The following is a 72089-nucleotide window of genomic DNA, read 5'->3' as shown; positions in this document are numbered from 1 at the left end:
ATAAATAGCTTTTTTTTTTACTTTTCACGTGAGACTTTGTTCACACACCTAATAATTTTTTCCTTAACTAAGTTTCACATGAGTCATCACCATTCATGGGCTAATTTGAAGATTAACCATGTGTCACCCATATCATTTGATTACTTTATGTCACCGAAGGAGAGGCTATGTATACGTTTTTGAAGCTACGAATAAAGGTAGTAAACCAGCTCATAGATGAGCAAAGGGACTAAGCCGGACCCTATGCCATCACTTCGCCATTTCCATACTCGTCCTGCCAAAATGCTTCCACCCACTTTTGGTTGGATTTGATATTCAAATTTGCTTCTTTTCATCTCGTTATCAAGTCTTTCATTCTTGTCTTGGTTGTGTTTACAGGTTTACGAGGTGAATTTGTGCTCTTGGCTTGATCACTTTGTGCAATGGTTTGCATATAAAGCTCGTTGAGACGAACTGATGCTTTTCAAATTACTGGTAGCAATGGGTTAGTAACATTCAAATAATATATATATATATATATATATATATATATATATATATATATATATATATATATATATATATATCCTGTAAAAAATAATATGAAAAGAATTGCGGGCATGCTGCGAAGCTTATGAGATTATGGCCATTAATATATTCCGTTTTGGGTATTCCACCGATCTAAACTCTTCTGTAATACAAGCTGTCAGTTAACTCTCACATTCGATTTCACTTGTTCTTGTTCAGAGTTTCAAATGATCTTTTTCTTGCCCTCTTTAGTGGCGAGGGACAATATTGTTGAATAGTTAAACATTTGCTGGCGTACTGAATCAGCCAGCTCTGTATATTTTTTCTCCGTTAAACAATGTAAAACATTAGACATGAATAGCTAGAAGCCAAAAAGACTAACCTACGCATTTTGTTTTTCTAAGGGTGCGTTTAGATAGTCCTTTGGTTAGTTTCTTGAAAAACATTTTTGGAAGAAAGTTTAACAAAATAAATTGTGTTTGAATTGTTCGTTTGATAATTATTTGTATTGAAAGCAAATGAGAAACAACCAAAATCTACATCGATTTTGCATAGACCCTTTCGACTTTTCAAAACTATGTAGGGTTTAGAAACCACAAGAAGATTTTGATTTTGAACTAGTTTCTTAAATAGCATTTCCAATCCTGTCAAAAATATGACAACCCAAACCTTGTATCCTTATATATTAACAGCACTGTAAATTAAGATTGCCTTGTTAACAGAGTATCAGCTTGTTATCCCCACAAATGCATTGCGTCTTCCAATGGGAAGGGGGAATAACTTGGAGGGAACTTGTTTTCTAATCAAAGTAGATAAAATATTCTCTTTTTTCTTGGGTCCCTATTTCACGGTATAGAAAAGCCTACTAGAATTCTTCATATATGCAATACAAGCATATGCAAAAGAAAATTAGACGAGTCATTATTCTAGCAATCTTTGAATATGATACTCCATATAATTGCTTTCAAAATTCCAAAGGGAAATCAAGAAAAGAAAAGAATCTGGAATTGTGCAAAAGATGACAATTAACAAGAGAGAAGAAAGATATTATTTCTCCATAGTTAAGAATGCTTATGATCTTGGGATCAAAAATGGATGAACCATGGAAGATCAGACATCATAAAGTACAATTAAATTAAGAGGAAAAAAGAAATTATGTTCAGAAGTTTCACACTGGCGCCTAAATGTAGACATGGGCGCAAACATAGTTTAACAGGGCAATTAGGGGGGGCGCTAAAACGAGAACTGAACACATATTACCAAAAATGCTTCCCAGGCAGCCAACAATCTTCAGTACACAAACTACAACAGTACAAGCCCAAGTTCTGATGATCTTAAAACATGCTTTAGTCGATAGTTGTAGAGATAGTAGTGGAGTTTCCCATCACCAGGGCCAAACTTAAGTTCCTTCAAGAAAGTTTCGTTATGCATAACATCTAGGGCGTTGAAAACGTCAAAATCCTTTTGCTTTGCCACAATGAGGGCATCATTCATCAACTGAATCCATGGAGTCTTAGTGGAAACGTTGTAATAAGAATAAGCAGCCTTCAGAGTGGAATAATTCTGATTACCAAGAATCGATGAAGGAAGTGTGTAAAAACTACAGAAGTCCGTGATTTCATGAGTCTCGGGGCTTTCAACCAGATAGCTGTCAACAACATCCTCCTTTGGCAGAAGCCAGTGTTCCACGTCATTTTCATCAAAATCAGGTGCAACTGCAAACTGCTTCAAGTAATTCCTAAGCAACCGAGTAACGGCGGGAACATCATGGGGCTCCATCTTTCTGAACCCAGGTGTGACAGTCTGATCAGGTAACTTATACAGCTTTATTGTGCGGCTCATCGTCATTCTCGGGCCAAGCCTAGAAAACCCAACATCGATAAGCTTCTTTGGATTCAAAGATCTATGCCAATATTGACATGTTGATATAGGTGTCGGAAGGACAACCCCAGCTGTATAAGCAGCTTGCCAAATATTCTCCAAGTGAACTCTCCTCGTGACCTCCTTTATCATGACAGGAGCAAGTCTTTTTGATCTAAGCTTCTTATGAACACACAGAAAGTTTATCTCTGCCATGACCACAACAGTATCTCTAGCGCGTATCTTTGCCGGTACCCCTGTAATAAAAGCAACCAATTTCTTCGAGGTCTTCACTCTGACTCCAATGTGCCAGCTCTTGTAGTAACCTGGAGGATGAAGTGCCCATCGAAGAAATTCCTTTGAGTAATTGAACCTAAACATGTTCTCATCATCTTCGACATAATTGTTTGTTAGCAGAACATAGACCTCATTACACATATCTTCTGAGTCCAAATCACAGGTGGTCCACTCATATGGACTAGGGAGATTGTAAGGCTCCTGCTTAACTTCAGATAAGGGTGTCGGAGGTTCAATAGGACCTTCGGCCAAGCTTGTATCTCCAAGATCCTTAAACTGGCCCACTGGTTGAGTCTCCCAAAACTTATGCTTCTTCGCCAGTGAGAGAGATTCTTGCACCTGTCGTGCTAAGGAATCAATTGATACCTCATTACCACTCTCCAGAGATAAATTATTATCAGAAGTGATGCTATGGTTCTCAGTTGCCTTACTGTCGTCAGCCATTTTCCAGACTTCAATATATTATTCTCTGCCATAATAACGTCATAAATTAAAATCCAGTACTAAGTATAAAACACATGAGCAACATGGAGAACATATTAGCAAATACATACGAGATTTATGGCAAACATGCGGGTAGAATCCATAAGCTCTAATAAAGGTACTACCAACAGAAGGTGTATAATGGACTTAAGTCAGTAAAATGCAGAGTACTGCTGCACCCACTACTTCCTTGTGAAATGGGTTCGGACCTATATGCATGTACGTAATAATCACAACTACATATGCACAGAGACCGAGTTGAACGCAATACCACAGCAAGATACCATTATTCCAACAGCTAGACCTTTCTTTGATCTAAAGATATAAATTCTTGATTCCTAATTGCTGTGACGCATAAAGTAAAATACTAAAAAAAAAAATCATAATCAAAATACTGGAAAGAAAAGAGTAAACAAGGAATCTTGTATTGGCTACTCGAGATGAATAGAAAACGTCCAGACAAACACTACTTGAGTTACATGTGTTCCGGTGTTAGTTTTCACATCAATGAATGTATGATTTAACTATAATTTCAAATCATATTTAAGTTTCTGTTTACAATACTGGGCCTCTTGACAGCAGCTAAAAGGATTAAATATTGGGCTTCATAGTTTTATACTTAGTCTGGGCCTCTCTGTATACCCGGCCACCACTGATATAGAACATTCTGGACATAACAACAAAATAAGAAATTCATTTCTCTTTCACATATATTTTGCTCTTCTCGTTATTAGTGTTTCAACTCTAAATCAAATCTTCTGATTACACTAAGAATCAATGAATTAACATGGTATCAGAGCCTATTATCGATCGTTTATGGCTCTACATGTCCATTTGACGGTGTTCGTTTCTCAAGTTTTTGTCGAAGTTTTCATTGCCGGAAAGTTTCTGGAGTTTTCTTTGATTTTGATCGATTTGGTCATAAATTGATGAATGTTTGTTTCCAGAAATTGTGAGCAATTTCTCTGGTAAATTTGTGGGCCGATTCTGCGGAGTACATTCATCCCCAATTTCCGACTCTACCGGTGGTATCAAAGATTGTGGTGGTTTTTTTTTGTGATAAATTGAATGCCTTTCTTCTTTAGGTTGCAAAGAAGGACGGTAATATCCTTTCATTACTTAATTTTGGGTTGAAGTGTTGGTAGATACCAATTTTATGTTTTTCTGTACAAAATTGACCTAACTAGGGTTTAGAAATGAGTAGTCCTGAAGTGAGTTCGTCAACTACAGCTGATGGTTTTGATGATTTCACTATACCTCCCTCTCATCCTTTCTACATACATCCCTCGGACAGTCCAAGTGCTCACCTGGTATCCCCTCCCTCAGTGGTCTTGAATGAGTCTTATCCTACCTGCAAAAGCAACATCCTTATGATGCCTTCCCTTCCTTCCCCGAGTATGGCATACTTCATGCTACAACATGATGAGAAACAGAAAGAGACTTTTGCTCTTGTCCCTGGTTTCTCCCATGATTCAGCCTCCTTCAATGCTTCAGCTTGTCCTATGAACACTTCTAGGGGTTTTAATCAGAGGGTCCTATTTGATGCAAAGAGAGGATCTAGTTCATCTTCCAATCTTTCATGCAGATATTGTAAGAAGCATGGGCACACCATTGATAAGTGCTATAAGCTGCATGGCTTTCCCTCAGATTTTAAGTTTACCAAGAATAGGAGGTCTGCAGCTTGTGTTCAGTCTGATGTCCATCTTCTAGAGTCTGCTTTTACCAAACTAAATTCCTCTGATGACAGTGGACATGGATTCAGTAAAGAACAATACCAACATCTCATGACTCTGCTTCAACAAATCCACACATCTCCTACTCTTCATTCTGAGAATGTTGTCACTGAAAATGTAGGATTTGCCAACTTTGCAAGTGTGCACAATCACCCTGAGGTGCATTCAGCTCCTTTTCATGCATGTGCAGTTTCACACTTAGGTTTAAACCCTTGGATCATAGATTCTGGTGCCACCAACCACATGACACCACATAAACACTTACTTCACAATCTTAAGCCTTTAGTAACACCTTTCCTAATTTTTTTTTTTGATGAAATAAGATTCTTCATTGCATGCATCTAGAAGATGCAAAGTTACAAGAAGGAATTGAATTAGTTCCATTACAACAAAGGACTTAATCTGCTTAGGGAGCTAACTCAAAAAAAAAAAAAAAAACTGAGTTAAGCTAGACTCAGAGATCCAATGAAATCTAGAAGAGGAATTACATTATTTACAGGTGTTAGAGAATCCAGCTAAATAGTTGCACAAGGCATTTGGCTTTGAGAGTGTGTATATTAGTTGAAATGCCATTAGTTGTATATTAGTTGAAATGCACAAGGCATTTGGCTTTGAGAGGTACAAGGCCAGACTTGTCATACGAGGGGACACACAAAGGGAAGGTGTTGATTACACTGAAACTTTTTCCCTTGTTAAACTCACTACCATCAGATGTTTCCCTATCTGAGAATAAAATAAGCTCAATTGTAACTGTTGACGAGGATAGCAAAGCTATTTTCCAAGCTGAATTCCACATTATCAACGTAAGCCTGATCAAGCATCAAACTTTTCATTATTGTTCTAAAATCAGTTTTTACATAATCTAATAGTGAAATATTGGAAACCTAAAAAAAAAATTCAAAATTTCACCATTGAATTACGATATTCACCCTAACAAACAGTAAGTCAAACTTAAGCATTGTCTACTGGTAGCATAAAGGTGCAAAACATAGCAAAAATTCAGTTCCGTAAGATCTAAATCATAATAAATAAATTTCTCCCTAAAAACGCAAAAAGAAAGATAAAGAATCAATGCGAATATACAGAAAGAAATTGGAAATCGAACCTTGTAAATGTTTAGTGATACAGTAGGGTGACCGAGATCTATCGTTTCAGAAAGTGATTAACATAAGGATTGAGAGGGCAAAAAATATCGAATAGATTTACTTTAGAGAGAGAGAGAGCTCAGCATAGGAACCAACGAAGGATTATGAACGGATCTCGAAACTGTCAATGGGCCTTTGATTTTTTCATTTGGGCCCATGTCCCATACTCCACTTCTGTGCTGGATGAATTTGGATCGTAGAAATGACATCAGGTAGCTATTTTAGAAAACTGTTATTTAGAAATTAGTCAAATTTCAGTACAAAGTCTTGAAATTAAAATTGTTAATTTAAATTTTCAGAATAAAATAAATACGGGCTAATTTTTAAATAGCAAACCTAAAAATGACTACTTGTGTATTTCCCTACTTGGATTCCGCTATACTTCGTTCATTTCATAAAGTTCGGACAAATACCAAACCATTTCATTTTAGTGATTCTTTAATTTGCTGTAGCTTAATTTTCAGAAAGTAACTCGTCATTTTTTTGGTGAAATTATCTCATTTTTTTCTGTTACAGTTAAACCTCTTTATATCAACCATCATTTATAATGACCAAGGTTTCTTCGGAAGTAATTTTCATGTTATATATATTCTTTATAACATCATTTCACTATAACATTCAAAAAATATCGGAATAAACGAGATTGTTATAAAGAGGTTTGACTGTACAGTGTATTATTAATTAGAAAGTCTTTACTTGCTGAAATTATTGTTTTTTACCATACTTTTAAGTTCCTTATGTAAATGCTAAAGTACGGTATATGCATATTTCATGACCTGTCGTTTATTTTCTTTTTTAGTGGGAATGGGTTTCTAATATTTTCCTTTATCTCGTTAGTTCAAGTGTTCTCTTGGAAAACTCACGTGGATCTCGCTAGTAAATTGGTTTATTAGCTTCATAATGTAAATATGGGTATATAATATTAGCAATGTCAAGAAATTTTACTCTAATCAAATTAAATTTATCGGGTATAAAAGTAATACTCCTACATGTTATTGTGACTGAACTTATACACTAGTGTAAAACTTTACTATTACACTATTACGAATTGAATTGCATGAAATGTTGTGTTGACACCTGTCTTCAGACCCGTTTTATCTGCTTTTAGAAAGACTTTTGCCTCGTTTCTTCAGCTCCTCACTCAGACCCCATCTTGAAAGCTCTCAAACAGAAAATTTTCTGTTTAATTCTCAGTTTTGCTAAAGTTATTATCATCGTCATTCCGAGGTTTGAACTCATTAAATCTTGTCTTTTTCTTCATTTTCGCATGTTACTTACATAATTTGTTTGTTAATTAACGTTGCGTTCTGGATTATATCTGTTTGTTGTCGAATGTTTTGTCTTCTGATCGCTGAGAAAATCATGGAGAAATTAACTGCAAACTCTCTAATTCTTTCTTTTACATTGTTTTGGGATGCATCTCTCGTCGATCTTATTTGGAGAAGATCAACCTTTTCATTAGGTGCAGAAAGCACTTAGTTGCGGGAATTCAGAGTGTTATGTTCTGTTCGCGATAGATACTAGCAGTATTTATTAGCGGAAGTACTTTCTTCTCTTTTGTTCCCTTTCTGATCATGTTTATTGTTGTGTTTGTGTTGGAAAACAGAGGAGATTTTGATAAGTTGAAAAAGTATATACTAGTAAATATATATAGTTATTGAATTAATGAATGAGATCTGTGGTTTAAGATTAGCAAAAGTAATTTTTAGACCAATGCCTGTATAGTTTATCCACTTTGCATAGTTTGTTGAGATCCATCAAAAAAGGAGTGATGTAAATCTGAGTTCATATTGGTTCGTTGTGTAAAAATTTTCTTTTTGTTTCTTGAAGTTTACTGAATCATATTTGTCATGGGAAATCAATATTTCGAGATTCAATTTCTTTTACTATTTTCATTTAATTTACTTAGGGTTGACAAGAATCAATCATTTTGAGATTCTATTTCACTTATTGGTTCAACATTTTGATCTATGGGCGATACTAGTATTTACTGATGCATAAAGTACGTACATTACAGTCATGGCACGTTTGGCACCAGATGGAGCTCAATTTGATGCCCGTCAATATGATTCTAAGATGAATGATTTGTAAGTTATTATGGTATTCATTGCATAGTACTAATTTGAGCTTCTTCGTTGAGTCATTACATTTTTATATTTGATTAATTTCTCAGTGATGGATGGTTGAAACTTGAACTTGTCTCTATTATTACTTATATGGTGCAGACTTGCCGCTGATGGAAAAGATTTCTTTACATCATATGACGAAGTTTATGACAGTTTTGATGCTATGAGTTTGCAAGAGAACCTTCTCAGGGGCATTTATGCTTATGGTACTGTGTGTAAACTGTTTAACTTTTTCTCCAGTTATGGAAAAATCTTTCGATTTTGCTTTTTAATCTGATAAGTAGTCAGTTATCATATTGGTTTTCAGTAGCTTCTTCTTCAGAGGTACTATATACTTTAATTGGCTAAAACTTATTAATTTTGTTTCTTCAAAGTGGTGCTGAAACTCAAGAATTATTCTTCTCCTCTTTGCCTTTTCCCATTCCGTACTTCTTTATGTTGGAAATATGATTTTGAATATACTAGATTATGTACATGCTATAGCTCGTATAATAAGATTTTTGTATTATCTAGGTGCATGCTTTTGCGTTTTCAAGATTTTAGTAGTACCGAGAGAATTATCTTTTAGCACATATAAAAACCCTTTTTTAATGTTGTTATAACAACAACAACCCAGTATAATTTTACTAGTGGGGTCTGGAGAGGGTAGTTTGTACGCAGACCTAACTAGGACCCATACCCTGAGGTAGAGACGCTGTTTCCGATAGACTCTCGGCTCCCTCCCTCCGAGAACTCCCCAACTTGCTCTTGGGGTAACTCGAACTCACAACCTCTAAGGTTGGAAGTGGAGGGTGCTCACCGCTAGAGCAATTCTTTCTATCCTCTTTGTTCCTTATGATATTACAAAGAGCCGACCTTATATTCCAACAACTTAATGGTTTTTTTGCTGCATGCAATATTTTATGCATTTTTTTTTAAGGTTTTGAGAAACCTTCTGCAATTCAACAAAGAGGTATAGTTCCATTTTGCAAGGGACTTGACGTAATTCAGCAGGCTCAATCTGGCACAGGAAAGACAGCTACTTTTTGTTCTGGAATCTTGCAGCAGCTTGATTATGGTTTAGTTCAATGCCAAGCCTTAGTGTTGGCACCTACTCGTGAACTTGCTCAACAGATTGAGAAGGTGATGCGAGCACTTGGTGACTACCTTGGGGTTAAGGTCCATGCTTGTGTAGGTGGGACTAGTGTCAGGGAGGATCAACGTATTCTCGCGGCTGGTGTTCATGTTGTTGTTGGCACCCCGGGACGTGTGTTTGACATGTTGCGAAGACAGTCTCTCCGTCCTGATTACCTCAGAATGTTTGTGCTAGACGAGGCTGATGAAATGCTGTCACGTGGTTTTAAGGATCAGGTACTTCAACCTCTGCAGTAATGCATTTTACACCTTATAAATATAACTGTGTTTGAACAAGTTCAGGTCCGAGGTCTACTAGGTTTGCCAATTTGAGAATATCTGGAATTACTTCTTTGGAGCAACCAATATAGAAATCCAAATTTAGATCATGTTAGATGTTCTTGTACTCTGTCGACCAGTCATTTTAATCATTGTTGGGAATTAGAAATTGAAGTTTTTTTTTCCATTTGTGTTATTGGCGTGGCATTTAGTACCCCTCCCATTCATTTAGTTCCTAAGGCCATTATATAAAAACCTATCCTGTTCAATTTATTCCTTAATTTGCTGATTATAAAGAGTAATTATACAGAGTTGATCATAGTTTCCCTCTTATTTTATTTTATGCGGACATTGAAAAGCTGCTAATTTTGATTCTTTTTTCATGTGTCTATACTTGTAGATATATGATATTTTTCAGATGCTACCTACCAAAGTTCAAGTCGGAGTTTTTTCTGCGACCATGCCACCAGAAGCCCTTGACATCACAAGAAAGTTCATGAATAAGCCCGTGAGAATCTTGGTTAAACGCGATGAATTGACACTTGAGGGTATCAAACAGTTCTATGTCAATGTTGATAAGGAAGAATGGAAGCTCGAGACACTCTGCGATCTATACGAGACGCTAGCAATCACACAGAGTGTCATCTTTGTGAACACCAGGCGCAAGGTTGATTGGTTAACAGACAAAATGCGAAGCCGTGATCACACAGTCTCAGCTACACATGGAGATATGGACCAGAACACTAGGGACATAATCATGCGCGAGTTTCGCTCTGGTTCTTCCCGTGTCCTTATCACAACCGATCTGCTGGCTCGTGGTATAGATGTACAACAAGTATCACTTGTGATCAATTATGATCTCCCAACTCAGCCGGAGAATTATCTCCATCGCATTGGAAGAAGTGGAAGATTTGGAAGGAAAGGAGTTGCAATCAACTTTGTGACAACAGATGATGAAAGAATGTTGTTCGATATTCAGAAGTTCTACAACGTTATAATCGAAGAACTCCCCTCAAATGTTGCTGATCTCCTCTGAAAAACTTATGTTTGTGGCTGGAGCTTTAAGCAGAAAGAGTAACCATGTTATAGTGTCCACACCATTCCAGCTTATAGCATAGAATTAGTCTTTTAACTACCATTATTATCTAGTGTCTAAGACAGGCCCGTGGCATTAATGCTGCTCCAAATTTTGCAGTAGGTAAGGTCTTTGTTTTTCATTTCCCAGTTCTTAAACTTCTTTGGCATTTTGTAGTTTATTTGAGTTTTAAAGTTTGTGTTCTTTTTTTTTTCTTTTTTGGCATGGAAACATGAATTATAAACTGGGAAGTCTTGAAATCTTTTTTTGATAGAATTTAAGGGTCCACCAAACTATATAGAGAACCAGGTTCTCTATTAGTTCCCACAGAACATACGCATACTGCAATAAGTAAATGGTACAATGGAGTTTTACGTGGAAAATTCCCGGCTCAATGGGATTAAAAACCACGACATATCCTTGTAGGATTTCAACTTCACTACTGAGCAACTTTAGATTACAACCTATTGTAACCTAGGAATTAACCTCTTAATCCCTCACCAACTTGTAACACTCTATTACAAGCCACTTTATAATAACTCTATTATAAAGACTTTAAACCTAGAAATTAACTTTTTAATTCCTAACTAACTTGTAACACTCTATTACAAGTCACTTTGTAATAACTCTATTACAAAGACTTTACAACTCGACTAACTCTAGCCAAGACACAAACACAAGAGTTTATAATTTACAAAGATTTCCTACACGATGCTTCTAACTAGGCTAAGTAGGAATTACAAGTAAAGTGCTTTAACAAAGGTACAACACAACTAAGGACATGTAATAACTTCAATACATGGAACTGGTCCTTGGTTATGTTGTTCTTCGTTCTTGATGCCCTTAAGGGTCACTTGCAGGATTGACACAGACTTGAGAGAATGCTTAATGAGTTCTTGAATGTGCAAGTGATTTGTTTTTCCTTTGCTTGATGTTAATATCTCATTTGTGACATCACTTGGATGATGCAAGCAAGTTAGGTAAAAGGCATTTCCTATAAATTGACTGTTACACAGTTTCTGTACTGTAGCGTGTGCAGGCAGCAATTTTACAACTGTGAAGTTGACTTTGTACAGTCACCTCGGGAGCTGGTAGCGACATGTTCCCTCTGTTGTTCCTTTGACTCTCAAGAGTTGAATAGTGTTCCCAACTTGAGACTTGTTGATCTTGGGTTCTTAAGGATGTGTAACAGGTTCCTTATCTGGTTCTTAACAGTAAGTTTATTAGATCATCAAAACATAACAGGGATACACATATAACCTATCAATTTCTCCCTTTTTGATGATGACAAACTTATAATTCAAGTTCCCCCTGAGAACCAGAATGACATTCGCATTTCCTGTATTCACCCTGAATCTGTTCCCCATCTCTGTTCCCCCTCAATTATTTTTCCCCCTTTTGGCATCATAAAAAGATCAGTAACAAGCATTAAGCAAAAAGAAGTTCAGCTTGGTTAACTGATGCCACATATGTGCACACAAACATGACTAAAAACAGAACATAAGAGCAATGCATACACAGCGGCTTTCATTAATATTTGGATTTTTAAGCAGGGAGCAGTTCCATTATTTCCAAACACATCCACAAAATAAAAACAACACAAACAAAAGTACCAGTCATAAAACATCATCAGAACTAGAAGACAGACACTAGGAACTTGACACTTGGGAAAGAGACACTGTTTAGGGAGCACTGGAAAAGAAAGGCCCAGATGAGGAAGCAAGGGTTCGAAGAAGGATGTCGATTCAAGCATTGGCTGACACCTGCTCGTTAATCAGTCTCTCCTTCAGGTCCTTTTATGATTTGGCAAAAACTGGTTCTCCCTGAGGTCGGCATTTTCTCTTGTCAGATGGGCAATCTCTATGCTTTGAGAGCTGCTGGAACCAGGTGCCTCCTAAACCTGACTGAGTTGACCTTCGAGAATGGTATTCCTTGCCTCCAGCTTCCTTATGTACGTTCCTACAGTACCTTTTGGTTTTTCAATTTTTCCTTGCCAGCGTCCTGGGTATCACCAACCTTGGTCTTCTTGGAGGAACCAGGTTCCTCACTGGCATCAGCCTTCCTTTTCACTGATTTTCTTACACTCTTGCCTTTCTCTGTAGATTTCCTGGAGATCTTCTCAGCAGACTCCTCAGCCACTTTTTCACAGGACTCCTCAACCATTTTCTCATCCTCTTTCTCACCAGATTTTTCACCCTCAACCTTCCTCAACTCCTTTTCACTCACAGATGACTCCCTCTTGGACTTTGTAACAGTAAGTTTCTTTGAGGACTTACGAACCAAGGGACCAAGTTCCTCTTCGACCTCATCATCCACATTCACGACTAGTGCAGAAGCCACTACTTTCTCATTGACAACGTTTCCATCTTTCAGCAATCTCCTTTTTTTTTTACTTTTCCTTAAGACGGACTCAATTTCTTCCTTCTTTTGCAACCTCGTGATGGGTCTCTTAGACGTTGATCCCTGGGGAGGTTCCTTTCTACTCCTAGCACTAATAAAGCTCGCCAGATCCACATTATCATAATCTTCTTCTTCACTATCCTCTTTCTCCTCCTCAGACAAAGATCGCATCTCAGGAACCACAATTGTTAATGGCTCAGCATAGAAATGAGGAGAGGGAGCAGGATCAGTACTGACCTGGGGTTCTTGTGGAGAACCAAGGGTTTTATCCTAAGTGGAAGCAGAGGGATCCTCTTGGGCGGAGGGATCAGGTCCCTCAATTAGTTTCCTAGTAGTACTATCAAGTGCCAAAGTTTCGACATGCACCAGTTCCCTACCCTCGGCCTCTGCACCATTTTCTTCCCCCTGAGACTCAAACACAACCTCATAACCTCCAACCAGAGTTCCCTCAGCAGCTATTGACAACATATTTTCTTTAGCTTCATGTTCTTGTAACTCTAGGAGCATTACTTGTAAAAACAAGGCCCGGGGTTGTCATTGTTGATTCATCACTTGTATGAACCACACCCTGTCCTTTCTCAGATCTTTCTCCACTGGTTGGCTAGAAACTTCTTGATTTTCTACTTCCTCCATTGTAACTTCTTCGACCATTATTTTTAACGAGGCAGAAGGAGAGGCCGCAACCACAAATTTCTTGGGAGTCGAAGTTTTGCGACTCTGATGAGAACCTGTACTCGACTGGGTTGGAGAGAAAGCAGAGGGTGGTTGTGACTCTGGGTTAGGGTTTGGACTAGTCGGAGTGGGTAGTGTGGGCTTTATCATTGGTGCTTTAATATGAAGACACAGTGGGGACGACGCTTGGAGTATTCTGGGTTTCTTGATAGTCAGACATGTTGGAAGAGGAGAGTGTTTGGTTAGAAGAATGAAAAGAGGAATTTTGGATTTTTGATGTGAACAGTTATGAGAGTGACTGTCAGAGGAGTTATTTAACAGTAATGAGGGACCGGTTAGTAATGGGTATCAATTTTGGGTAGTCGGGTCGCGTCAGGTGAGACGTTTGGGTTCAAAAATCGGGAAAGAGAGAAACTGACAATTTAATGGCGTGGAACCATTTCAGTTGTTAAAAATTATGCATGAGAATACAGAGGAACTACTAACTTGTGTCAAGGGAACCAGGTTCCCTGACAGATTTTGCAAATGTAAGCCTCATCTTTTGACCACTGTGTAATGCATTAGCTATTTGTTTGCTCTGTAATCATTATACGTGTCTACCTGTAACGGTATAGAGATGAGTTAGACTTTGCCAGAAAATACTTTTTAGCTATTTTACCTGTATATTTCTTCCGTAGCCAATCATCGAGGGACCAGGTACTCAGCTTGATTTCATCAACCCTAGTGCCAAGCGATTCTTTTCAAAATGCTCTCTGCTAAGTGCTTTGGTGAAGATATCTGTAATTTCATCTTCTGTGCTGCAGAACTTTATGCATATGTGCCCTCTCTCAACATTGCCTCTGAGAAAGTGATGTCGCACATCAATATGCTTTGTTCTCTTCAGTTGAGCTGGATGTTTTGCCATGTTGAGAGCACTGTTGTCAGGTTCAGCAGTTGAAAGGGCCACTGAGTTTTGTTTTCTTGTGCCCCATGAGATTAGACACGAACCCAGAAAATGTGCCATGCCAGAAGTGCTTTTACTATCCACCAGATACCCAGCATAGTCAACATCAGCATATCCTATTAAGTCGAGGTTATCTCCTGAGGGAAAGTAGAGAACCAGGTCCTGCATCCCTTTGAGATATCTTAGGATTCTCTTGGCAGCTTTCAGATGATATTCCTTTGGATTGGATTGAAACCCGGCACAAAGACCCACACTAAAAACAATATCTGGTCTGCTACAGAAGTGACCCTATGATACCTCTATACATGGTCTGATTTATAGGGGAGTAGCTGTGGCGATGGGAGTGTCAATGATTTTTGATGTCTCCATGTCAAATCTCTTCAGCAACTTCTTGATGTACTTTTGTTGACTTATCATTGTCCCCTTGGGAGTTTGCTTCACTTGTAAATCTAAGAAGAAATTCAGTTCCCCCACCATACTCATTTCTAACTCACTTCCCATGAGTTTTACAAATTCTTCACATAGAGAGTCAACCGTTGCTCCAAAGATGATGTCATCAACATAGATCTGCACAATGAGCATGTTCCTTTCTCGTTTCTTCAGAAAAAGAGCGCTGTCGATTTTCCTCTCTTATAAAGCCATTTTCTAGAAAGAATTTTGACAACCTTTCATACCCAGCATGGGGAGCCTGCTTTAACCCATACAAAGCCTTTTTGAGTTTAAAAAATGTGCTTCCAAACTCATCAAGTGTGTTTCTGAATACCCACCTGGTTCCTATAACAGTTCTGTCAGTACGTCATGGAACTAGGTTCCACACACTGTTCCTCTCAAACTGATGGAGCTCTTCTTGCATAGATGTAATCCAGTCTGCATCTTTCAATGCTTCCTTGATATTCTTGGGCTCTATTTGAGAGAGAAAGGCTGAGAAGGCAAGTGAGTTTCTTGTCTTTGACCTAGTTTGAATTTCTGAATCAAGAGGAGTGATTATGTTTTGAAGAGGGTGTGAGCTCTTGTGCTTCCAGTTGGACACCTGAATCTTATTAAGAGCGGATCCAGGTTCTTCTGGATTTGATCCATGTGTCATGTTCCTCACCTCAGCAGTTGGAGTTCCATGTACAACATCCACAACTCTGTTTTCTACTTCGGTTATTGTGATTGAGGGACCAGGTACTTCTATGTCTACTGGAGTCTCATATTTAGTTCTGAGGAACAAGGTCCATGTGAATCTAGAGTAGTCATCCACAATGACGAAAATGTACTTCTTTCCTCCTCTACTTGGTACTCTCATAGGTCCACATAGATGTATATGGAGGAGATCAAGTGGCCTTGAAGTGCTTTTGTTACACCCCATGTTTTCGTACGTGTAAGTACACCATAAGTAAATTGATATAAGCTCGAAAATGAGATATTACCTTCTGTATTTTCGTACGTTAAAGTTTCGTCGTAAACTAATCACGTAAGTTCGTAATGAGATTATTTTGAGATTATAAGCATTATGCTATTTCAAACAAGTGATGAGTAAATTCGTAAAGGTGAGAGGATAAGCAAATCAAAGAAAATAAATTTTCGTCAAAGTTTGACATGTTGGGATAAAATACGGCCCGAGCTAAAATACCCGGTATTTATGGACTAGTGTCATACAAGGTACCACATGACCATGATAGTAAGGTGTATAAGGTATGTTAAAAGTAGGTAGTATTTTAAGTAATTTGAAATAATCCTTAATTATGTGAATTATTGGATAATGGGGGAATTAACAAGTTAATTAATAATTAGTGGTTGATTAATTAAAGTCTTTTGGATAAAGACTAAGGCAAAATGTGGCAGCCACATGGAAATATATTAGGTGATTCTTGAATCACCTTGCAAGGTGGAAACACTTCAAGAGATGGGCACCTTATCTCTTTGGATTAAAGAATGTCATCAAATCACTTCTTTAATGGACAAAAATAAAGATACTTCATCTTCAAGTTACGGATAAACTTCAGCAAGAAAACTTATGCAATATTATGATCAAAATTACAAAAATGGAGATGTTTTGCATCTATCAAGCAACGGATTTTCAGAAAAAGAAGTTATACTACGTAATATTATAGCAACGGAATTTTGTGATTTTAAGGGAATACGGTGCTATCTTCCTCAAGAATATCATACGGATTTTTTTCTACTTCGATCCGCCGTTACAATTTATCACAATCAACGGTGTTAAAGGAATTGTCAAGAGAATCGGTTCATGTATGTTAAGACTATCCCTTCTTTCTTTTTGGCATGATCTATACGACACGAATGAAACGATCAAATGCACAACTTCCATAAATGACTCTATTCATATAAATACTAGGGATGTCTATATTCTTGATTCCCATGTAAATTATTATTATATCTTCTGTTCATGGGTCTCAGAAAAATACGTAATTAATAAAATTTATCCGACAGGCATATTATTTTTATGACAAAAAAAATCTTATTAACGTGTTTCATATGCATTTATATATGCACATTGACCCATGACCAGATGGCGTTATATATATATATATATATATATATATATATATATATATATATATATATATATATATATATATATATATATGGGATATGGAAAGGTTACGGCGTTATATACGCACCACCACCTGATCAGTTGGTCTACGTTGATGATTTGCCCACAGTGGCCGAGATGATATGATGGGATGCCCTTAGAGGCTTGATGATGTTATGAACGCATATACATATGCATGGTATGACATTTATACGCATATGCATGGCATTGTAAATATCAATGATTCACAGAGTTATTCAGATTTACATGTTAAGTCTTTTACTCCATGTTTCTATCATGTCTATTATTTACTGAATTTTATTCCTTACATACTCGGTACATTATTTATACTGACGTCCCTTTTGCCTGGGGACACTGTGTTTCATGCCCGCAGGTCCCGATAGACAAGTTATGAGCCCTTCAGGTAAGCTATCACCTCAGCGAAAGGTGTTGGTGCGCTCCATTTGCTCCGGAGTTGCTTGTTTGGTCAGTATGATTTAGACGTGTATTGTTTGATATGGCGGGGCTATGTCCCGACCTTTATGACAAATATAAATTCTTAGAGGCTTGTAGACAGATGTCATGTACGTTAAAGATTGTATGGCCTTATTGGCCTATGTTCAATGTACGAGTGGTTATTTTGGTCTTATAGGCCCGTATGTCTTATATATAAGTTGGTATTTCATGATGTATTCTACTTATCTCACGGCAGCCTCTCTGGCTCAGTTATCTATGATAGTATTATACGAAAAGATACGTTATGTTGGTACTCGGTTGAGTAAGGTACCGGGTGCCCGTTGCGGCCCATTGGTTTGGGTCGTGACAAAAGTGGTATCAGAGCAGTTCTGTCCTAAGGAGTCTACAAGCCGTGTCTAGTAGAGTCTTGTTTATGGGTGTGTTGTGCACCACACTTATAAGCAGGAGGCTACAGGGCATTTAGGACTGTCACTCTTTCTTCTTACTCTAGATCGTGTGGTAGAGCTTAGTTGTAAGAACTCAATTTTCTAAACTCTATCTTATTCATAATACGACGATACCTACATCCAGAAAGACGGTTGGTAAGAGATATAACTGTGGAAGAATTGAGTCAGAGGAGCTTGATTTTTGCATCATGCTTATGATGGATAAATATGAAATATCCAGCAGATCGTGTGTGTACTAAGATGTGTAAGCTTCTGGAAAAGGAGCCCTAAGGCATGAATATCTATCCACCCATATGGTAAAAAGCAACGAGAGATTCAGAAGGTAGATACAAGCTTCAACAAGTAAAAGAAGCAAGATGAAAAAGGGTATGAGGTACCCAACTAGTGAAGATTATCATTATTTACCATTCAGGAAGGGAGATATAAGCATTTTGAGTTACCTTCAACGGTAGTAGATGTATGTACAATCGGCCACACCCATCTCATTTATGCCCTATGGGGGCTAACAGAATTAGTATAAGAGAAGGCAAGATGTTAGGATCTAGCTTGGTTAGGGTAACCCAAAATGGTGGATAGATTGTTAGCGTTAGCTTACATTTCCGAAGGATATTGCAAATATGCTAATAGATCTCTTTGTGAGACACCCAGATGGTGCACTCTAAAATGGTACAGCTAGATATGAGTACGACAAAGATAGGCATTGGAAGCCTGAAAGGGATAAATATTATCTTAATGTGACTCCCATCCCTAGTAGAGAAAGAATGTTAGGTGATTCGAAGAGCCAATGGATAGAGTAAGGGGAGCTAAAAGCAAAAGAATGTCTTGTTGAAATTTTCAGAATAAAGTAATAGGCATAGATGTTAGCGGAAAATAAGAAGAGGGTCAATGAAGCATTATGAGTAAGATATGATACATGGATGACAACGGTAGAAAAAAAAATGATGATAGTATTACAGATTCTATAATCAAGTGAAGGAAAAGTCGAGAGGTGACAAGCCTTGAGACAACAAAATAATATAGGCCATAAAGCCATGTCCTCATTTTGAAAAATAAGTTCGTGACTCTAACGTGATTACCAAAAGGAAAAGTTAGACCCCAGAGTAATAGAAATAAGTATGGACTGGTGAACAAGTTAAACTAAATATGAATTAGGGATTGATTGATTTGATAATGGTCGACATCATGAGAATTTCAGATTTCATTCCGGTGATAATAGAATGGACAACAGAAGAAGATTCATGAGAAATTCAGAGAATGGTCATTCAGAAAGACGCTTTCCTAAAGCAAGAAATGGTTAAGCTTAAGGCACTGTATGTTCCAGTTACAGTAAGTGTCACCCTCGTGAGTTAGGAATTTTGTTATCCTTGGTACAGAAGGATTACCGCAAGGCGAGTAAGGGTCATCGATGATGTGGAAAGACGCCAAAGATGAAGAGGTAGAACATCTATAGGTAGATCGTTGTAGCTCCAACTCTTAGTACTCCCCTAAATAGGGGAATATGGAGTGATGTGGCATTAAGTTAGAATTAAGTGGTTCTAGTAACTATGGAATGGTAAAGGAAGAATGCGATAAAAAATGTAAAAGGAATGAGATTGTACTTATCCTGCAGATATGCTACGATTCTAGAACATTATGCAAACACGATGTCAAGGAAAGGAAGTAAGGGTTCCTACCCGAGATGTTATTGAGAAATAAGGAGCTAGTGCAAGACGTAAGTTAAGACAAAGGGAATAATCCAAGAAGGATTGCGCGGAATATAGATATGAAAATGGACCAACGAGCAGTTAGTAGTTGATTCAGGAAGAGTCTAGTTATGGCTAGATAAGAGGTTACAAACAAATCAACAGATCGTGCAAGATAAATATAGTGAACCCCAACATGGGAATTTAGTCTCGCAGATATGACATCGTGATCCTTGAGATATATTCAGATAAGAGTTGGAGTAGTTAAAGGTAAATAAAAGAGAATGCCACTGGGGAGATAGTCAAAACTTCAGTTCATGAGCAACCCTAAAAGCACAAGGGCGTGGAAATAAGTAATTACGGATAATTATAGGCAAGGAAGAACATCAAAAATTCTGTCAAGTATACGATGCAATAAGCTCGCAGCTTTACAAGAGTCAGAGGGTCCTCCCTAAGTACTAAAACAAAAGACTAGATGAGGGAATAAGGAATAAGGCTTCAGCCTAAGCACAATGACCTAAAGAGGAAATGGTCTTGTAACAACAGTCTTACCACAATATTGTATGCACTTCATAAGAAAGTGGCACCTACCGTGGCTAATGAACGGGATGTAAAATCATAAGTGATATTCAAGATCACATGAGTGGTATGGAATTCAATATATGTTGGCACTAAGGTAAGCTAAGTATGCACGCAACAAGGGGGCAAGAAGACCAGGAAAAGTAATTGCTTACATTTAAAGAAATCAAAGAAGGAACAGAAAGAATCATTCGATCAATGATCCAGAGTTAGTTACGTTATGAACCCACTTAAGAGTTCGGAGTTTTATACATGCAGCATATATATTGATAATCATACAGACATAGAAGACTCTGGTATAAGTTAAAAAGAAAGAATTGAGCCTCGCGCATAGACAAAGGATTGAGTCGTTAGAAGATTGTATCATAGATATTTCATAATACCCATGAAAGGCTAAAGTAATAACTAATACCAGGAGCCACAAATCGGAAGATAGCTTAAGCCTACATAAAGGCTGATCAGAAGGAAGAGAAAACTAAAGAGTTACATTAACCAAGTAAATCAGGAGTCTAATTATTGGACCAAGAAAATTATAGAAATCGTGATTGAGAACATTGCAGGATCACTCTTAATATCAGAGGTACAAGAGAGAAAGTACAATAACCATATTCTATAACGTCCCTACGATAAAGCCAATTGGAAAAGTACCAGCCTCATAAGAAGTCAGTACGAAGCTCCCACCAGATAGTGTATGCACCAGATGTGCAAGTATTATAATAGAGCTTCGAGTTATGGACGTGAATTATACTTATGTGGAAGGGAGTCATGAAAAAAATAGAAGGTACGATGCAAGATTTTAAGGTAGTAAGGTAAAAGTGAATAACGTACGAAATACTAAAATCCAGAAGGTTGTGAATAGTCCATACTTCGGATAAAAGGCTAGAAGCGTGGGGATTCAATATCCAGGAATGATAGCGGCATTGTGAGTAGCATATCTTCCAACCTATGGTTTCAATGTATCAAGAGATCTAGTTAAAAGAGTAAAAGAAGAGTTTGGTACTATGTGATGTCTAGCTTGATGTTCCATAATAACATAAGGAAATCTATGATGCAAGCAAGTTAAAGAAAGGTTGCGAATAGTATAAATGAATATGTATAGGTCGCAAGCTAAAGTATGGTAAAGCGACAAGGTTTTAGGAAGACAGGAGTAAGGATAAGAAAGGGCGAGTGAGAAGGTGATGAGAATGGATAAGTGCTCAAGATTAAGCCCATGAAAATAAGAGAGCCGATGGTTACTCTAAGTTATAGAAAGTTTAGTATTGCTTGAATGAACTCAAAAGAGTCTAAGACTAGTAGCATTTAGAGGAGATGGAATACTACCCTGATAGTAGAATGAAGGTGTAATTGTGATAGATGAAGGATGACGTTTGGGCCTTCGATTGAGTAATGATTTCATGAATTGTACGGGATTAAAATACACACGTAAGGTAAAATCACATTGGGATGCCATGAAATACGATTATGAAAGTATAGTATCGTATCGTATCGCCCCCACGTGGATCGAGACAATCACTTCAAATGTTCCATGATGAGACGTGAGCCCTAGAGGCAGTGTTACATAAGAGATCAAGTTATCAGTGATAGATGATACCTCAACATTAAGGTGAATCGATAATGGATGAACAACAGTCACAAAGTATACGGTGAGATTAGGCCGTCATTTTTAAGACAAACGGTAATAAAGAAGCATTAAAGGACATAGATTTATATATAGGATAAGCAACGAGAGTAACCTAGAGTTTTGTAGCAGACCTCAGTAATGATAAATCAAAGTAAGAGTTATGACAGTAAAGTCATACAGATGGATAAACGGATCTATGAAATAAGGTATATAAGTATTCGTAAGTTCAACAAAGTACCGAGCAAAGAACTTCAGTATACCTATGAGATGCCCAGAGGGACATCTTGTCAAGCTCTGTATAGGTTTATAAAGTGAGGCTTAGAGATTGTCCAAAAACTGGAGGAAAAGGGGGAGAAGAGTCGCATAGGCGCACTTACAAGGTCGAAGTTGTACAGGCTGCATGATAGAAGATAACAACAGTTACGAGATTGGAATGATTCCGACTGTAAGTCATGGCGTGAGAAAGAGGCCTAAAGAGGGGAAAGTCCTAACCTTTGGAATTATTCACAGAACAGTTGCCTAGATGGCAAGGAGAGTACTAAAGTATTCGAAAGGCATAATTCATGAAAATGATAAGTGCATTAGTCAACATTCGAGGACGAATGTTCCAAAGGGGGGAATGATGTTACACCCCATGTTTTCGTACGTATAAGTACTCCATAAGTAAATTGATATAAGCTCAGAAATGAGATGTTACCTTTCGCATTTTCGTACGTTAAAGTTTCGTCGTAAGCTAATCATGTAAGTTCGGGAATGAGATTATTTTGAGATTATAAGCATTATGCTATTTCAAATAAGTGATGAGTAAATTCGTGAAGGTGAGAGGATAAGAAAATCAAAAAAATGAATTTTCGTCAAAGTTTGACATGTTGGGATAAAATATGGCCCGAGCTAAAATACCTGATATTTATGGACCAATGCCATACAAAGTACCACATGACCATGATAGTAAAGTGTATAAGGTATGTTAAAAGTGTGTAGTATTTTAAGTAATTTGAGATAATCCTTAATTATGTGAATTATTGGATAATAGGGGAATTAACAAGCTAACTAATAATTAGTGGTTGATTAATTAAAGTCTTTTGGATAAAGACTAAGGCAAAACGTGGCAGCCACATGGAAATATATTAGGTGACTCTTGAATCACCTTGCAAGGTGGCAACACTTCAAGAGATGGGCACCTTATCTCTTTGGATTAAAGAATGTCATCAAATCACTTCTTTAATGGACAAAAATAAAGATACTTCATCTTCAAGTTACGGATGAACTTCAGCAAGAAAACTTATGCAATATTATGATCAAAATTACAAAAATGGAGATGTTTTGCATCAACCAAGCAACGGATTTTCAGCAAAAGAAGTTATACTACATAATATTATAGCAACGGAATTTCGTGATTTTAAGGGAGTACGGTGCTATCTTCCTCAAGAATATCATACAGATTTTTTCCTACTTCGATCCGCCGTTATGATTTGTCACAATCAACGGTGTTAAAGGAATTGTCAAGAGAATCGGTTCAGGTATGTTAAGGCTATCTCTTCTTTCTTTTTGGCATGATCTATACGACACGAACGAAACGAGCAAATGCACAACTTTCATAAATGACTCTATTCATAGAAATACTAGGGATGTCTATATTCTTGATTCTCCATATGAATTATTATTATATCTTCTGTTCATGGGTCTCAGAAAAATACGTATTTGATAAAAGTTATCCGACAGACATATTATTTTTATGACAAAAGAAATCTTATTAACGTGTTTCATATGCATTTCATGCATTTATACATGCACATTGACCCATGACCAGATGGCGTTATATACGTATATATATATATATATATATATATATATATATATATATATATATATATATATATATATATATATATATATATATATATATATATATATATATATATATATATATATATATATATATAGAGAGAGAGAGAGAGAGAGAGAGAGAGAGAGAGAGAGAGAGAGAGAGAGAGAGAGAGAGAGAGAGATATATACCCACCACCACCTGATCAGCTGGTATACGTTGATGATTTACCCACAGTGGCCGAGATGATATGATGGGATGCCCTCAGAGGCTTGATGATGTTATGAACGCATATACCTATGCATGGTATGACATTTATACGCATATGCATGGCATTGTAAATATCAGTGATTCACAGAGTTATTCAGATTTAGATGTTGAGTCTTTTACTCCATGTTTCTATCATGTCTATTATTTACTGAATTTTATTCCTTACATACTCAGTACATTATTTGTACTGACATCCCTTTTGCCTGGGGACGCTGTGTTTCATGCCCGCAGGTCCCGATAGACAAGTTATGAGCCCTCCAAGTAAGCTATCAGCTCAGCGAAAGGTGTTTGTGTGCTCCATTTACTCCGGAGTTGCTTGTTTGGTCTGTATGATTTAGACGTGTATTGTTTGGTATGGCGGGGCTATGTTCCGACCTTTATCATAAATATAAATTCTTAGAGGCTTGTAGACAGATTTCATGTACGTAAAAGTTTGTATGGCCTTGTTGGCCTATGTTCAGTGTACAAGTGGTTATTTTGGCCTTATAGGCCTGTATGTCTTATGTATAAGTTGGTATTTCATGTTGTATTCTACTTATCTCACGGCAGCCTCTCCGGCTCAATTATCTATGATAGTATGATATGAAAAGATACGTTATATTGGTAGTCGGTTGAGTAAGGTACCGGGTGCCCGTCACGGCCCATCGGTTTGGGCCGTGACATACTTACTTACTTTTTGAGCTTGAAAGAGGATCTGACTTGCTTTCACTTTACACATGCATCACACACCCTGTGATCCTTGAAGCTTGACTTGGGCAGACCATGAACCAAGTCCTTCCTGACCAATTTGTTCAACAACGTGAAACTTGCATGACCCAGCCTTCTGTGCCATAGTTCAGCATCATCATCAACAGCACTCAGACAACTTGTTGCCTTTGTCGCAGATCCAAGAGACTCTCAACAAGCTGTACTTCAAGCCATTCACGTAAAACACATTCTCGATTGAGTGAGTGAGATACTTTCCAATTCTTCCTACTCCTAGAATGTATCCCTTTTTGTCATTTCCAAAGGATACACTCCCTCCCTGCAACGCCTTTAGTGAAAGAAAATCATTTGTACTTCCAATCATGTGCTTCGAGCAGCCGCTATCCATGTACCACTGTTGATTGCTCCCTTTCATTATTCCCTGCACAAGGAAATCAAGGGTTAGACTTAGGAACCCAAACAAGTTTGGGTCCCTTGTAATGAGAAAAGGGGTGAATGAGGGATCTTTTAGTCCAAGCAGTCATTATACGTTTTTTATGTGAAGGACCAAGTTCCCTAGCAACAGTTACTTTTTCAGCAAAAACTTTGTTTTTCTGTTGAGACTGAACTGTGGCCTTACAGTTTTCTTTAAAGTGCCCAGTGTCGCCACAGTGAGTGCAAAGCCAATTATCAGGTACAGCAACGTACTTGCTATGAGGGTTGTAGGGAGTCTTTTCCCTTTGGAACCCGATTCCTTGCATGTTTTCCCCATTATTTGTGTACAAGGCAGTGATAGTATCATAGGACCAGGTCCACTTAAGTGATTTTTTAAGATCACTCTTCACTCTTCCTAGTTCTTCTTGAAGTTGTTTGTTTTTCTCAAGCTCAGCACACAAACTAGATTTCACTGATCTTAACTCATTTTCAAGCTTAAGGCGTGCCTCACTTGCAACTTTCTTTCCCTTTTTAGTGTTCACAGGCCTATTTTCCCTTCTTAGTTCCTCAATTGTTTCCTTTAGGTCTACAACTACTACTAATAGGTCATCTCTCTCGTGCTCTATGTTTGCAATTCTCTCAGTCAAGGTATCTTTTTCCCTTTTTAAACTCCCAATGGTCTCTCTTAGATCACCTGCAACCACCACTAGATCATCTCTCTCGTGTTCTATTTCTCCTAGTTCCGTGGTTAGCGCATTTTTATCATTAATGAGACTGTGATAAGCATCGATTAAAACATTTTCCAAAGATATAAGCTTCTTTTGAGAATAGTATTTCAAATTTCTTTGAACATCCAGAAGGTTTACCTCATCATCATCATCGTCATCTCCATCATCATTAGACTGCGCCATCAAGGCAAAAATAGAGTTATACTCAGCTGCTTCACTTTCTACTGCCATCATAGAGCTGTCACCTTGCCCATCATCTTCTCTAGATTCGCTGGAAGAGTCTCCCCATGCAGCAAGGGCCTGTTTCACAACGTTGTCAGCAACGTCTTTTCTTTTGAATCTTTTGTCAGGAATCTGGTTCCTCTTGGTTGCTTTGTTAGTGTTGTGTTTGTATTGATATTGCTTGAGAAGAAGGAAATTCTTGATGAAGTGTCCTGGCTTGCCGCACTTATGACATAGGTCATAACCTTTTGGCTTGCTGGAGCTGCCCTCTTTTGGAATGCCTCCATTTCTGCGAACCATTTTCTGAAACCTTTTTGTCAGGTAGGCCATATCAGTATCCTTACTACCTGAGTCATTGATGTCCGTCTTGGGAACCAGGTTCTTCTCCCTTTACGGCTCTCTTCTCTCATTGTCCTTCTTCTTCATTTCATAAGTCTTCAGATTGCCAACAAGTTCGTCCATGGTCAGCTTCTGAAGATCTTTTGCTTCTGTGATAGCATTTACTTTATTTTCCCAAGAGCTGGGCAGCACGCTGAGGATATTTCTCACAAACTTGTTTCTGGGAATGATTTCACCAAGAGAGTGCAGCTCATTGATGATGGAAGTGAATCGAGTATGCATATCTTGAATGGATTCATCGTCCTTCATTCTGAAGAGCTCATATTCAGTGGTGAGCATGTCAATCTTGGATTGCTTCACTTGAGTGGTTCTCTCGTGAGCAGTCTGTAGAGCTTCCCATATTTCTTTTGCAGATTGACAGGCAGATATCATGTTGTATTCATCAGGACCTATTCCACAAACCAGAATTTTCTTAGCACGAAAATTTTTCTCAATGGATTTTCGATCAGCGTCATTGAACTCCTTTCTTGTATTAGGAACTGTCACAGCTGGATCTCCAACCTTCTTTGTAGGGACAAAGGGACCGTCACAGATAACGTCCCACAGCTCAGAGTCTTTAGCCATGATGAAGTCGTGCATCCTTGTCTTCCACCACCTATAGTATTGACCATTGAACCTAGGTGTCCTGTAAGTAGATTGACCTTCTTCGAAGTTTGGTGGAGCAGCCATAAGGATCCTTTCTAGGTGTTAGCCTGATAGAAAGAACCTGCTTTGATACTAATTGATAGAATTTAAGGGTCCACCAAACTATATAGAGAACTAGGTTCTCTATTAATTCCCACAAAACACACTGCAGTAAGTAAATGGCACAATGGAGTTTTACGTGGAAAATTTCCGGCTCAATGGGATTAATAACCACGACCTACCCTTGTAGGATTCCAACTTCACTACTGAGCAATTTTAGATTACAACCTATTGTAGGAATTAACCTCTTAATCCCTCACCAACTTATAATACTATATTACAAGCCACTTTATAATAACTCTATTACAATGACTTTAAACCTAGAAATTAACCTATTAATCCCTAACTAACTTGTAACACTCTATTACAAGCCACTTTGTAATAACTTTATTACAAAGACTTTACAACTCGACTAACTCTAGCCAAGATACAAATACAAGGGTTTATGATTTACAAAGATTTCTTACACAATGCTTCTAACTAAGCTAAGTAGGAATTACAAGTAGAGTGCTTTAACAAAGGTACAACACAACTAAGGACATGTAATAACTTCAATACATGGAACTGGTCCTTGGTTATGTTGTTCTTCGTTCTTGATGCCCTTGAGGATCACTTGCAGGATTGATACAAACTTGAGAGAATGCTTGATGAGTTCTTGAATGTGCAAGTGATTTGTTTTTCCTTTGCTTGATGTTAATATCTCATTTGTGACATCACTTGGATGATGCAAGCAAGTTAGGTAAAAGGCATTCCCTATAAAGTTGACTGCTGCACTGTTTCTGTACTGTAGCTTGTGCAGGCAGCAACTTTACAGCTGTGAAGTTGACTTTGTACAGTCACCTCGGGAGCTGGTAGCGACCTGTTTCCTCTGTTGTTCCTTTGACTCTCAAGAGTTGAATAGTGTTCCCAACTGGAGACTTGTTGATCGTGAGTTCTTGAAGATGTGTAACAGGTTCCTTATCTGGTTCTTAACAGTAAGTTTGTTAGATCATCAAAACATAACAGGGATACACATATAACCTATCATTTTTCTTTATGAGAGTGTTGTGACCAGGAGGTCACGGGTTCAAGCCGTGAAAACAACATCTTATAGAAATGCAGGGTAAGGCTACGTACATTAGATCTGGCCATTTCTCAGACCCTACGCATAGCGGGAGCTTAGTGTACCGGACTGCAGTGATTTTTTTAAGCTTGTACAGTCTTGATTCTTTTAGCTAAAGTTTTTAGCTTTGTCTCGAGAAAGAAAAAGAAAACAAATGATTTTGAAATTGTCGGTTACACAATTTGCTTGACAGTTGACACACTTGAAATGCATTGCATACAACAAACAAATAAACATGACATTAAATAATCCAAGTTGTTGGGTAGCTGTGGTATGTTGTTCAATGTACATGAGTTATTAATTCGTTGTTAGTACAAAAAAAGTTGAGGTTCTGACTCGACAAGGACTCATCATTGTATACTTTAGGTTTCTGGTTTAGATTCTCTTTACTTAATTGCATAAAACAGTGTGAAGGCATATATAACGTTAATTATAGTTGGTACAATTTACATGTGAAAACAAACTATCATTTGCAAAGAATTAATGCCAGACTTGGTCAAATAAACTTCTATTTGTCAATTGCTTGTTCAATTGGGAGTTTCTGCATTCCCTTCAAATTAGACTGCTAAGATATTTGACTTATATGAACACATATTCCTTCTCAATTCTCCCCATATATAAAGTCTAAGCATGGAAATTTTCCTTCTACTTTCTTGAACCTCATATAACAAGTCAATTGGATAAACCAAATATGTATCAAGTTTTCTTTGGATTGACTTAAAAATACAAAATGCTAAAATATCACAATCCCAAGTCATTTTTAGAGCTTATTTGTCATATGTCATTTGCTTTATATAAACTACCTAGAAAAGACGAAAAGAAACAAAAAGAAAGATAAAATCTTGTTCTCCTAAGAGTTAAAAAGGAATTTAAAAAGATAACTAGATAGACCAATTTTATTGAGATTTAAACTCATGATAATACAGTTTCTTTTTTAAAATATCTATTACATGGGGATCAATATAGAAGTAAAAAAAAGGGGACAGCAAGAACCAAATCTACACACATTGCGTGCGAGACTATTACAAGTATTACCATAAGTCATGGTGGTATACTGGTTGAATTGTAGCCTCATGAATCATGACCAATATAATCGTATAGGGGTACGACTGCATTCGGATTCGTATTGAGAAGTCTGTATTGGGATTAAAGCGCTCCCTATTAAAAACGATTATATACCAAAAAGTCCGAACCTGAGACTTCAAAATGAAAGAATCAACCATTTGATAATATTCCAAGAAAGGAACTTCAATATGGTCCAACGGTCAACATTGACTAATAATAATATATATGGCATGTGATTATGAAATAATGATACACTCAGCCACTCAGCAGCTTTCATGAGTCATACCCCATGCGCTATAAACATGCAATTTGTGGGGAACAGCATTAAATTTTTACAGCCATTTTGCATCATTGGAAAAGTCATAGCACACCTTTAAGACAAAAGAAAACATAAAAAAAGATATTAAAGCCACTACATTGAGCTGATCAATCCATATTTATTCCAAACTGAAACTTGAAGCAAAGCCTAATAACCTTTTTCTTTTCGATCTTTTGTGTACAAATGGAGAATTTTAGATCTAAATCAACTAGAGAAAGAAGAAATATGCCAATAGAAAACTACTATAGCAGTGAAAGTGGCAGGGCAGGTCCAACAAACATGCAAGATTTAAGGAGTTATAGTACTTCACATACTTCTTGTAATTATTCATCTGTAGAGCCAAATCCTAATTATGATAAGGAAGTGAAGATCAAGAGGAGCAAGAGCAAAGTAATGTCATCTTCTTCTTTAAAGAATTGGACTTTTAATGATCCTGAATTGCAAAGGAAGAAAAGAGTGGTTGGATATAAGTCTTATGCTGTGGAAGGTAAGATGAAAGGTTCATTTAGAAAGAGTTTTAGATGGATTAAGAATACTTGCAACCATGTTGTACATGGATTGTGGTGAATTGTCATTAATTTTTCCTCTTGGTTGGTAATTTAATTTCTTGGTTCTTTTTTTTTTTTTAATGAGAGATAGAGAGAGTTTTCTTTTTATGAAATATGATCTGATCAATGTGTCCATAAGTCAGAAAAATCTTAGAACTCAGATTGTTGTGATCTTGCAATATTCATCACTGTAATGTAACAGATCATTCTCCTCTTCCAGATCTTTTATAACTTGACCCTTTCCTACCAATAAAAATAAAATTGAAAATTTTGTATGTTTTTTTCACAAAAGAAACGAATTGTATTTGGCAATGTGGAAGTGATTCAAGAAGGATGTCTTCGTACATTATGCTTTCCAGACTTCACTTTTATATATAGTACAGTAGTATATTTTAGGGTGCATTCGTTTGGTTATTTAGTTTTTCATTGGTAGATACGCACGTCAATTCAAAACATAGGTTCATTTGAATTACAATAGTTATCGCCTTCAAATATAACTAATCAACTTATAAGCTTATCGAAACATCCTCTTATTTTTACCAATCAAAAGTTGTCTTACCCTATATAAACGATAAAAGTTAAAAAGAAAAAAAGTGGCTTCCAGACAAATTCTATTTAGAAGATAAATTTCAGCAAGGATTCATCAATTTATTTTAATTGGATTTTCTTTTTCTTTTTTAACAAAAATTATATTTTAATAATGAACCTAACACTAAAATTGATCAGAAAATTTTAGAAAAAGTGAGTAACAAATGTCCGTGGGGTTTTTGGTTAAGGCTGGTTTCAATTAGTAATAGTCCCTCCGGTGCATAATAAGTGACTTTTTGACTTTTTTATTTTATTTTAGTCCAAAATAAGTGTCTTTTCACATAATCAAGAAGAAAATAATTTTGTTTTTTCAAAATTTGCCCTTACATATTTACATATCTCAATGTGTCAACGTAACAATATGTAATTAAGGGTAATTTATTCAATACACTTTTTTCTTTAAGAATTAGTACTTTCTTAAGGGGTGTACCAAAGGTAAAAAAGTCACTTATTATGAACGGGTGGAAGTAATATGTTACTCTCTCCGGTCCACAATAAGTAACCATTTACTTTTGGCACACCTATTAAGGAAATACGAACTCCTAGAGAGAAAAAAGATGTATTCATTAAATTAATCTTAATTAATTGTTACCTTAACACATTGAAATATGTAAATAAGGACAAATTTTAGAAAAATAAAATTATTTCCTTCTTGATTATGTAAATGAACACTTAATTTGAACCAAAATAAAAAAGTAAAATAGTCACTTATTGTGGACCGGAGGGAGTATTATAAAGTGGTAGATTGGGAGTTTATATTTTGCTAAAAAAGAGTATAACGGAATCAGAATTCAGAAGAGAGATTTTTTGAGTCCCTCAAAGCATGTGCATTTAGTACTAGGAAACTTCACTGAATTCCATAACCTTTTTTATTGGTTCTTCATAACTGTATAATAATATCGATATGGATGATTGGCGCTTGAGGAGGCAGATTCTTTTTTCTTAGCCAAAATACCTTTTAAACCCCGGATTATTGGTTACATCCTTAAATTATTCTTAATCTTAATTATCCCCTAAACTTAGTTATTCGATTGTTGTTACTTCCTTAGATAATCTCATCCCGGGAAGTTGTTCCCCCATCTCCTTTTTTTGAATAATAAAATATATTCATTACCTTTTTAAGTGTGTTGCTTTTTTAGATGATCTTTTTCGGATAATATTTATAATAAAACTTGGTTATAACTATATTATTTTGGCTAAAAATAATGAAGTTTTAGTTACTCTTTTTTGAATTTGACCTAAAAAAGAACTATACATTTTAAATAAATAGTCATGGCATCTAAAAAAGATATAACAATTATATAGTCTTGACCCCCTGTAGACTATGTAACAACAAAAAATACAATTGAAACAAATAAATCATTATACTTGACTATGTGATAATTAACGGTTGAAAAATAACCCACTGAGCATCCAGGGGGTAACGGCTCTCAAATAACCAAATTCAGAGGGATAACTAAGATCACAATTAATTTAGGGTTGTAACTAAAAATCCGTGCCAAGTTTAGGGGAATTTTTACGTATTCCGCCTTTTTCATAACATGTGCAAGTTTCACTATACTTGTTACCCATGTTTTAAAAGGCATTTTTTGGGCGAGGCGTACTAAAAATGCCTCGATTCGATAGTGTGGGGCGAAAGTCTCAAGAGGCGTACGCCCATCAATTCGGGGCGTACGCCCAGGCGTTCGGATGTATGCATGCGGTCCGGGAACACTTTGGGGCTTGTAGCTTGCTTCTGTCCTTAGTCAATTTTGGACTGAAGCTGTTCTGACTGCCGTATCTTTTTTGAACCGAATACCTTCCTCTGTCATCAGGCGCGTTTTTTTAGTGAGGCGTAAGCCACAGAGACTTTTTCAAATTAAAACAAAATTTGTTGAATAAGTCCTTCATATTATACCCAAATTCTCAAAAGTGAGCTTGGTAATTACTCCAAAGTTTTAAAAAGGAACTGAAATATATTAAATTAAAAAGTCAAGACCTTTTTTTATTGATTGAAGCCCTAATTCATGATCTTTCCCAATTCTTTATCTTGTCCGCTAGTCTGCTAATATCTCCCAAAAGCAACGAATATTTAATTTTCTTTTTACAAATACAAAGAGAACTTTATTCTCCTTCATAGCAACAAGTTCAAATTGCATGTTCGTCATCCTTTTTGTTCCATTATGTAAAAAGTTTTATTCCTTTAGACTCAAATTACTTGTGTTTATAAGTAGAGTATAATAGATTGTTTTGACTAGTTTTTTGTGAGGATGGAGCACACACACACACACACTCATATATATATATATATATATATATATATATATATATATATATATATATATATATATATATATATATATATATATATATCACATATTTATAATTTTCTTTAATTTTTATGCAATTTTACCTGTTTATAAATATATATAAAATATTAAAAATTAAATACCTATGGGGCTTACGCCTCATGCCTCGCATTACGCCCACGCCTTTTAAAACACTGCTTGTTACTAGTAACAATGGCTGCAAACTAACTAAAAATATTTGCATGTATAAAGGTTGACTGGACATACTCGAATAAATTACTGTCCCATATATGATACAAAGGCCAATATCAACCAATACGACAATGCTTCGTCGAGAGGGAAACAGCCTGAAATGAATCACCGGCTAAGACCCCCTAAATTGACCACGCCGTGATTGACTGATATTAAAGTAGCTTGAACAAAATAACAGTTTGCTCATGTTTAAAACAAACTAGTACATGATTTCTCGGCAATTATACATGACCATCTTCGCAATTCACAAACATGACCTCAACAAGAATACCACGACATAACAATAACAAGCAAGAGACAGAGATTAAAGAAAAGAATATGGAAAGTGCCTATAACTGTATGGACGAGCATAAACTGGAATCTGTGAGTTTGGATCTGCAACCCCATCATATCCTTAATGTGCTTTTGCGATTGGATCCCAAATTTTAATTGTATAATTCAGCTTTATGGTACTTCCTGACAGCAACTAATATCAGAACTCTTACTCCCCAAGTTGGTGTGCCAAAATTTACAGTGAACGGAGAACTGAGACAAAGCACAGCTACTAATGCAGTCCCTCATCATCGAAAACTTAAACCCTCTATTCCCTTGACGGTGGACTCTAAATTCTTTATGTTGGCATTTTTGATAGAGGAGCTGCGCTTGTGATCTGAGGACACAACTGGTGAACTCCTCCGTGCAGCACTGGATACTTTACGCAATGGTCCCGGGCTTGCATCTTTTGTCAGAGTGCCGGAGGGGTCAGGTTCACCCCCTGCAATCACTGGGTCTCGGATGCTAGAGACAACTGGACGCCTCAATGGTCCACTTGACCGGAAAAAATTAGAACTGGATAACTGCAAACAAAAACTCAGTCAAATTCTGTTACGTATACCAGTAGCTACAGATCATAAAACATGCGTAGGTTTTGAGCGTTTTCCCCAAAGTGTAAGCTGTGAATCCGTAATTGTACTAAATTCTGATTCTTAATGTATGCCACCTATTTGATCTCCCGTTGGCAGTTATATTGAAGAAATATCAAATGAATACAGGATTTCTCTCATGTTCCACGATGACCAAGCACACGTGTAGAAGAAATAGAAATAAAGGTAACATAATGCCAACCCCTAACTGTGCACCCATCTTTTCTTTGTCATACAGACAAACCACACCACCCTTTTGGCCGTCTAACCTATAGCCAATCATCAATCACTCCGTGAAGGAGATCCAGAAAACAATATCCATAGAGAAGGGTGAATATCTGAAGAGGAGGGCCAATTTTTATCACCTCATTTCCTGTGTTTTCTGGGACGGGTGGGGGGGGGGGGGCTGTTCAATGCCCTTGTGCCACTTCTTTCTTTTTTTCTTCGTAACTAAAGCACTACATCCGCCTCTGTCTCTTCATGATTGCCAAGGGAGACTTTAATCTTATTCCACTTCACCCTTTTCTTAATGGAAGTAATAATTTACTGGTGTTGTTGGGGAAACCCAAATATATAAAAGGTATACAAAGCAGAAAGCCTACACAAAAAAATATGATTCTCTATAAAGACACCCAATCCTATATCCCTATAGGAACTTCGCGGGAGCTCCAAAAGTTGAGCAAAATACAGATAAGCCCTAAGCTATACAAAGTCATGTTCCTTTGCTTTAAAAGCTCTCCAGCTCCTTTACCTCCAAAGAACCCAAATGAGCTTTAGAGGCACAACATTTCATGCTCTAATTATTCCACTTCTACTCTTACACGTCTACTCTGCACCCCCTCCCAACCACAAACTTAAAAGAAAAACCTAGAGATCAAAAAGAGTTGCTCACATCAAATGATTTTTCAGGATGAAATAATTGAGGAAGTGATTCAGGAATTTTAATCCTTCAGGAACTGCAGGATTTATCCTCTACTTGGTGAAGTACTCGACTAATTAAAATTGCCCCACAAACTTCAGGATTTTCTGCTTATACTTTGGGAACTGCATGCATCCATCCTCATGCCGAAGTACTCGATAAATTAGGATTGCTACAGAAACTAGCTTTATACAGCCAGATAAAGCCAAATGCAGTCACATCAACTTATAATAAGTAAAATTTCCACAGAATTTATTTGCAATAGTATTATGCTTTTCCAACCCCAACCGAAACAGGACAAAGGGTTCAAAAATAGGGAGAGAGGACGGACCTCTTTACCCATGGATAAATCATTAGCAACTGTGCCTTTTTGCTTCAATAAGCTTCCAGAATTGAAATGCAGCCCCGTGCTCTTATTACGTGTAAGATTTGATGAAGACCAACCAGTTGGTCGACCTTCATCTCCACCTGCATAATAAGTGTCGCATGTATATATAGCTCCCAGGGAATAAGAAACAAGCAAATTTAGAGGTAGTATACTTCCCTAAACAGGGTAGCTGGCATGCCATCCAAAATAAATGATATGATGGACTAGTCCAAACTGATTCTAATTTTATCTTTGCATTATGTTTATGAGACAAGACACATACTTCTAGAGAAGGGGAGCCTTGGAGCAACGATAAAGTTGTCTCCGTGTGACCTATAGGTCAAGGGTTCGAGCCGTGAAAGCAGCCACTAATGCTTGCATTAGGTTAGGCTGTCTACATCACACCCCTTGGGGTGCAGCCCTTCCCCGAACCCTACGTGAATGCGGAATGCTTTGTACATCGGGCTGCCGTTTTTTTTACATGCTAATAGAAGAGCTTGGACAGAGCTGAGGATGACATGTTCCTTCCATAAAGTAGGAAAGAGAAAAAATAGATCAATTACCAGCTCCCTGTTAAAAGTATTCCTGACCACTTTATGCCACAGCACTACAGCAGTTAGCACAGAATGATTGCTTAGTTTTCCTTCCCTTTTTTTCGTGAGGAGGGATAATTTTTTTCTTATTTTTAGGTAGGGGAGGGGAGGGGGTGTTGGGGGGAGAGGGGTGCCTTGTACCGGAGCATACCTGATTGCCTCTCAACATTAACAAGAGCATGAGGCATCCCTGAGCTTGGCCCAGCAGTACCACCCTGTCCCAAAAATATCATTTCATTTTCGTATTTTGATGCCAATTCAACATAAATTAATTTATTTAAGCCACTCACAAGAGCACGAGATGGAGGATTGGCAAGCTGTGATTGCTGATATTTCAAAATGGTCCAGTCAAATATATAATCAAATTGAAACCCTGAAATAGAAGAGTAAAAGGAAAAGGAAGAGGGGGGGAAGAAAAATGGAAGAACAAATTCTGAGAACATTGAAATTGAGGTACAAGTTATAGTATCTTCTGTACAGATGAAAAAGTAAGGCATGGAGAGCAGAAATGACCATACCTTCACGAATGAAAAGATCACGGAAAATTCTCTTCAAATAAGCATAATCTGGTTTATCATCAAATCTCAGTGATCGACAGTAATGAAAATATGATGCAAACTCTGCAGGATATCCCCTACACAAGGTCTATAAAGGAAAATTTGCACTACTATCATTTTATTGAATAAAAAAATAAATAGCTACCATATGAAAATTGATGGAGCATAAATTACCTCTATTGATGTTGATACTTTCTTCTCACTGATTTTCTCATACTTCTGTTTCTTAGTGCCTGCTTTCAGCCCCTGCCAAGGGAGACTACATGTTTTTGAAAGCATAATGTAAGACTGTCATGAAAGAAGAGCAAAAGACCAAATACATAAGAAAATCTGGAGGGAGAAACATTTACCTTCCTCTTAAGAAGTACATTAAAACATAACCCAGCGATTCCAAATCATCCCTTCGACTTTGTTCTATATGGTTCAGAGGTAACTCAGAGGAGGCAAGCATGCTTAATAGAGTAAAAACAATCCATATAAACAAACGGGTACAAGTAGGTAAGAGAAAACAAAAGCTTACCAATGCCAAGATGAGTATTCATGCTTGCGTATCTAGCAGTTCCTGTCAAATTTTTGTTTTCTCTGTATCACATTAAAAGAAAAATTAAAATCATGCATCCACGCCCTGGAGGAAGATCTCTCTTTAAGCTAATTCACTAATTAAGAATACAAGCATCCAATGAAATTAATTATATTATTCAATAGATAAATATATACTTCTTCACGAGCTCAAAATAAGAATGATCAATCCTAATTCAAAACATTCACTGTTAGAGTTTCTGTGAATTGCACATGTTTTATAAACAAAGAGATGACATCCTCTACAGTAAGTATGATGGTACCCTCTATAGTAAGCACGACAATACTAGATTGTTGATGCCATCAATTCTTTCTATTAGAAGTCCGGTGCACAAAGCATTCCGCGTTCGCAAGGTCGGGCTAAGGGCCGCAACCCAAGGGGGTATAATGTAGGCAGCCTACCCTGATGCAAGTATCGGTGGCTGATTCACGGCTCGAACCCGTGACCTATAGGTCACACGGAGACAACTTGACTGTTGCTCCAAGGCTCCCCTCCAATTCAATGAAATAATGAATGACCAAAATAAAAACAGCTGGGAAAGATCAAGAAAATCTGGTTCCATATCATTATTTTATAGGGTAAAGTGTTGAATTGATAAAGCAGTACCAAGAGGGTACCGCAAAAGGTTACAAAGTTCAAGATTACATCATATCATTTACTATATTCAACCATTCCCAGTCAATAGAAACTAGAATGATAAATCTTTTTTCACCACCTAATCGAAGTAAGTGAAAAAAGAGGACAAGGACATTAGCACTTTAACTAAAGAAAAACTTGAAAGGAAGTCGGCATCTTTTCCCTATCAGTAAACTTGTTAAAAAATCAGTTACTCCCTCTATCCCAATTTATTTATGTGAAGGGGTTCGAAGTACGAGGGTCAAAGCACCTCATTTTCGGTGTGAATTCAGGCATAGTCATCAAGTTTTTAAAAATAAAATTTATATATTCGAAAACTGCATGAAAAGTATTATAAGTCAAACATAGTTAATAATTAAGAAAGCTTGAGAAAATCATAGTTAAAAAAAACAGTTGGACTCCCAAGTAGTAATACCTCCACATAAGATGGGATGGAGGGAATACTAAGTGCTAAAAAGTTCTTGTTTAAACTACTTCATTCCCATTCAAGAAGTTCTAGTGGCTTCATGCCTCTTAACAGGTAGTGGCAGGCAGACCAAGAAGCAGTTTGATCATATTAAAAGGATAGTTAAATGAATGACTAGAAAGGTGCATATAGCTAAAATATAAGTACTAATAGAAGAAAAAAATAGAAAGGTGCATATAGCTATTCTCCAACTGAGATTATAGTAAGTAAACCTAAATTTGCTACTTCATGCATTCTGATAGCCCATCTACAGAAGATCAAACAAGGATACAATCAAAGATGTGCTTGAGCATTAGAATGATATTCCATCCCGAAATAGATGACCTGATTTTGTTTATAACTTATAAGGTCAAATTGACCAAGCTTTGGCCTGATTTTGGACATTATCTGATGTATTTATTATAAATTAAAAATTTAAGAACTACACTTAAGCCATTATTAATCAGATATTTTACATTTAAAATATGCCGTCTCAGATTTTATAGCCAGACTCTTTTCTTTATGTACTTGAGACTGGAAAAGTTTGATACATTATGGCTATGCCAAACAGAAAGAGATAACATGCTTTCAGTACAGTTGAACATTGAAAAACATATATATAGTCAAACACGTGTCCTGAAGTTACAGAAAGATGGCCCAGTATCATATCCTGTGGATACCAACATATGTAGAAGATGCTTATTCAGACAGTCATTTTGGATGCGGAGATTCTTTGAACTGGGATAAGAATAAAAGCTTTTTCAATTTATCAAAAAAGAAAAAAGAGGAAAACAGAAACAATTCGTCTTCTCTGTCTATTTCGCAATGGTTATACATTTGAAGGTGAGGAGATACGTCATAGGGGTTTAAAGATGACGCAAACTAAAAGAAATCACCATTGTCTGTCGCTCAATGGAAAGAGCAAACAGACCACTAATAGCTAGGAACACAAGCTCATATAGGAATCGCATGGGCATGAAGATCATATTTCAAGGACTATATCTTCTTAAGCAAACCAAAGTCAGCCGCATAGAATGTTCCAAGGGAGCTGACCTATACGGAATATGCTGATGAGTTGATGAGTCTCTATACTTCTTGGCCAGCCCAAAATCAATCATATAGACCTATATTAATCCATGGCAATTAGGAATTAACAGATACCATGCCTCCAATAGGTGAAATAAGCAGCAAAGTAAGAAATTTTATCCCAATACCTGATTTGCACGTCTTCCTAATCCCATAAGAAAGTTGTCAGGTTTTATATCTCGATGAAGAAAAGATTTGGCATGAACAAATTCAACCCGATTAATCTGCAAATCGACAAGGATGAGAAGAGTTCTTTAAATCGTCAATGGAATAAATAAGAAAGGCAAAACTTCTTACCATCTGATCTGCGAGCATGAGAACGGTCTTTAAAGACAGCTTCCTACTGCAGAAGTTGAAGAGATCTTCAAGACTAGGCCCCAGCAAATCCATCACAAGGGCATTATAATCTCCTTCAACTCCAAACCATTTTAAATTGGGGATTCCAGCTACCAATATCAAAAAAGAAATCGAACTGATAAGGACGAGAAATAAGCAGAGTATTGAGAAAAGGAAAAGCAGGCAACATGAATATGAGAAATTACTTCCTCCTTGTAGTATTTTATACAACTTTGCTTCGTATAATAGTTGAGGATGCTTTGTTTTCACATTTTCCTGAGTACAAGAAATAAGAAATCAGCAACTTAATCATGCAAATCAAAGAACATTTCCTCAGTGAAGCAATCGAAGGAAAGTCGCGAATGACCGAGCATTAGCAGAACTGCTCTGTACAATATTGTCATGAGTATCAACAAGTTACAGGCACAACTTCAGTTTAAAAAATCTAATATGCAATATCTATCAAGTTTTATATCAAAATCTCCAGAAAGACCATTGTGAAGCAGTGAAACTGTTTTCATTTCTTCAAAACCACGGAACTTGCTTAGTTCATGCAAATTCACCGCTCAAGCTCATATTGCAGGCTAAGTAACAAAGGTGTAGATATTAACCAGAGAATAAACCAAACGATCAAATGATCAACACTGCTTGCTGAGTGTGTGAGCATTTATTTAATCTAAAACCTTAAGCGATTAAAGATGGCACAACTTTATTTGCTTAATTACATCTTTAACACGCAACTCAAAAGTGGGCTTGATTCATGCCATGCGCGTAGAAACTGAGCCGGGCACACAATAAACATGGTACTAGAGCCAACCATTAATAAACCTATTCTCCCACCCCAAAAGCACACATTAAGGTTCACAAGTGAAACCCAAATGGAGCTAAGCGCGCCGGAGGCGTTGAGTTATAAATTGTCCCACACGGTTATGTAAGGGCTTGCAAGGGGCTTATAATGGTCTTGAGTCACTCCACTCATTATCTTAAGGTTTTGGGTTGCTTACTCAAATCATTTACTAATACGTTATTAGAACAAGCAAAGGTCGTGGGTCTAAGCCTCACTATCACTCTTCATCAAGAAAAGATTTCCGTGTGCTTGGCAAAATCACATCCGCACATAAGTAGGGATGTTAAAGTATAACTAAATGCATTCTCTTTAACAGCTTAAGCTTAATACCCCTACCCCTACCCCCACCCCCACCCCCAAAAAAAAATTAGCAATTGAACACAAACCGTGCATCCACATAATTGTTTGTTTTAGTGGCTAACCATAACCTACCATCATCGAATAACAATTAATTCTCAAGCTTTTAGTAGCAAAAACATATTCTTTACATTATCAATTACATAAGCAGAGACTACAAACTACAGTACTATACTTCTGTAACAAGTTTGAACTAATAGATTATGAATTGGGAAAGAAAAAAGATCAATTTTTGAACTTACCAGCTTAATTGCAACCTCTTCGTTAGTTTGAACATTAGCGCCTGAAAAGCATACAAAATCACCAATTAAATTAACCCCAAAAAGAAAATGAAACCTGAAAAAGAATGAAAGGTGTTCATATTACCGAGATAGATCTCTCCAAAAGAACCGCTACCGATTTTCCGGCCAAGCCGGAACTTATTACCAACACGAGGCTCCATTGGAGACTACAAATTGGGAAATATTGACCCCAAAAATTAATTCAACATAGGATAAATAAATTAAATAAAAAAACTGCAAGATTCCAGCTTTTTGTAATTTTTTTGTTTTTGACCTTCTTGAGTTTGGGCTCAAGAAGGGAAAAGGGAATAAGTAGCATCACCAAGATTACATCACGGCTTCAACGATGCTTATCAACCCATTGGAATTGAATAGGCCGTGATTTTATCCTCTTTACCCCATTTTATTTGCTGCTATTATTATACGTTTTTTATTTGTCTTTTTGCTTTCTGTAATATCTTCTTGTTCCCCCTCACTCCGAAAATACGATGTCGTACTCTTGTCTTACGAGATCTTCGGGTCTGCTATATCTACACGTATAGATATTTCAATGACAATCCTTGGCAAGTTTGTCAGAAAAAACTGCATATAGTATACAGTGTATTTTCTAGACCGCCCATACATAGTCGTATTCAATTTTTAAGATAATCTAAGAAAAACTGTATATATATATATATATATATATATATATATTAGTGTGCTCCACCGAAGGAAGAATGACACATATAAGATTATTTGATGCTACCGTTAAAATTTCAAAGAAAATATTTTAGTAATCGTCGGAATTCATGGTGCTTCAAAATTTTAGTCAATGTGCTTTAAAATTCTGACTAGCGTGCGTTAAAATTCTAACGCGAGGTTGTCATCCCAAAATTTTTCTTAAAGGGGTCAAAATATAAACAGTTGTTTAAAAAAGATTCATCCAATGTCATTACCAATTTAACGAAGGATGGTACTTAGTGATCAACAATGTGGGTGGAAATTATAAATCCTAAGGTTCATATCCAAAGACAAAAAAATGTTAGTGTATGTACATAGTATCATTTTTTTTTTCTTTAGTCATTTCGTACCAAGTCCCTCTTGCCCGACTAATGTACTAAATCTATAAGACAAAAGGTGAATTAAAAAGGGATGTTATTTTAGGTATATTAGGAGAAAGGGTTATGTATAAAAAAGTGGTTGGGTAGTTTGGTTCAACCTAAAACAATGGCCCATTGGCTCAATCTCTAGGTCTGATATGAAATATAATAAGATTGTTAGCTAAAGATTACCCAACAGAACCAAATTCCAGAGTCGCAATCGCACTGCAAGCTTAGTCAATGAGGTAGGCTGTAAGCTCAACAACTTTTTAAATTACTACTTTAAGATATTTCAGGATGACTAATCTATTACTACTAGCTAACAATAAGATGTATGTTAGGAGCTGATTATATATGTTTAGTCCAACTAAAAAGAAGAATATTATTATGACCACAATAAGCAAAGAATAAGGTTGCTCCAACTAAAGAGAATAATATTACTATGATCAGAAGAACAGATTGAACTTGACTGGTAATGTATATGATCATCTGTTATTGGATTTTTATAAAATGGGGATTTAGATCTCAAATTGAGGTCGGATTCCAAAACAAATTACATAACCAGGCTCGGGGTGAATGGGTAATCGGGTTTTGGTTCGAATTTCGGGATTGGACCAAGCGGGCCAGGGGGTTGACTTTTGTTGACTTTTTCAATAATGACCTAAATTGAATCCTTTGCAATCGTGGGTAGTTCCTAAGGCTTAATTTGAATCATTTGGTTGGTAATTTGCTAGATTCTATTGGTTCGGAGGCTTGTTTGAGAGGCAAAGCTGTGATTGAGCTTTGAGTGGACTTTTAGAGCTAGGTAAGTGTCGTGGTTAACCTTGACTTGAGAGATTAGGACTTGTTTGTCTATTTGCTACATGTTTAGATGTTGGGTACAACGTATATGTGAGGTGACGAGTACTTATGCGTTGTTGTCAGGTTAAAGCATGCGGGTGAGGACTTGTTCCTTGTAGTTTATTGCTTACTTTGATCTTGTTATCCATGCTTAGACTAGTTACTTACTAAATTGATCATTCTTATTGTGTTTAGGGGCTTTTGTGATAATTGAGTATTGATTCCAAGGTTGAGATTGGTATTGTGGAACCATTATTGAAGTAAGGCTTGTTCTTGTTGATTCTATCTCCCTGCTATTACTTGTTCATTGTTATGTGGTAAGGAGGAGTGTTAATACACGAAGGGTGATGCCGTGCCATATTATGAGTGTTAATGCACGAAGGGTGATGTCGTGCCACGTTATAGTATTAATGCATGAAGGGTGATGTCATGCCATATTATGAGCGTTAATGCACGAAGGGTGATGCCGTACCATATTGAGAGTGTTAATGCACGAAGGGTGATGTCGTGCCATGTTATGAGAGTTAATGCACGAAGGGTGATATTGTACCGTATCTATTGATTTATATTGTGAGGCTGAGAGTAAAAGTACGAAGGGTGATGCCGTGCAATTTTCCTCATTGTGTTTAGTTATTTTCACTGGTAAAAAGCATGTTGACTGTTTTGGTTATCATTTCCGTTGTATCTCTTATATCTTGTGCCCCTTTAGCATGTCCCCCTCCCAATAGTACATGTTTAGCTGTTATTATTTTTTTCTTGTACATATATTGTTATCTGCACAGGTTTATTATGTGGGTGTCTTGTCATAGCCTCGTCACTACTACGTCGAGGTTAGGCTCGACACTTACGAGTCCATGGGGTCGGTTGTACTCATACTATACTCTGCACTTCTTGTGCAGATTTTGATACCGGTCCTAGCTGATCGTGAGGCTTAGCAGCTTGGACTTGCTAATTGGAGACTCAAGGTAGATCTGTTGGCGTCCACTGACCTTGGAGTCCCCTTCTACCTCCCCTATTTTACTATTTCTTTTCATTCAGAACAGTTCTATTTCTTTCAGACTCTATTTGTAGAAAATCTTAGAAGCTCATGAGTTGTGACTCCAGATCCGAATTGTATCAGATATTATGGGCTTTATGTTATTCCACATTTCAGTTTTAGCTTCTATTTAGCTTGATTGATTCTATTATTGAAATTGACTAAAGTTGGCTTAAAGAATCCTCTAATATTGGCTTGCCTAGCAAGTGAAATATTAGGTACCATCACGGTCCCGAAGGTGGGAATTCAGGGTCGTAACACTTAGTTCCAAGATTTAAAACTTAAGCTAAAATAGTTGATCGGATGTTAACTTATGTGTAAACGACCCCAGAATAGAGTTTTGATGATTCCAATAGTTCTGTATGGTTATTTTGGACTTAAAAGTGTGTCCGAAAAATTATTTGGATATCCGTAGTTAAATTAGGCTTGAAATGGCGAAAATAGAAAATTGAAAGTTTGGAAGTTTGACATTTTAGAAGTTTGACCGGGAGTTGACTTTTTGATATCAGGGTCAGAATCTGATTCTTGAAATTGTAATAGGTCCGCTATATCATTTATGACTTGTGTGTAAAATTTGAGGTCAATTGGACTAGATTTGATAGGTTTCGGCATCGAATGTAGAAGTTGAAATTCGTTAGTTTTCATTAGCCTTGAATTGGGGTGTGATTCATGATTTTAGCGTTGTTTGATGTGATTTGAGGCCTCGAGTAGGTCTGTAATATGTTTTAAGACTTGTTGGTATGTTCGGACGAGGTCCCGAGGGGCTCGGGTGAGTTTCGGGGTGGTTTCGGACCATTTTTAGACCATTTTTAGTTGTTGGTTTTGGCTACAGGGGTGTACATTGCGATAGCGTGGATTTGGTCGCGATAACGAAGAGAAAATAGGAAAAATTGGTCTGTGCATCGCGATCGTGGAAGGCTTTTCACTATCGCGTAGAAGGAAAATCCTATTGCACATGGCTTACTTTGGAAGTTTATATCTCGCAATCTCTAAGGAATTTGAAGATAATTCAAAAATAAAAGTTGTAGCTCTTGGTGTCTAGTTTTCAAAAAGTTAAATCATTTGTCATTTGGAACTTTATACAAAAGGATATGACCATTAAACTAGAGGCTGTCCGAAAGAGTTGGACAAGGCTGTTGGAAATTTGTTCATCGCGATCGCGGAGGAATGGCCGCAATCGCATAGAGTAAACGTGTGCTAGAAAATTTTGTGCTTCGCGATCGCGAAGCATTTTCCGTGATCGCATAGGGTAAATGAGTGGGCAGCAGAACTTAAGTTCTGAAAATGAGGCTTCCATTTTTGACGATTTGGAGCTCGAGGAGAGGCGGTTTTCAGGAGATTTTCAAGGAAAACATCGGGGTAAGAGTTCTTAACTCAGTTTTGATTAAATTACCCGAATCTATTGTAATTTTTAGCATTTAATTTGTATTTTAAGTTGAAAAATTGTGAAAACCCTTAATGTTAAGTTGAGGATTTGAGGGTCGGGTTGATATCGGAATTTGGTAAATTTGGTATGGTTGGACTCGTGGTTGAATCAGCATTCATATTTTATAATTTTTGTCGGGTTCCGAGACATGGGCCCAACTGTCGATTTTGAGTGGATTTTCGGATTTAATTGGGAAATTTAATATTTTCATATGGAACTGATTCCTATAATTTGTGTTGATTGTATCGAATTAATTGTGACTAGATTCGAGGCGTTCAAAGGCCGATTCGCGGGGCAAGGGCATATTGGAATAGAGAATTTTACGGTTTGAGGTAAGTAACACTTCTAAACTTGGTTCTGAGGGTATGAATCCCTGAATTACGTGTTGTATGAATTGTTTGGAGGTGACACACATGCTAGGTGACGGACGTGTTGGCGTGCACCATAGAAATCATGACTTAATTGATTTCGTGGAGTTGCATAATCAAATAATCATGTCATTATCCACATATCCTCCACATGTTAGAGTAAATTGAGCTGAGACTCATGTTAAAGATCATGTTTAGGCTATGTGCCGATATTGTTGGGACCCACAGAGGTCTTATTGCTATTGAATTACTTGTTAAATTTACTATTTTGTACTCAGTCACATCTATCATTTGCATATTATATCTCAGTTTCTGTTGTAATTCATTGATACATCATATCATCATGTCCGGTTAATTTTCATGTCATTGTGAGCCCGAGAGACTAGAGATTTTAAATGCTATTTATGGGATCGGGCTGCACGCCGTAACATATTTTTATTTCTTTATTTATTATAGCACTTGGGCTGAAGGAGCCCCTCCGGAGTATGCACCCCCGCATTGTGCGCAGTTTCTTTATATTTGGGATGGAGTTCCCTGGGCATGGAGTTGCTTTATTTATTTATATTTGGGATGGAGATCCCTAGGCATGGAGTTGTCTTATTTATTTACATTTGGGGATGGAATTTCCTAGGCTGGATTGGCCTTGTACAGTACTGAGTGACTGACATGTTGTCAATAGAGATGGTAACCCAACCTATGTGATTGGAGATCCCATAAAATAGGTTCATATGGGTAATAACAAGTCAGTATTGACACTGAAGCACTAAAAGAAAATGTTTAATTACTACTAATTGAGAGGATGAATTTTAACTCTTAATGAAATTCATAGTCCTTATGGATGGTGTATTTAAAAGCAGTATATGAGAGTGGAGTGGGGCCGCTTATATGCGATTTTGGCCTAGTCTCTAGAGCTCTCATGAATAATCAGGCACGCGCATGACCTAGTGGCGCAAAACCGCGTTGAACAGCAAAATTATGAGGGTCGAAATGTGATTGATAAAATCTCTGACTTACAATAAGAATTATTGGTTTATAAAAATATTATATTTTATCAGTAATTCTGTGAGTTAAGTTTTATTAGTCTAAGACCAATTCATAGTCGAGAAGACACCAAATCTATTACATTTGGACCATACAAATCCAGCAAATCTTACTCCTCTTTGTATGAATTTTTGAAAATATGTGGGGGATTTGTTGTGATATTTTTAAAATTGGACAAATATCCTTCCAAGTGGCAATAGAGAAATATGTGTGGCAATTGCATGAAAAATTCAAGACAAGTGTTATACACCTGTCATGCTTCAAAATTCTCTTAAAGCCTATAAATAGGCATTCAACTTTAGGCATCAATCATCAACAAATTATTTTTGCCTTTTTCGTTCTTCATCTTCCTTTTTATTTTCTTTCCTTCTCAAAATTTAGTAGTCTATTTTTCTTTTGTTTCCCTCTTTAAATAGTTGGGTTTGTAATATTAATATTTTGTTGATTCGTGTATTTTCTAAATAAATAGAGGTAGGCTTATTTAATCCAGATGAGATATTTCACACTGCTGAAATAGTTTTTTAGGACAGTGCCCAACACGACTCAAACCAATTAGTGTATTTCCGCTCACAAATATTATTGCAGTATTGCTGTCACTTCCCTACAATTCTCATGATAGGCTTAAACTCCTCTAAATCACAATTGTTCCGGAAAATGTGCATTAGACAATTATTTAACAATATCCTTAGAAATTACAAAATAATCTAAATGCAGCAACTAAACACAATATTAATCAACTTGCAAAAAATACAAAACTAAAATCAATGAAATTAAAAAGGAGAAAGAAAATATTACAGGCAAAAGATAATAAAGCATCAATTACCACTCCTCATGATAGACTTAAACGTCCTCTGAATTGCAATTGCAATTGTTCCAGAAAATACAATTTAGAAAACGGCTTAACAGTATCCTTGAAACAAAATAATCCAAATGCAGCAACTACACACAATATTAATCAACCGGCAAAAAACACGAAGACAAAATCAATGAAATAAAAAAGGAGAAAGAAAACATCAGGATCTTATAATACATTAAGCAAAATAATATTCCATTTTTTCTGCAATTAAAAGAGGAAAAGGCTTCAAACATAGTTCAAAATCACAATTATAAGAATTAAGAAAAGTAGAAGAAATAAAAAGGCAAAGATGAATAGTGACAATTAACATTACAACTTTCAACCTTTTCGAGAACAACTCATAATTCATCTGCAATGGAGAAAGTAGGAAAGAAGAAGGAAAAACGATAAGAAATTAAGAAGGAAGAGGAGGAATTTTAGGAGAAGAAAAAAATAGTAGTAGGAAGGAGGAAAGAAATAAATAAGTTCATTATCTTAGTAACGGTCTGAAGACATGGGAGAAAGAAGAGTGAAAGGACGTGACGTTTGGATTTTTTATTTAAGTGAGTGTTGGAATTTATTAAAGAAGAATACTCTTTTTAAATAGCACATAAATAGGAAAAAAAAGGATAAAAGCAAAAAAGGAAATATATATAAAAGTGAGAAGGCCTAAAGTGAAACAGATCAAAATAGCCATCAAAAGTTGAATGATATTTTTATCCCTAATCTAATCATTACTCATATAATATTTTTGTACCAAATAGTGAATTTGCCCTCTATCCGTAGATGATAAATTAATTAATTAAATGCGAAGATTAGTGTGAAATTCATGTGTCTACATTCAAGCACTTAATGTAATTCTAATAAAACAAAAAATAAATTAATAAACTAAAATGGGACAAATGTGGGCCCATATTGAAATGTTAGCCTTTGGTAAGGCCTTTGGTTTTCTCAGCTTGAGCAGTTTATTTCTTCTACGTTCAAAATTGGAGTTTTTGATCAATATTGTCCCTTGTGTTTTAGGATAGGTTTATTTTGGTCCCTTAAATATAGCCTTGAGCATATTTAGTCCCTTAAGTAAGTTAAAATGGAGCACCTTTAGTCTCAGTGACACAATGTGTTCAAAAACTAACGGTGTTACCCAACTCTGATTCATGAAGCAAATCTTCTGCTCTGAAGCAAAACGTTTTCTCTCCTTTTATTGGATAGCATAAATTATCACTTAATTCCTCATTTTTAGATTATGTCTTCTAAAATTTTGACCTTGAAAATATTTCCTTATGTGCCAGTTTTCAATGAGAAAATGATACTGAATAGCCGTTGTAAAAAAATAATAGCCGAAAAAATATATAAAATTTGTATATTTTTTGTATATATATATTAATATACAAAAATTATACAAATTTTATATATTTTTTCTGCTACCAGATGTAAATAGATTCTGGCACCGGTTAAAAGTGATAATACAACCTCGTTATTCGTTTGCTTCAATAATATGCCTAGAAGTGATCATCGCAGCTCTATTTCTTTTCAAATTTTAATTTTTCTTTTTGAAAAAAATCAATCAAAAGTATATATATATATATACAAAAAAAATATATAAATTTTATATATTTTTTCGGCTATTATTTTTACAGCGGCTATACAATGTCATTTTCTCATTGAAAACTGGCACATAAGGGGATATTTTCAAGGTCAAAATTTTAGAAGACATTATCTAAAAATGAGGAATTAAAGTGATAATTTGCGTTATCCAATAAAAGGAGAAGAAATATTTTGCTTTAGAGCAGAAGATTTGCTTCATGAATCAGAGTCGGGTAACACCGTTAGTTTTTTAACATATTGTGTTAGTGAGGCTAAAGGTGCTCCACTTTAGCATACTTAAGGGACTAAATATGCTCAGAGTTATATTTGAGGGACTAAAATAGACCTACCTTCAAAGATAAGGAACAATATTGATCAAAAACTCTTCAAAATTGCAATAGCATTTCAAACATTTTAATGAGTACAGCAATTACTATAATAAAAAATGTCAGTCAAGTTAATGCATAATCTCATTCTCATCGGTTGCCGAAAACTAACAGACATCCAATAAAATTGATAAGGATGTGTGTACATAGCATATACATTCAAACTTCTTTATAATAGCCTTATTTATTCAGAATATTTTTGGATGTTATAGGAAAGTGATGTTAAATTGAATATATATTATAACATAAACATAAAAATTTATTCCGGAAAAGCTTAGCTTTTATAGTAAAGTGTTATTATATAGGGATGTTGTTATAGAGAGGTATGACTGTATATATATATACGTTGAAGAAAATCATCAGTCATCAAATACTCAATTAATTTCAAAGCAAGCATCAGCTTATATAAATGGACTTAGGAATCACATTAAATATTTTACTTCCCTAAGAAAATTTGTAAGTTTTAATAGGCTTACATGTTCACTTCCCGCAACACCCAAATCCTTTACAAGTACCAACTCAAGTAAGTTAATTTCCTTTTTTGTTACTTTCTATGAGTATGTAAAATGTACATATTATGGTCTCACGAACCAAAAATCATAAATCGTGATGACATCTAACTCGACCCGCTAGGTAAATCAACTAACAGTCAATACAATTCAAATGAAATTGTAGGAAAATAAGGAAGAATTATCAGAACTTTTACAAATTAACTCAAGAACTGGTAGTACGAATCATGAGCTTCTAAGACTTGGAATTTACAAAGTTGCTACAAATAATTACACGTTCTGTTTGAAAATTACATAAACAGATTAACAAAATCTAAAGCTACCAAGGACAAGTGATAGCTATATCCGGAATGCACGAACATCTTCAGGGTCAGCTCCCAACATCACCAGTAGCTCCGCTCCAAATATCTGCACGCAAGGTGCAGAAGTGTAGTATGGGTATAACCGTCCCATGTACCCAATAAGTATTTTGTCTAACCTCGTCAAAGTAGTGACGAGGCTTTTTAGTTAAAAGATGCTCACTGATAAAATTTATAATGTAACTAACAATAGAACTATACTACAGTATAACAGAATAGAGCACACGAATGAATGTATAAAGCAATAACAAAGTACTAGAAGAGATCACAATCCAACATTTTCAATATTTTGACCAATCCTTTCCTTAGAGCGAAACCCAATGAACCACAATAATCACCTCTAAACTTTCATAGTATGAGAGAAACACTCAAGACATCAAATTCAACGGCACGGCAACACCCTTCGTGCATTTATCACATCCTCACCAAATATGCGTAAAACAGTACCAATCGAAGGGCAAAAATACCGATAACAGAAATGACAAAGTAGGAAATACGCAAGTAGTAATAATGAACGAGAATATACATAAGGACATCAGTAACAGACTAGGCGAAAAGCATAAAGGTAATGGCAACAATTAGGAAAAGGAATGTAACTTCAACTAATTAGCATGGTGGAGGCATGAAAATAGATATAGCAAATAAGAAAGGGGACACATGATCTTTATAAGTTAACAAGTAGAGACAGGAATGACTAACATGAAAGAAGACTTGTACCTAAGTGTAACAAAACAGATATGTCATAGGTGCAATTATAACAGCAAGAAGTAGGCATGATATTTACAAGTTAAGCAAGTAGAAGGCATGAGTGTCACAATAACAAATAAGATAAAGAACAAGAACATGTCTTTAACGACAAGTCACATAAGAACCGTAAGTACGACAGTGACAATTCAAGGTAAGGACATGAAGATATCTGCAAGAAAAAGGATATCACAACATAATGCATGTCACTCATCCTCACTTGCACGGAAACACCCTTCGTGCCATGAACTCGCAATAACACAAAAGCATGATAATATAAATGCAATGGCACGGCATCACCCTTCGTGCTTTTACTCACATAACATGGCACGGCATCACCCTTCGTGCTTTTACTCTCAATAATATGGCACGGCAGCACCCTTTGTGCTTTTATTCTCAATAATATGGCACGGCATCACCCTTCGTCCTTTACAATCTCCCTCACGTGATAATGTATAAACAAAGGCACGGCATTACCTTTCGTGCTTTATACTCTTCCTTACCAAATATATGTATATCAATGACAAATAAGACAGGAAGCATAAATAGTGTCAATGAGAATGTTTTAATGAATATTACAAATGAATCCCAATCACAACTTTCCAAGCCAACAATAATTCAATAAACCCGCAAGAACCTTATTATTCAAGTATTCCAACAAATCTCACAAATGATCTACAACGCAAGTATAGAATCTAGTATTTGAAGAATATTGGCTGTAGCAATGTATTAATGATTATGCATATTGATTTCCATTGAATTTAATCAAGTTATAATAAGCTAAGTCTTAGTTTCTAACATTTAATACTATGTTCTTAGTATCTTGGAGCCAAGTAAGGCATGAAGCAAGAAGGTCACGCGATTCTACAAGACACAATTTATAACATAATTTACCCCCGAGCATGGTTAACCCTGGCACATGCATATATGCTTGTCACCTTATATATGTATCACCCCTGCATGTAACAAATAGTGTCAAATAGTAGGAAAACTTCTTCAACAAAGTTAGGCAAGATACTTACCTCGCTCCAAAAGTCCACTCAAAGCTCAATCACAACTTTGCCTTTCAAACGAGCCTTCGAACCGAAAGAATCTAGCAATTTACCAACTAAAGGATTCAAATTAAGCCTTAGAAAATACCCATAACTGCAAAGGATTCAATTTAGGTCATTATTGAAAAATCAGCAAAAGTCAACTCCCGGGCCCGCTTGGTCCAAACCCAAAATTCGGACCGAAACCCGATTATCCATTCGCCCCTGAGCCCGATTATGTGATTTGTTTTGGAACCCGATCTCAATTTGAGGTCTAAATCTCCTTTTTATAAAAATTTTTATTTCTACTCAAACCCCCAATTTCCACCATAAAAATACTAGATTTTAGGTTGAAATCTTATGAAAAAATAGTGAAAGATCGAAAGGAAATGGGTTAGAATCACTTACCAATGTTTTGGGGAAGACAAGTTCTTTGAAAAATCGCCTCTACAGCTCTTGAGTTTGAAAATTTGAAGAATGAACCAAAAATTCAGTCTAAGTCAAGTTTTGATCAGTTGCATGTGTCGCATTTGCGACCTGGGGTTCGCAAATGCGAGCCCCGCAAATGCGACAATTTTTTCGCAAATGCGAAACTGCCCTATACCTGCTGTCATCGCAAATGCGAACAAGTGTTCGCAAATGCGGATAAGAGAGGATCACATATGCGACCAAAACTTCGCAAATACGAAGGTCCACCCCCCAGCCCACTGCTCGCAAATGCGAGGGTCCCTTCGCAAATGCGAAATCTGCAGGCCTGATGCACCAGCTATGACTTTCTAAGTTCGATTCACTCTGTAGCCTATCTAAAACTCACCCGAGCCCTCGGGGCTCCAAACCAAATATGCACACAAGTTTAAAAATATTATACGAACTTGCTCGCGCGATCAAATCGCCAAAATAACACCTAGAACAATGAATTGAATACCAAATCAAATGAAATTTTCAAGAAAATTTTGAAACTTCTATTTTCACAACCGGACGTCCGAATCACGTCAAACCAACTCCGTTTCTCACCAAATTTCACAGACAAGTCATAAATATGGTGTTGGACCTATACCGGGTTCTGGAACTAAAATACGGACCCGATATCCAAAAAGTCAATTATTGGTCAAACATTTCAAATTCATTGAGCCTTTAAACTTTCAAATTTCAACAAAATGCGATAACTCGAGGTAGGGACTTCCGAATTCGATTTCGGACATACTCCAAGTCCCAAATCATGATACGACCTATAGGGACCGTCAAAACACGGATCTGAGTCCATTTGCTTAAAATGTTGACCAAAGTCAACTCAAATGGCTTTTAAGGAAGAATATTCATATTTTTATCGGTTTTTAACATAAAAGCTTTCCGGAAAAACATCCAGACTACGCACGCAAACCGAGGGGGACTAAAATGAGATATTTGAGGCTTCAAAGCGCAGAATTAAGTTATAAAGCATAAGATGTCCTATCGGGTCATCACATATGGTTATGCAAATTTGGGCTAGAAAGCACTTCCTACTGTTATTTAGTACTATGAAGTAGTGTCCTCTTTTTTTTTCTTTTTTTCTTTTTTGTGTTAATAATATATCAGTAAGAAATGATATATTAGGTGTGAGAGGAAATTTTATTTGAATATCCAGAAATCGTCAGAGATCTGTTTTTTTAATCGAAATATTTTAAAGATCCATATCATCTACTTTTTGCATAAAGTAATCCTTGAATAATATCATATACTGCCTAGGAATGGTGTTGATTTATTTAAGAATAAATCTTATTTTGAATTTAACAATCTAATATCTATATTTCCAGAGATATATGTATATTGGATGAATTTGTTATATATATTTATTGATTATCATGAATATGTTGCATGGTAAATTTTAGTTAACGATCTGTAATGTGGTATGATGAAGATTAGGGAACATAATGATTCAATCGAATAGGAGATTCGAGTAAGTCTCTTCAAATTTTTAAAATGACGAGCAATTGATCCACTCCTTTTTTTTCACCATGCATGGCGAACAAATTTAAAGGAAACAACATATTCTAAATTTTCTTACTAATTTTTAAATTTGTACTACTATAGAGTTATCTCATGATTTCTTTTGCATTATGTTTATGCCATAAGGATTGGATGTGCTCTTTGATATTTATACCCCTATTCTTTTTATTTCTTGAATCGTTTTTAACATTAATCTTAAATTATACTGAGATTTGATAATCTTGCATAGTTAGAAGGAAAAATCCCTTGAACTAACGTTTTTGAATGATTTCAAAACATTGAAGCATTTTAATTCTTGCCATTTATCATTCATCATTTTGAGCTTGTAATTTTCTACTTTAAGTTTCATATTAATCATCACATATAGTTTTTGATAATAATTATTTCATTTTAAAAAGCTTGTATGTATAGATATGGGATACACGACAATGCACGTGTCCCAGAAACTAGTACTATATTATAAGTGGAACCTTCAAAAGTTAAAGTTGAATTACCCAATTATCCATTAAAAATTGAGTGACTATTTTGTCCTTCACCTAATAAAAACATTCTATTAAATGAATAATTCCAGCTATATTTTTTAATTATAATTTACATATCAAACTTTTCACATTTCATCTTCTATAACTCTTTTAACTTATTCCCTCATTAACCGGTGCATTAACCAAACTAATTCAGCCAACCTATTCGTTACTACAAAAAAATTGTAGAATATGAGGAGTTACACGTAAGTAAATTAATGGAGGTTACTTCTATCAATAAATATATGCAATGAAAAGCCAAAGAACACCAACCAGGAAAGAACTATATAAAGCAATGAAATGATTTCCGTTTCTCTCAAGGACGCTTTTAGAGGAGCAGATTTTCTTTGATCTTACATTGTCGTTTTCTTTCTTTTTTTTCATTTCCTTTTCTTTCTTTTTCATCCATAAAAATTTATAGGAAATAAAAGATATTGAGAGTTGGAGAAGTATGTAGATACGATAAATACTAGAATAAAAGAGTTTCAACTCATTACTTTCAGACTTCACGGATGATGAAGACCACCTATAACACTAGCGGAGTTCGTGAGATATATGAGATTTTCTCAGAAAGGTTTATTTTAGGATTGGCATTAGTTGATACATTTTGTTTAGTGTGTAGGATTACAATATTTTGAGATGAGAAGACAATATATACTTGTCACGACCCCAATTTTCTTCTGTAGGTTATCGTGATGATACCTATTCTCTAATATTAGGTAAGCCTATCAATTATGCGGAATACTAAACTAAAACTCAAATCTCAACATATAAATAAATCAAACCGCGATTCAAATAGTTACAACTCCCAAAACCCGGTAGAAATAAGTCACAAGTTTCTAAGAATTTATTCTAAGTGTTTCCATACATCAGAGTCTAAAGAGAATAAGGAAAGCAACACAATAAGGATAGAAGAGGACTCTGAGGTATGCGGACGCTGGCAGATATACATTGAAGTCTTCGCGTGCAGCTAGTTCACTGATACCTGGTCCGATAGGAAGTACCTAGATTTGCATAAAAAGATGTGCAGAAGTGTAGTATGACTACACCACAGCGGTACCCAGTAAGTGCCAAGCCTAACCTCGGTAGAGTAGTGACGAGGTCAGGTCAGGCCCTACTGGAAATAATACAGGACATGGTGAAATGTTTAACAATACAATAACAATAAAATGACAATGGTAATGAATCAAGTAAGTAGTATGTCACAATTTAATTACACAGAATAAGGACAAATAATACCTAGCGGAAGAAAACAGAAATTTACAACTTTAAAAAATTCACAAAAAAATAACCAAGGCAAATGCAACCATAAAGAAATATCAACAAGGGCACTCCCGAGATACCGCCTCGTAGTCCCAAATCATAAATAAATTCACAATATCTCATTTCCTTATATCACCACAGGAGCCTTCACATTTAATTTTAAAGAAAATATTTTTTTCGAAATAGCATCCTGCGTTTTAGCCACCCTTATCACACCGCATGACTTCTAATAGTTCCCCTACTAGCCAAGCGTATCAAGCCACCCTTATCTCACCGCATGCGTTTCAACACCCAGACCTTATACCACCGCATGCGTATCAATATCACAATATATCATAATTTGCACCTCGAGTGCCCAAATATTTTAACTTGTCAAAATAAATCAACAACAATAATATTTTTCACAATAAGGAGCTCACGGCTCAATCACAATGAGTATAAAAATCTCACAAAATATTCGGGACTGAATAACTCAGCAAAAATAATATTTCACAATTTTTAGCACGTTGCCTCAATACCAAATTTAAAAATGTCAAATACTTCATATTAATAATAATTCAATTAAGAAATTCAACTTTCAAATAATGAGCACAAAATAAAAGAAACAAAGTTTCAACTAAATAGGTAAAGCAATTAGCAGAAAAAATGTCAGGCAAATTTAAAATATAAAAATAGATCAATGATGATGAATATAACCGGATAAAATAATTTAATTAATGTGTAACAGAGATATACACAATTTAAAACCAAAGTTTTCCACATTTAGCTCGTGTACATACTCTTCACCTCGTATATACGAATTTTCACACATCACAATTATCATATCAATATCAATGTCACGACCCAAAATCCTAACCTGTCGTGATGGCGCCTATCGATGGTACTAGGCAAGCCGATTCTCAAAAGTACTTCCAATGTTTCACAAAAGATAAGTTAAAAGCTTTTACATGACAGAGTTTTCGTAAAAACGGGAGTTAAACTCAAAATATAGTGCGAAAAAATAGCCCCAAACATCGGGTGTCACCAAATCATGAGCATATAAACAACCAGTCTAAGAAATAATATTTACAAGAGTCTATGTCAAAATACCAATACAGAAAAGAAAAGATAACAAGGAAGGAGAGACAAGGACTGCGAACGCCGGCAGTTACCTCGTGAATCTCCGATACTCAACCACGCAGGAGATCAACATCCTCCGTGATCAAAAACACCTGGATCTGCACATGAAGTACATGGTGTAGCATGAGTACAACCAACTAGTAAGTAACAATAATAATTAAGGAATTGAAAGGTAGTAACTAGCTATACAAATACAGTTCATTTCAGTAATTTCAGCAATGATATAATTAAGTATGGATTATATAAAACGGTTGCAAGTTCAATATTTTGAAGTAAGTAAGCAGTTCTTTTATAATTAAGAAATATTCAAATTTATTTCCCATTATTTAACAATTTATCTCAGGCCAAGGAGGCAATATCATTTATGGTAAATTCCAAAGCAATCAATTCAATCATGCGCAAATCATGCCGAGGTCGTACGGCTCGCTCCAACATAAATATTTAAACTGTGCATTGCCGAGGGTCGAACGGTGCGAACCATAGATGCATCTATTAAATCTGCCGAGGCGTTCGGCCCGCTCCACAAAACGATAAACACATTCAAACAACCAAGTCAAGAATTTATTAAGGGGTAATTATTCAAGAAAATGCCAAAATTCTCATTTATAATCCAAGTATTTAACTTGCGATAGGTGGGAATCACGTACCTTGACATAGATGACGAAAATCTCCCTTCCAAGAGCTCCAAAAATCGCCCAACCAAATGAAAAATGGAGGAAAAATGGATAAATCTCGTCTTTAAAACTTCACTGCCCAGGTCCGCCCTTCTTCGCGATTGCGGAAAGACCATCGCGATCGCAAAGGCCAAAGAAACACTGTCCTCCAAATTTCCTCTTCGCCTTCGCGACCAAAGCCTCGCGTTCGCGATGCCTTCAGGCCCTACTGCTTTGCGTTCGCGGTTGAAGCTTCGCGTTCGCGAAGGCTAAATGACTCCAGGCCCAGATCCTCACTTCCTTCTACGCGTTCGCGACTGCCCAATCGCGTTCGCATAGGTCCATCAAGCCCTTCACTGCCTTCGCGTCTCCCCCATCGCATTTGCGATGGGCAAAATCAAGCAGCCCCAAAAGTTCCTCTCTGCGAACGCGGGACTCCCTTCGCGTTCGGGAGGAAGGAAGCCAGATACCAACAACATCAGTTCCAAAACAGCTCGAATTGATCCGAAACCACCCCGAAACACACCCCGAGGTCCCCGGGACCCCGTCCAATCATACTAACCAATCCCATAACATAACACGGACCTGCTCGAAGCCTCAAATTATATCATACAATACTAAAATCATGAATCGCACCCCAAATCAAGCTTAATGAACTTTAGAATTTCAAACTTCTGCCTTCGATGCCGAAACCTATCAAATCATGTCCGATTGATCTCAAATTTTGCACACAAGTCATAATTGACATTACGGACCTACTCCAACTTCCGGAATCGGAATCCGACCCCGATATCAAAAGGTCCATTCCCAATCAATCTTTCCAAAAACCTTTAATTTTTTATTTTTCGCCAAATGACCCCGAAATGACCTGCGGACCTCCAAATCCACTTCCGGACGCGCTCCCAATACCAGAATTACCATACGGAGCTATTCCCAGACTCGGAATCCCAAACGGACATTGATAACATTGAAATACACTCCGACCCAAATTTATAAAATTCTTCCAAAATGTCAACCTTCCACAATAGGCGCCGAAACGCTCTCGGGTCATCCAAAACACGATTCGGACATACTCCCAAGTCCAAAATCATCATACGAACCTATTGGAACCTTCTAATCCCGATTCCGAGGCCGTTTACTCAAAAATCAAACCTTAGTCAATTCTTCCAACTTAAAGCTTCCGAAATTAGAATTTTCTTTCCAAATCAACTCCAAACTTCCCGAAATTCAATTCCAACCACGCGCACAAGTCATAATACCTGAAGTGAAGCTACTCAAGGCCTCAAACTACTGAACGATGCACTGGAGCTCAAAACGACCGGTCGGGTCGTTACACCGAATCTAGCCATAAGCAGTACAATACAATTAGTATAGGCTAAATGAATCAATTCCATAAGAAAACACGAAATTATAAGTCAAAATCCGAAATTGGCTCAAATAAGCCCCCGGGCCCACGTGTCGAAATCCGACAAAAGTCACAAAACCCAAAAGCCCATTCACTCACGAGTCTAGCCATATCAAATTTATCAAAATCCGACACCATTTGTTCATCCAAATCCCCCAAATTCACTCTTCAATTCTCTAGCCCTAAACCCCTAAATTTCACCTCAAAAACTCACCAACTAGGTGTAAAATTAGTGGGGAAACATCATTATTGAACATAAATAGACACAAGGAGCTTACCTCAGTAATCACTTCAACATCCCTCTAAAAATCCTCCAAAATCCGAACTCAAAGTGGTGAAAATGGTGAAAAATCTCGAAGTCCCGTATTTATATGTTCTGCCCAGGCCTTTCGCACCTACAACCTATCATCCGCACTTGCGGAACCGCTTTTGCGGTTATACCTCCGCTTCTGCGGAATCCACTTAAGCCATTGGGCTCACACCTGCGCTCCAAGTCTCGTACCTGCAAAGGTGCTTCTGCGGCCCTTCATCCGGTTCCGCGGAAATGCCCAAGCCTTCAAATTTCGCATCTGCGGAGCCATTCACGCATTTGCGGGCTCACAGATGCGCATTCTCCTACGCACCTACGTCTCTTGCCCTTCCTGGCCTTGCCCGCTTCTGTGGCCTCCCTCTTTGCTTCTACGGGCTTGCACCTACAATTAAACTTCTGTAGGTGCGATTACACCAGCTAAGTCCAAACTTTAGCAGTCTTCCAACTTCAAAACTTGGTCCGTTAACCACCCGAAATCAAATATACCAACAAGTCTTATAACCCAATACGAACTTAGTCGAATCCTCAAATCACCTCAAGCAACCTCAAAACACGAATTACACACGGATTCAAGCCTAATGAACTTCAAAATTTCTAAATTCTACAAACAACGCCGAAACCTATCAAATCACGTCCGATTGACCTCAAATTTTGCACACAAGTCATAAATTGCACCACGAACCTACTCCAACTTCCGAAAATCTAATCCGACCCCGATATCAAAAAGTCCACCCTCGGTCAAACTTTTCAAAAACTTCAAATTTCCATTTTTTGCCAAGTGACCCCGAAATGACCTACAGACCTCAAAATCCACTTCCGGACGCGCCCCTAAGTCCAGAATCATCATACGAACCTGTTGGAACCTTCAAATTCCGATTCCGAGGTCGTTTACTCGAAATCGTACCTTAGTAATTTCTTCCAACTTAAAGCTTCTGAAATAAGAATTTTCTTTCTAAATCAACTCTGAACTTCCCTAAATTCAATTCCGACCACACGTACAAGTCATAATACCTGAAGTGAAGCTACTCATGGCCTCAAACTTCCAAACTATGCGCTAGGGCTCAAAACGACCGGTCGGGTCATTACAATCAATCCTAAGGGGAATCCCCTCCCCCCAAGGTTAGACAAGTCACTTACCTCGAACACGGTAATTCTTTACTCTACTATGCTTTTGCCTCGCGAATTGGCCTCCGAAAGCCTCGTATCTAGTCACAATTAATTCGATTCAATCAATACATATTATTGGAATTTATTCCATATGAAAATATAAATTTTCCAATAAAATCCGAAAATTAACTCAAAAATCGCCCGTAGGGCCCACGTCTCAGAACCCGACAAAAGTTACAAAATATGAATGCCCATTAAATCACAAGTCCAACCATACCAAAATCACTAAATTCCGACATCAATTCAACCCTAAAATCTTCATTCTAAACTTAGGCATTTTTACAATTTTTTCAACTTAATCCACCAATTAAATGTTAAAAACAACCATGGATTTGGGTACTTTAACCAAAATTGAGTTAAGAACACTTACCCCGATATTTTCCTTGAAAATCTCCCGAAAATTGCCTCTCTCCGAGCTCCAAATCGGTTCCCATTTTCAGAACTTAAGCTCTCTGTCCAGGCATTCCTTCTTTGCGAACGCGACACATCCCTCGCGTTCGCGAAGCACATTTTTGTGCTGTCCAGATTTCCTCCTTCGCGAATACGAGACCGGTCTCGCGAACGCGAAGACCAATTTACCCCAGGCCAGTTTTCCCTTTCGCGAACGCGAGGCCTCGATCGCAAACGCGTAGCTTGCCCTTCGACCCTTCGCGAACGCGTGCCCCTGTTCGCGAACGCGAAGCACAAAATGGCAGTCCGAAATTTCCTCTTCGCGAACACGTGCCCTCGGTCGCAAACGCGAAGCACAAAATGGCCAGTCCGAATTTCCTCTTCATGAACGCGAGACTCCCCTCGCGAACGCGATAAACGAAACCAGATACATGCATTAGAAAATTCCAGTAGATGTTTAAGTCCAAATTTCGATCCGTTAACCATCTGAAACACACCCGAGACCCCCGGGACCTCAACTAAATACACCAACAAGTCCTAAAATATCATAAGAACTTAGTTGAAACCTCAAATCACATCAAACAACGCTAAAATCATAATTCACACCCCAAATCAAGCTTAACAAAACTAACGAATTCCAACATCTACATTAGATATCGAAACCTATCAATTCAATTCCGATTGACCTCAAATTTTGCACACAAGTCATAAATGACATAACGGAGCTATGAAAATTTTCAGAACTGGATTCCGACTCCGATATCAAAAAGTCAACTTCCCAGTCAAACTTCCAAACTTAAATTTCTATTTTTGTCATTTCAAGCCTAATTTAGCTACGGACTTCCAAATAATTTTTCGGACACGCTCTTAAGTCAATCACCATACAGAGCTATTGGAATTATCAGAACTCTATTCCGGTATCGGTCAACCTTTTCAACTTAAGCTTTCAACCTTGAGACTAAGTGTCTCAATTCATTCCGAAATCTCACTGGACTCGAACTGACTACCCCGGCAAGTCGCAATACAGCTATAAAGTACAGAATTAGCAGTAAATGAATGAATAAGTCTACAACTCTCAAAATGACCGGTCGGGTCGTTACAATACTATTCATATACAACTATCTACGAGCAAAAAATGGTGTTGTTTGTGTATTTCAAAGGGTGTATTAAATGTTAGTTGACCGCTTCAATTATTTTCATCTAGCTATTTTTAAAATTTCGTCCCTTGACATTTCTCCTAAGGTTTAGATATTTAGTTTTTATGAGTTTTATTATGACTGTGAATATTACTAATTAGAGCGTTGATATTCTTTTTACCAGTCAATAGATGACTGATCTTGAAAGAAAATAAAAATAATTGAATTTGTTGGTGAAATGCTCATGAAAATTTCAAGCGAGAAGTTTCAAAAACTTCCACAGTAGGGAGATCTTAATCTTCCTTTCCTTTTTTTTTTAGTGTTTACAAATAAAATAAAGCAATTAATATAACTTTCAATTACGTGCATCACTCAGAAAAGAAGGTTAAGAAGTTAAGGATATTAAAAGATGTACAATAATTAACATTTTGTATGCTATAAAATTTGTTTTAAACTCAAGCACTTTAGAATATACACGCAGTATAGGTGATAATTTTTTTTAATTTACTACAATTAAGTAAGGATTGATGTTAGGTATACACGTGCGAAACACGTCTCCGAAAACTAGTAGATAAATAGGATTCTTGGCCAAAGAAAGGTGCCAAGTCATCTCCTATTATCCCTACTTTATATATATATATATATATATATATATATTACCCAATTAAGTACAACTACAATATCATACAACTTAGATATTGTCACGACCCAAAATCCAGAGGCGGACCCAGGATTTGAGCAGGATGGGGGCACCATTGTCTTAAACATGCCAATTACTAGTGATAAAGTTCGGCGCAACTCTATGAAAACATATATGATAACTTATCAGCAAAATACAAACTTTAATATTATCGAATATCATCAATGTGATACCAATATAACAAAAGTACATCATTCGTTCATACTTGAACTCGACGCACTTTCATATTTTAAAAACGGTCAATAATAACATAATTACTTACATTTGTAAATACTTCCTTCTCAAAGTAACAAACTAAACAACCATTTAAAAACGTATCACTAATACTACTACGTAATTCATCTTTGATGTACTTCATGGATGAAAATGCTCTTTCCATCGTTGCAGTCATGACGGGTAAAATTAGAGTTAACTTTATAAGTAAATAAACAAGTGAATAACTCTCTGCAAGATTTGCTTCAACCAAGGCTTTTTCCAAATCACCAATTCCTTTCGAATCAGAAAACCTAAGGTCACCATGTCGCATGTGCAATATGAAAGTATCAAGTTGGTGACTAAGATCTCGAAGCTTCAATTCACCAAACTCATCTGGATAATACTTGGCCAATGTTATTATTTTTTCCTTATCAAAATTAGCAAATGAATTAACCGGATTCAAGCTAGCCATACCAAGAAGCAAGTTACCACTCACAACATCAAAACGATTGTTAAGCTCCTAAAGCTGCAAATCAATCACAGTAGAAGGTCTACACTTTGACTTTCCAAGAATATAGAATTCTTCCATATTTGGTACCATAATATTATGTGTTAGCACAAAATGAAGAGACTTCATCCATTAATGACATCCATCTATCTTCTCTCATTACTTGCAACCTTTCCTTTGTGAGGTAAAGAAATACCATGGCATTGACAATATCTTGCTCTTTCTTTTGCAAAGCTTTACCTTTACTCGTTCGACATCATCAACACTTTCAACATCAAGTGAAGCAAGAAAATAAAGTCAAATGCATTGATTTTACTCAAAAACGCTTCTGCTTGTAATCTATCATCAGCCTCAGAACCTTCACATTCAACCACCTCAAGCACATGAACAATAGATGAAAATAAAACAACAAAGTTATCCAACGTTCTACAATGTGATCCCCAACGAGTGTCACCTAGCCTTTGAAGCCTTCGCTCTTGATTTAATCCTTTCCCACTTTGAAGTTCACCATTCTCTAGCAATTTCTCCAACAATTCTGCTTGATGATCGCGAAGTTGATCTCTACGCTTAAAAGATGCTCAAACTACATTAAACACGTTAGCAATTATAGCAAAGAAAGTCTCCACCTCCTTATATTTTTTAGCCACAGCCACAAGTGTCAATTGCAATTGATGTGCAAAACAATAAATACAATATGCCGATGGAGTTTGTTCTAAAATTAAAGCTTTAAGACCATTCATCTTTTCTTGCATGTTACTAGCTCCATCATATCCTTGTCCACGTATTTTGGATGGACTTAATGAGTGTTTCAATAGTAAAGAATATATTAATTCCTTCAATGACTTTGCAGATTGTGAGCACGTGATTTTTGTCCGACTAAAATATTCCTATAGAAATTCACAAATAGATTTTTCTTAATTGTTTTTAGTTTTATAGAATTTGTAGGAATTTTGGTTAAAAGTTGCTTGCATTTAGTTGCATATTTAACATTCTAAAATCATAAAAAAAAATATCAAAATATCTGAAGTATTTCGTGCATAACATTTTTTGTCTAGTTGCATTTAGGATTTAATTGCATGAGTTAAATGCATTATTAAACGAAAACCACAAAAAAATATGAGTCATTTTTACATTTTTAGCTTTAAATTACAAATTAGTAATTCTTCTTTTATTAGTCTAAATTCATTAATTATGGTAAAATAGATAACTAGGTTTATTTCTACAAATTAGATTGATTTAGGACTTAATTTAGGTTTTTAATTAATTCTGTTTGGTCTTGAATTTGGGCCAAAACAATTTCTGGCCCAAACAATTACCCCAAATCCGCCCAACCCAACACCTACAAACCCCCTCACCCGGCCCAGCCTCGTCACTTAACCAAAATGACGTCGTTTCGTTAACGACGATCTCAGCTGTTGATTTTCTTTGATCGAACGGCCCGCAACTCCCCCCTCTAACCCTTATATCTATCGTAACTCCCCCCCTCCCCCCAAAAACCCTTCAGACCCCTCTCATTTCCCTTTCTTTCTCTTTCACTCACCCAAACCCTAGCCGCCCCCAAACCCCTCATCTCTCTCTCTCAAACTCCCTCGGAACCCTAGCCGCCCAAAAATTCCACACCGGCGGTGCTACTCCAATCACCCCCAAATTTTTACCACACAACCCCCAGACCCTCCTAAATCATAACCCTTTATCAATTTTCCCAAAAATCCTCACCCATTTCCCTCAATTTCAAATCTGAAAATAAATAAAAAAAATCAGCTTTGCACTTTGTGGATTTCTGCACTATTTGCGTTCTTTTTGGGTTGAAGCTCACCCAAATCGATTGCTCTTGACAAGAGCAGTCGTTTTGGGTCAGTTTTGATCCATTTCGAAATATTAACTGGAGTCCGTCCAGAATTTCGCCACTGTTTTGTTTGCCATGTTCTTCAATCTTTGTTTCTTAAGGTTCAATCGATATTCCTACTCATTCTTTCCTATTTTTCTGGATTGATTGTGTTTTTCTTTGATTGATTAACTAAGTGTTAAATTTTGTTTGCATGATTATTTAGAATAGTTTATAGGTAGATTTAGTTTAATTAAAAGTCAGTGTTTAGTGAAGTCTTTTATAATTTGAAATTCAAATATGGCATGGGTTGTTTCATTTCTCTTTGTGAGCTGTTTTCTTTAAGGTCGGATCTGGGCTTGGTCTTGGGCCATTTAGGTCATAGCATTTGGCCCAAACCTAAGCAGATAGTCTGCTTCTAGAAGTGGCAGCTGGCATTTTTCAGTTGGAAAAAGATTCCCTCCCCTGGGCTATTTTTCCTGAATTCACGCTGACATATTCCCTCTCCCAACAGACCTTCTCTGATTTTAGATAGCCTATATATACACCCTTCACACAGAGACGAAAGGAGGAGGGCATATTTTTGACTCAGCATTCCTCTAAAAATACACTCAAGAACACACACTGTTTTTTTAGATTAATCCTCTGAGAAAATCCAGAATTCTATTATGAAAAGTTGTTAAAGTTCGCTTTAGAAATTCAGAGTTCATATTGATTCTGTGATGCTGTTGCTGTTACTGTTGCTGTTTTTGCTATTTTCTGCTGTATCTTGCTGATATTCTCTTCAATATTCAGAGATTTATTTTCTTTGTGTATTTTGGCTATCCTCAGGTATGTAGCTTGAGCATTTGTTCTTCTATTGGCTGTATACATGAAGCTCGAAAATGGTTGTTGGACCTCACATTGATGCATACGTTGTTTGTTTAAACTTCAGTTTCGGTTTTATTCTGTCCAGTCCTTGGTCGAATATGTAATGTTAAATATTTTGATTAAATTTTTGAGTTGGGGTAAGCTATTTAAATTTTGAGTTGTATTTTTGCTGTCAAGGTATATGTTTGCAGTTTTTTTTTATATAAAATGATTACTGCTGGATGTTCAAAGTGCTATAAAATCTGCATATACGTTTTCATTTCAGTACTTCGTCAGATGATTTTTGTTTGTTAACCATGTAGTTTACAAGTTGATATTAATTGCTTGATGAAGTGTGTCTTTGGTGTATGTTGTATATCTCAGTAGCCTCCATGGAAATGAATAATCTTTATGATATATACTGAATATAATTTTGGTATAGTTGGACTAGTAATAATGTTGCAAGCATTTGATTAAGTTTGTAAAAGGAACTTCCTTTAAAATTGAGCTTAAAATCCAGCGTGTGTTCTTTTTAAGCCGATTTAGATTCGGCCCAGTTCACTTATTGAACCAATCACTGATCCTAGTGTAAGGAAACTTTAATTGGGATAGTCACTTGTTCAGTGCCTTTCTGTTATTTGTTAATTTGAATTGATCAAGAGATTAACTCTTATGAGAGACCCTAAGCTAGTAATGGAAATTGCAATTCGGATTGTTTTCGTTTTAAACCCATGTTTCATTTAGCTCTTTAATTCGCATGGGTTATAACTGGACAGACATGGAATCGATATCGGTAAAATAATTGCTTCCAATTCTTCCCTAATAGAACTTTGTTTAAATTAAAAAGAACTAGCTGAGTCCCACATGTATGTTACCATAATATTTGAACCTCACATGCAAATCTCAAACTTTAGGATAACAGAATTATAAACATTCGCAGTTTGCTTTAGGCGCAATTAATAAATTATCGTGACTATGGGTACGGTTCCCGTGGCATAGTTATGATATGTAACCCCAATTCGAGTGTGCGTTTCATGTGACTCGACCACAATTTCAAACAATAATAAAAATAAGCATGTCGTAAATCGTAGGTATATTTCATGTGGCGCGGTTTGCAACGTGTGCCAAAATGACAAGTGTACGATATCGTGACTTGTTCCAAAAATAATTCGATAAATAATTAAAAGCGGTTAGAAGATAAACAATGTACCGTAAGTTTTCAAATATGTATTAAATCAGATAATTAGGCCAATTATTACAGTTGAGCGACCGTGCTAAAACCACGGAATTCGGGAGTGCCTCACACCTTCTCCCGGATTAACAGAATTTCTTACCCGGTCTTCTGTATTTGCGGACCATAAATAGAGTCAATTTTCTCGATTTGGGATTTAAAATAAACCGGTGACTTGGGACACTATAAATTATTCCAAGTGGCGACTCTGAACTAAATAAATAATCTCATTTCGATTAATGTCACTTTAATTGAAAAACTCCTCTATCCCCTATCGCCCTAGGGAAAAAAAGGAGGTGTGATAGCTCTGGCGACTCTGCTGGGGAATTGAACCCAGAATCTCTGGTTCAGGGTTCAGAATTCGAGCTTAGAATAATTGTGATACTTGATTTTGTTTATAATCTGATTTTTATGTGTTTGAGCCTAATGTGCTAAATGCCACTTTTTACCGCTTTGATATTGTTTGAACTGTATATAAATTGCTACGAAACCCTCATTCTCTCTGAGTCTTCTAAATCTTTTGGGGAGCGTGCGCTTCACGTGGCTTCTTTTCTGTTAGAGTCATATCCTAACTTTAGAACGAGGTTCGGACAAGTTGCAAAGCCGGTGAAGCTTCTGTATTCCCGGTATGCTGCCTCCCCCCCGGCTCGAGTTGTCCGCTCGGGTAAGCCAGGTCTAGAACAATACACCCAAGATTTAAACTTAGAATAACACAGTCTCATGCCGTATCCCTAGTAGGTACGTTTGCTTGCGTCACGTGCATTTGACTTAGGGGACTCAACACAGGGGTTGGGTCCGTCTAGGATAGGTGCACCCGAAAATTAAAAGACCATCCTGATGCATCCTTTACGTGCTACTTGTGCATTAATTTGCTTGGCTTGTATGTTGACCGGTTTCTAGAGTAAGGAAAAAAAATTAAGAAAAAAAAAAAAAGAAAAACCAAGAGTGAGGTAGGATAGAAAAATGCCCGGTTTTGATAATCCTGATAATCAAAAAATCCCGTTGCTCTGGAAAAAAAAAGAGAAAAAAAGAAATCATTTCAAAACAAATCATATCTTTCTGTGCATCAAAATTGATCGAACTACGCGGGTTTGATTCTCACCGGATGTGAGATACGTAGGCAACCCTCATCGGGTCCGGCCCCGTTTTTGCAAAAAAATAATAACCAAAAAATATGAAAATGCGTCATTTTGTCATAAATAAATTTAGGGGATGCCATTTTTCTGTCCAAATAGCCAGAAGCGTCTCGACGGGACGCCGAAAGGCTTGTTTTGCAAAAATAGCCACCTATGGCTCTTTTCTTAATTCTGATCACTTAGCAAGCACAGTTTTAAAATTTTCATTTCTGAAGGGCTGAAGGGCCGTATTTGCAAAGGTGGTTTTGAGTTGTTTGAGTTTTATTTTGCACAAATAATCTTTCTTTTGGGGTCAAAAAATAAAAAAAACATATAAAAAAAAAGTCACTTGTTTTTCACCAGTCGCCTTAAATAAAAATATGCAGGATGAGCACTGTTGTGAATATACCTTTTCGAGTCGTAGACGAGATTCCGCTAGGACTCCATATGTGGTGGAACGACCTGGGGGAGGTCAGCAAGCGTTCTGTGACAAAGGCTTTAGGTGGGCTCACTGGTCTTCTGGAAATTAAACCAAGGGTTAATATAATCGAAGCTTTGATACCGTTTTGGGACCCGACACACAACGTTTTCCACTTCTCTAATTTCGAGTTGACCCCTACACTAGAGGAGGTAGCAGGTTATGTTGGTTTCGAAGGGAAGTTAAGGCATCAATATCCAGTAGCACCAAGAACTGTAACCCCTCATAAGTTTTTGGACCTCCTCAGTATTAGCCGGCAGGTTAAAGATGAAAATTTAGCCGGAGGATTCTGCACATTCCGTTTCTTATACAGCCGGTATGGAGACCCCCACGGATTTGAGGCTCCGGATACTGGTTTGAATCATCAGGGGAATAAAGACAAATGGGAAGCACGTAGGGGTCTGGCCTTTGTGGTGGCATTTTTAGGTACTCTGATATGCCCAAGAAGTGACGGACATATAGAATTGGGGCTCGCAGGATTGGCCGACTTTATGGTCAAAAAGGCCAATGGCACAATCATACCAATGATTCTCGCAGAAATTTACCGAGCTTTAACCGCTTGTCGAGCAGGGACAAAGTTTTTTGAGGGTTGCAACTTGCTTTTACAAATATGGTTGGTAGAACATCTTCGGCATCGCCCAGGTTACATGAACTACGGACTGACCGGACTCAATTGCATCAAACAATATGAAAACCGAGTAAACGGCCATGAGTTGCCAGAAGGTACTGAGGCATGGTTCGCGTATTTGGGTTCTTTAAATGCAAATCGAATTGAGTGAACTTTTGGTTGGCTCCCGGTCGACGAAGTTATCTACATGTCCGCCGGAGTGTGCTTTCTTTTATTAATGGGTCTTCGGAGTATTCAGCCATATGCCCCACATCGGGTCCTACGCCAGTTGGGCAGATACCAAACAATCCCCTATGACGAAGATTTGAGTCCACAGGTTATTGAAATATGCCCGAAAGCCACGTTGCCAGAAGAAAAGGTTCTCCAGATTTGGCACCAATGTAGGTTCCTGGAACCACTGACTCAAGTAAGAGATTTGTCCATAGGTGAAGTAGGATCCAACTATGCCATGTGGTACAGGAAAAGAAGTTGGGTCGGTCAAGAGCCAGAACAGCCCGCCAAAAGGCCCCATGTCCAACAATTCACCGATGGAGCACGAGAGCAATGGGTTTGGTTGGCTAAAGAAAAGGAATACCGAACTACTATAAATAAGCTAGAAGAACAAATTGAAAAAATCAAATTTGATAGTAGTTTGCAGGCAGCTAAAGATGAAGGGGAAAAGAAGAGGTTGGCCAAGGAAAATGAAGCCCTTCGAGCCCAAATCCAGAGAATGAAAATAGCCGCCGAGACACCAGTAAGAAGTGAGATAGATGAGAAAATTATAACCAACCTGAGGCGGAAAGTGCATGATTACAGTTTTGACTTGACAAAGGCCGAAAGGGACTTGTTCAATGCTCAAGCAAAGCTGGCCAAAGGTGCGGAAGAACACGCTAGATTAACCCACCAGTTGAATCAAAAATATGACAAAGAAGTAGTAATTTTACAGAAAAAGCTGGTTGCCCTGGAAAATGAAATGGTCAAGCAAACAAAGGATTTCAAGACAGAAAGAGAGCATTGCTATGCACTGATTTACCAACTACAAGAAAGCCTGAAGCAGTTACAAGACCAAAACAATACAGATACACAAGTGTTAGAGGCTCGGGCCCAGTAGATTGGACGTTTGCTTCAAGAAAAGGGTGTCATCAGAATGAGGATTAAAGAGATAGATGATTATGCTGTAATGAAATGCCATGAATATGAAGACATGACCAAGTCTATGTTTTTTGCTTCTGTAATGACATTCGTCCAACAGGTGATGGTTGACCTAGACCGCCTTCAAGAAGATATTGCCCGCAGGCCCGTGTGAAGACCGGCTGATATCCCGCAAGCCTCCGGAGTACCAGTGGAGGCTCTTATGTATTTTTGATTTCCTTTAGTAGTCTGTATTTTACTTTCTTCGAGTCTTGTTCGTCTTTGTCAAGGTTGTCTATTACTTTATTTCGAGTCTGTAGATTTTCCTTTTGTAGTCATCACTACTTTTAGTCCTTGTAATAGAAAATCCAAAAAGATGTCTTTTATTAATGAAATAAATTATTTCGTATCTATTTCTCTGAACTACGTAATGATCTGATTCATGCGGCGTCATGATACATAGGCAATCCCCATAGGATTAGATCATAATCTTAAAAGAAAATAGAAATGAAGAGAGAGAAAAGGAGAGAAAATGAGGGAAGAAAGAAAAGAGGGGCCAAACTAAAGAAAAGAGGAAAGAATAAAAATTAAAAGAGCGAAACACAGCAGAAGGAGAGATGGAAAAGTCAGGATTTGAGAATTTGGGAAAGCCGGGATGAAACACATGAGCCGTCGCAAAGCATTTAGAAATGTTTAACTGCTCAGGTGCATTGCATCCCCAATATGCGATTACCTGTCTGTAAATTGTTTTAAAACTGACCAAGTTGTTATGTGTGCATAAAGTCCAGGTTCTGTTTTAGGTTGTTAGTTTGTTGACATTCTGGCAAGTCACCCCTATAACACCAGATCAAAGTGCAAGGCAGTCATGACTAGCAAAGAATTGGACACGGGTGTTGTAGACCCGCCAAGGGACATTGTAGAATTGAAAGAAGAGGTCTACAGGTTGAAGCATCAAATGGCAGAAATGTAT

At 36.8% G+C, this 72089-nt stretch overlaps 6 protein-coding genes across 8 annotated transcripts; 2 read left to right on the top strand and 4 right to left on the bottom strand.

Moving 5' to 3' along the window:
* Window positions 1-1532: 1532 nt before the first annotated feature.
* On the bottom strand, window positions 1533-6221 carry LOC107805171 (glycylpeptide N-tetradecanoyltransferase 1-like). Its single transcript, XM_016629166.2, has 2 exons — window positions 5986-6221; window positions 1533-3133 (listed from the first exon to the last, which is right to left on the bottom strand). The coding sequence occupies exon 2, from the start codon at window positions 3106-3108 to the stop codon at window positions 1810-1812; it is 1299 nt and encodes a 432-aa protein (XP_016484652.1). The 5' UTR covers window positions 3109-3133; window positions 5986-6221; the 3' UTR covers window positions 1533-1809.
* An 884-nt stretch (window positions 6222-7105) lies between these two features.
* On the top strand, window positions 7106-10830 carry LOC107805180 (eukaryotic initiation factor 4A-8-like). 3 transcript variants are annotated; one of them, XM_016629187.2, is made up of 5 exons: window positions 7106-7252; window positions 8043-8112; window positions 8251-8357; window positions 9161-9501; window positions 9944-10830. In XM_016629187.2, exons 2-5 carry the CDS (start codon window positions 8045-8047, stop codon window positions 10577-10579), a joined length of 1152 nt encoding a protein of 383 aa, XP_016484673.1. In that variant the 5' UTR covers window positions 7106-7252; window positions 8043-8044; the 3' UTR covers window positions 10580-10830. The 3 variants fall into 3 exon arrangements, with proteins under 3 accessions (XP_016484673.1, XP_016484666.1, XP_016484661.1); XM_016629180.2 differs by having other exon boundaries at window positions 9110-9501; XM_016629175.2 differs by having other exon boundaries at window positions 9071-9501.
* Window positions 10831-26531: 15701 nt separating this feature from the next.
* LOC142175798 (uncharacterized) lies at window positions 26532-27104 on the bottom strand. Its single transcript, XM_075242795.1, has one exon. It carries the CDS (start codon window positions 27102-27104, stop codon window positions 26532-26534), a length of 573 nt encoding a protein of 190 aa, XP_075098896.1.
* Window positions 27105-29893: 2789 nt separating this feature from the next.
* LOC142175797 (uncharacterized) lies at window positions 29894-30277 on the top strand. The gene has a single exon (XM_075242794.1). It carries the CDS (start codon window positions 29894-29896, stop codon window positions 30275-30277), a length of 384 nt encoding a protein of 127 aa, XP_075098895.1.
* A 3271-nt stretch (window positions 30278-33548) lies between these two features.
* LOC107805161 (casein kinase 1-like protein 2) lies at window positions 33549-41791 on the bottom strand. Its single transcript, XM_075245129.1, has 15 exons — window positions 41615-41791; window positions 41378-41459; window positions 41254-41294; window positions 40014-40083; window positions 39769-39917; window positions 39600-39695; window positions 39439-39509; window positions 37245-37306; window positions 37075-37138; window positions 36899-36983; window positions 36686-36812; window positions 36458-36540; window positions 36319-36382; window positions 35539-35675; window positions 33549-34222 (listed from the first exon to the last, which is right to left on the bottom strand). The coding sequence occupies exons 2-15, from the start codon at window positions 41451-41453 to the stop codon at window positions 33947-33949; spliced, it is 1401 nt and encodes a 466-aa protein (XP_075101230.1). The 5' UTR covers window positions 41454-41459; window positions 41615-41791; the 3' UTR covers window positions 33549-33946.
* A 21618-nt stretch (window positions 41792-63409) lies between these two features.
* On the bottom strand, window positions 63410-64635 carry LOC107814747 (uncharacterized). Its single transcript, XM_075242793.1, has 4 exons — window positions 64575-64635; window positions 64200-64460; window positions 64008-64123; window positions 63410-63895 (listed from the first exon to the last, which is right to left on the bottom strand). Exons 1-4 carry the CDS (start codon window positions 64633-64635, stop codon window positions 63410-63412), a joined length of 924 nt encoding a protein of 307 aa, XP_075098894.1.
* Window positions 64636-72089: the final 7454 nt, after the last annotated feature.

The sequence above is a fragment of the Nicotiana tabacum genome, chromosome 22, assembly GCF_000715075.1.
Source record: "Nicotiana tabacum cultivar K326 chromosome 22, ASM71507v2, whole genome shotgun sequence".
Lineage (NCBI taxonomy): Eukaryota > Viridiplantae > Streptophyta > Magnoliopsida > Solanales > Solanaceae > Nicotiana > Nicotiana tabacum.
Note: the sequence above shows the minus strand (reverse complement) of the source record. Positions and strands in the feature narration are given on the sequence as shown.

Bases quoted from the DNA above. Each gene is read 5' to 3' on its own strand.
- LOC107805161 (XM_075245129.1), bottom strand. From the start codon at position 41,453: ATGGAGCCTCGTGTTGGTAATAAGTTCCGGCTTGGCCGGAAAATCGGT. The intron at 36,813-36,898 runs GTAATTTATGCT...TTTCCTTTATAG, and splicing joins AAGTATCAACATCAATAGAG to ACCTTGTGTAGGGGATATCC. The intron at 36,383-36,457 runs GTGAGTGGCTTA...TTTTTGGGACAG, and splicing joins ATCCTCCATCTCGTGCTCTT to GGTGGTACTGCTGGGCCAAG.
- LOC107805171 (XM_016629166.2), bottom strand. From the start codon at position 3,108: ATGGCTGACGACAGTAAGGCAACTGAGAACCATAGCATCACTTCTGAT.
- LOC107814747 (XM_075242793.1), bottom strand. From the start codon at position 64,635: ATGCAAGAAAAGATGAATGGTCTTAAAGCTTTAATTTTAGAACAAACT. The intron at 64,461-64,574 runs GTATTTATTGTT...ATGTAGTTTGAG, and splicing joins ACAAACTCCATCGGCATATT to CATCTTTTAAGCGTAGAGAT. The intron at 64,124-64,199 runs GTAAAATCAATG...GAACGAGTAAAG, and splicing joins ACAAGCAGAAGCGTTTTTGA to GTAAAGCTTTGCAAAAGAAA.
- LOC142175798 (XM_075242795.1), bottom strand. From the start codon at position 27,104: ATGGCTAAAGACTCTGAGCTGTGGGACGTTATCTGTGACGGTCCCTTT.
- LOC107805180 (XM_016629175.2), top strand. From the start codon at position 8,045: ATGGCACGTTTGGCACCAGATGGAGCTCAATTTGATGCCCGTCAATAT. The intron at 8,113-8,250 runs GTAAGTTATTAT...TATATGGTGCAG, and splicing joins GATTCTAAGATGAATGATTT to ACTTGCCGCTGATGGAAAAG. The intron at 8,358-9,070 runs GTACTGTGTGTA...TTTTTTTTTAAG, and splicing joins CAGGGGCATTTATGCTTATG to GTTTTGAGAAACCTTCTGCA.
- LOC142175797 (XM_075242794.1), top strand. From the start codon at position 29,894: ATGGAGAATTTTAGATCTAAATCAACTAGAGAAAGAAGAAATATGCCA.